General features: G+C 36.1%; 1 pseudogene; it reads right to left on the reverse strand.

The window, feature by feature from the left end:
• Positions 1-3,558: 3,558 nt before the first annotated feature.
• LOC114207103 (inositol 1,4,5-triphosphate receptor associated 2-like) lies at positions 3,559-7,132 on the reverse strand (annotated as a pseudogene).
• Positions 7,133-72,089: the final 64,957 nt, after the last annotated feature.

Here is a 72,089-nt window from a genome sequence, read left to right on the forward strand (position 1 = left end):
ATATGTGTACTCTCAATCCCCTTCACCTATTTCACCCCCCACTTCCCCTCTTATAACCATCAGTTCTCTATACTTAAGAGTCTATTGTTTTATCTTTTTTTGTTCCTTTGTTTTGTTTCTTAAATTCCACATATGAGTGAAATCATACGGTATTTGTCTTTCTGACTGACTTCTTTCATTTAGCATTATACCCTCTAGATCCATCCATGTTGTTGCAAATGGCAAGATTTCATCTTTTTAATGGCTGAGTAATATTCCATTGTATATATTTACCACCTCTTCTTTATCCATTCATCTCAGTGGCCACTTGGGTTGCTTCCATACTTTGGCTATTGTAAATTATGCTACAGTAAACATAGGGATGCATATACCTTTTTGAATTAGTGTTTTTGTATTCTTTGGATAAACACCTAGTAGTGGAACTAGTGAATCATATGATAATTCTATATTTGATTTTTTGAAGAATCTTCATACTGTTTTCCACAGTGGCTGTAGCAGTTTGCATTCCCACCAACAATGCATGAGGGTTCCTTTTTCTCCACATCCTCATCAACACTTGTTTCTTGTGTTGTTGATGTTAGCTATTCTGACAGGTGTGAGGTGATATCTTACTGCAGTTTTGATTTGAATTTCCCTGATGATGAATGATGTTGAGTATCTTTTCATATGTCTGCTGGCCATCTATATGTCTTCTTTGGAGAAATGTCTGTTCACATGTTCTGCCCATTTTTAAATTGGATTATTTTGTTTTTTTTTTTTGATGTTGTGTAAGTTCTTTATATTATGCTGGTAATTATTAATAGCACTATTGTCCTCATTTCACCATCATTACTTCAACAAATATGTATTGAACATTTTCCTGTATTCATCTCATTTCCTGTTCTCCTCAAAGCCATCCTACACATATCTAACTGAATGATCCATAAAAACTAAGCATATATTTGATTCATTTGATCAAATTATTCCATTCCTTAAAATCTTCGTACTATATTAAGTGACTGTCCATTCTCTACAGGGTCAAGTTTAATCCTCTTAATGTGACATCAGAATCATTTATAATTTGGATCCTCCTACTTCTTCAGGTTTATCTCCAACTAATGCTTTGAAAAATTGCTTGCAGGTTCTTACAGTAAAGATGCTCTTTCTTCTCTTTGTTCCTCAACTCTTATGGTTCTCTCTGCTTGGCTATTTTTCCACAACATCCCACATGTCCCCAACAAAGTTCCATTCATCACTAAAGACTCAACTTTTTTTTCTTTTTCAAAGATTTTTATTTGACAGAGAGAGAGAGAAAGGGAGGGGGAGAGAGAGAGAGAGAGAGAGAATGAGCGGGGGGTGGGGAGGAGCAAGGGGAGAGGGAAAAGCAGGCTCCCCACTGAGCGGAGAACTCCATGCAGGACTTGATCCAGGATGCCAAGATCATGAGCTGAAGGCAGATGCCTAACTGACTGAGCTACCCAGGCACCCAAGACTCAACTTTTATTTAATCTCTTCCCATAGCTCTTCTTTCCCTTTTACAACTTGTGTTAAATACCTGCTCCTTACATTACCATAACAGCCATTTACTCATTTATTGATTCAGTAGGTATTTATTAAACACTATATTCTAGGTTGGGTGTTAACTAGAAGCCCTGATAGGAGCAACTCTATAAGAAATAGGGTTGTGGGTGTCCAGCAAGAAACTTTGGCAAGAATTATGACCAACCATATACATTCTGGTTTGTTCTCCAATCATATTGCTGGCAGAGGTAGACCAAAAAAAAAAAAAAAAAAAAGGAAAACAAAACAAACAAAAAAACAACTTGTTTGGATTAAGTTGAAGTTTTTAAAAGCAAGCCCATATTAGAAGTTTCTGAACTCTGGTACTCATTCTTAATATTTATTTGAGGAGAGTCAGAAATGTAAGCAGTAAGCTTTCTTTTGAAAAATTTATCCCCTTAGGATTAAAGGAATGGAGGTTCTAAATTAGGGTACAGAGCATTAACTGCACCCTTTCCTTTTAAAAGGGATATTTTTGGAACTTAAAGATCATATTCAGAAGGAATAAGATTAAAGTTAGATTGTGAAATTGTTTTCTACTAATTCAGTCCTCAATATTTTTTCTTATGTTTTTATAAGTTAAACTACTTATTTGCTAAAGTTTCTTTATTTGTCCTCTGTGAGCACAATATTCTCATATTTCCCAACAACTATCTGATTATTTTCAAGGGACCCAGTTCACTTAGATGGGAGCCCATGTTGTTAAGAATGATGACAAGAACCTGAAGTGTCTATGGATAACTGTGTTGCCCTCAAGGGCAATTATAATTTAATAAATTATTAGAGAAATGATGTTTAACATATGTAGAGTTGAGTAGCAATGAGAAATTGGCAATAATTGCTGCTTTTTATTAAACTCCTATGTGCCAGGGACTATGCTGGGTGCTTTATATACATGATCTAACTTGATTCTTATAATAGTCCTTCAGATTAACTATTAATATATTGCTGTTGAGGAAAGCCTTAAAGATATTGTCACTTGCCTATGGTTGGCTAAATATGGATCTGGGATTTAAATCCATATATTTAGAATTTGAAATTCTGTGCTTTTTCCTTACAGAAATCTGTTGTCATAAAAATGGTGGGATGAGGACAAAAGTGTGGTTGGAATAAGATGATTGAGCAGAGAATCCCTCACTTGGTCAAGCATCATAATGATTAGAAACGGCTTTCCCAAGATCTATTGAGATCCCTAATTGCATTTTTAAGGCTTCAGGGTGATTTAAATACATCCTTTCTATGGAGCAGGGTTAAGTAATTCTTGAAATGAAGTCTTAACAAAATATTTGGATTATATTGTGTAGAAAGACAAGGACACTTGTCCTTGGAGAGGGCAAAAATATAGCCATAGGAGGAGAGTTACATGGGAATTCTATAGAAAGAAGAAATGAAATTTAAGGCTGGGAAAATAGGTTATAATTTATTAATCTGATAATTATAGTTTTATAATCATATATTTATTAATCTAATGATTAACCTGATGATTATGATTTATTAATTTTATTTCTCAGAAGTTACTTTGAATGACTTTTGGCTATTTCAAAACATGTACCTCAGAGGGTTATAATTTACTACCACTGAAGCTATTCAATAGAATGTGCTACAAGCTGTTGGAGGTAATTTCTAAATAGGAGTTTCAGAAATTGAGTGATGGGTACTTTGTGTAGTTTCGCAAAGGAAGAGGCTAGGGCTAACTTGTATAGATCTGACACAGGTTTCAAAAGAGCTTTTTTTAAAAAAAAAGATTTGAATGGTTATTTCATATATATCTTATATATCTCTTCCTCAGAAGGCTTATTAAAAGATCAGAGGCAGAAAAAAAAATCTTAAGTAGGCTTTTTCCCCACTGTATTTTAATTGGGCAAGTAATCTCAAAAAAGGGAAATGTAAAATATCTTGCAGCAATTCTGAGCACCTCTGCTTCCATGCTATAATTTCCCAGCTGAAAGTTACTAATTTACTAAGTTCATATGCTGAAATTTTAAAAAATCAAGATACACGTATTTGGGTGTGCTGTAGTCACACTGGTGGTGACTCATTGTGTCGAAGTCTGAGAAATGTCTACAAAATACATTCTAGAGACATACAGGAGTCCCTGTCCTGTGTTGGAGTGCCATCCAGAGACATTTGGGGAAATTGGCCTATGAGGAAGCTCATCGAAGCTAAAACAGTACAGTGAATATAACAGAAAGCCAGAGTGCCTTAGTAGCCTTTCTGACGGAAATCTTGTTGTCCAGGAAGCTACCATGTCATAAATCAAAGAGACATCCCATTTTGATAGATTATTTCTCTTTTCAGAAAGACTTGACTTGGCAGTTTTGTCCTTTATATAACTATTTCTTCTCCAGATGGTTCCAACTCTCCTTTAGTTTTTAGGTCACATTCTTCTTCTTCAGCATCTGCCTAGGAATAGATGCTCATAAATCCATGTAATGAGGGATGGTGTTTACTTTGCTGTGACCCCAAAATATGCCAACTGCGTGACCATCCCAGCCACCATTCCCGCATTTCCAATATTTCTGGGTAAAGAGGCAATGGACACTCTTTGAAGAGAAAATGCATGGTGTTTAGAAAAGTTGAACTTTTTAAAAAAACTTGGCAGTCATCTTCATGTACAAGAAAGTTAAAGACATTGCATTTTGTAAAAGAACCTGTTTTGGTTCTTCTAGTTCAGCATGCTTTTTGGCATGCATTCTCTTCAGATTTTCTACCTGCTGAGTCATTATTTTAACTGCTTTACTAACCTGGCTTTCCTGATTAATAGCTCCCAATATCTAAGCCCTCCTGGTTGCTCATGATATACACTGGCTAAGGAACGTTACATTCTTCTCAAGCTTCTTAATGGTCTCCTAAGCCTGGCTGTCATCTTCACGGGGTGGTGTTAAAGACTCTAATAGCTTTACACAGTTAGATATGTCTTTCTTCAAATTTTCTTCTGCCAAGTCACAGGACCTTTCTTCAAATTTCACTATTTTTTTTTCAAGGTAAACCAGTTGCATTTAATTCCCAACAATAATCTAAGAAATTCAGCCTTCACCTCCTTCTCATTAGACATGTTGTCACTAAGCTTTTCCTATTTTTAAAACATGTTTAAAATAGTCACATAATTTCATGTTAAAAATGAATTATTAGGGCTTAATTTGTAGTTTAAAATGTATCCCCATCGTATAAAATAAAACATAAGATTGAATAGTCAATTAAAATAACAGAAATTTGACATTATAATTAAAGGATAGTAAGCATGTTTAAGAGTACAAGGTTTTATTCTCTATACATCAAATAGTTTAAAGTATATAAGGTATGATTTGTAGGACCTCAGGTCTGGGAGGGTTTTTACCCTCTAATCCTACTGCACATTTTTTAGTTGAAAATCTTTTGAAATATGCTTGTAAGAGATGAGACAAAGTGCGATGAAACAATCCACTAATAGAAATCTCATTGTTTCATAAGTAACCCACTCAATCTCGATACAATCCTGATATAAAGACATTTCTTCTTTTGAGATTGAATCTGTTCTCTTCTGGCTTCTACTCATTGTTCTCTGTTAAGTTCCCTAAGATCCTACAAACCAGATCAACTCCCTTTGGCACATTCCAACCATCAGAGGTCTGGTGACTGAGATGTTCATCCCTCTTTAGACTAATCATCTCCATTCTTTTTATTGGTCTTCATGTAGCATTATTTCAAGTCACCTCAGCAATCCAGGATGTGCTCTCTTACAACAATTCTAGTTTCTCTATATTCCTCTCAAATGTGTGTATCCACAGGCATTTTGAAATTCAACAATGTATATACTTCTCATCATATGGTGTCATAGCGCTGCAGTATTTTATAGTAGAAGGACTCCTCATTAGTATATATAGAATAATTTTTTTATTATTTCTCCACTGATATCTCTCTTCCCCTATTGGACACCTAGCTCTATGTGTGGGGTAAGGAAATAGATCTGACTTGGTCATCATTCTATTTTCCATGCTTAGCATTATGCCTGTCTGACGTAGTGTTCTCTAAGTATCCATTAATTGAATGAATGTGTGGATTCATCATTTTTCTGTGGCATCATTTTAATTCAATAATAAATTATTTACCTATAGTTTCGGCAGGCTCTAATAAAAACTGGTTTATGATAGTATCTCATAACTATTTCCGTCAAGAGCTATAAAATCTTTCTAGCATGACTTTTTACAAAGGAGAAACATTATACATCAAGAGGATGTATCATAGAGGATAAGGTGATTCTGAGATTTTCACCTGTGGAGTATCCAAGTTATTGATGTCTGTTTTTTTTCCTTGTGAATTCTTTTATTGATATCACATTTTGGAAAGAAGTGAAGTGTTAGGCAATTATTGATCTGAAATAGGCTTGATAATAACATGCCTTCAATATTTTAATCAAGATTATGGATCAAGAGATTTATGAGAGGCTGATCAATATGCAAATAGCATGGATTTAGAATATACTGTAAACACTCTGGAAACTTGATCCAAACTGGTCTAAGCAGATTGGATTTGTGATTCAGTTTCCTTATATTTCACCAAAGGCACAGAAAAGATATAAGAATAAGCCATAAATGACACAGCCAGACTTGAAAACAAGTGTTTATGGCAGACCAGAAGCCATGAGGCAAGTAAAAGAAGGGGAAGGGATAGGACACTTCATTAGGCAGCTTAGTCTTCAGCAGTAAGCCCTGTGAGCTACTGTAGAAAGTATTTCAGGACCTCTCAGGGAGAACCTCATTCCATAAAGCAGCACAGGATCAAACAACTGAAAAGGATGTGTACAAGCCTACAAAGGTTTTGCTAATGCTGAGAGAAGAAATGCTATGTTAGGCTGCATTAATAGAATAGGGAGGTGGTAGTTCAATTTTCTGATGTTTGGAGTTTTATATTCCTTACCAGTTATTTTAAAAGCAAGATTGAAAACCAATATATTCTAAAGAATAGCTGAGATGGAGAGGATATTTTGAATTTTATCAGTAAAAGAAGGACTAAGGAAATTAGAAAAGTGGTTCTTAATTTGACATGTGCTTCATAGTCTTTGAGTTTTTTGTTTTTAATACATATACAGATAACCCTACTCCTAAGGATTCTTATTCCTTAGATCTGGAATAAGGAGACAGTATGCATTTTTTTTAAAAAGTTTTACAGGGGGTTCAAATGCATAACCCTGGTTGAGAATCATCAAATTAGAAATAGCTTGGAGAAGAATGATAAGTGGGATATGATTGTCTACAATTGCAAAGATGACAAAGTTTTACTCCCTGAATCCCTTGGGAAACCAGTTGATGAATTTCCACCTGGGATCTTTTACTATATCCAGAACTGACAGCTAAGCAGTTGTGGTTGAGGGCAATGGTCTTTAGGTAACTGTGCCAGTGGAGTGGGCTGGCTGAGGTGGATATTGCTGGCACAGACTCACTGTGCTCTTTTTCCTCTATATTCTACAACCAGATGCTGGGAATGGATTTTCTTATCTCCTCTTCTCTTCCTCCTTCAACACTCATCTTGTACCAGGAGAACCCAGACCTTGGGGGGTGGGATGGATCTGGACTAGCCGTGGGGTTTGGCTAGGGTCTGACCTTACCTTGTACATGGTTCATAATTCAGCAAAGATATGAAATTCAGTGGCTTTTTAAAAAGATTTTATTTATTTATTTGACAGAGAGAGAGAGACAGTGAGAGAAGGAACACAAGCAGGGGGAGAGGGAGAGGGAGAAGCAGGTTTCCCACTGAGCAGGGAGCCCGACGCGAGGCTCGATCCCAGGACCCTGGGATCACGACCCAAGCTGAAGGCAGATGCTTAATGACTGAGCCACCCAGGTGCCCCTTCAGTGACTCTTTAATTAAAGTCTTTAGTAACTCTCTTTTTCTCTCTTTCTCCCCCCTCCCTCCTCTCCTCTTCTCTTATTATTGTCTCAGCATCAGTTTTCCAAATAGGCTTTACTCATTCCAAAAAAGTTGCCACTCTTTTGTCCTGCCATCTTGGCCATTGTGCTTGAAAAATAAGATAATAATCTGCTTTGAAAAACTCTGCAAGACTTCCTATTTAGGTAGGTAAAGTTAGTCACCCAGGTCCATAACTTCTTCACTCTTCTCTCTCAGTTCACTATGCTTTACTCTCCTAATTTGGTAATTCATGCCTCACTAGAAGATTTTTTCTAGTTGTGTTTGTGGTTTTCTGACTTTGAAAAAGAAGAAAGGTGAGCAGGCTCAGCTGTATTGCTAATATCCTCTCAAATTTTTCCCCCTTGGAAAAAGAAAGGCAGGGGTCATAATCAAGTTTAGTTTAGAACCTGAATATGTTTTAGCTTATAAAACATACCATAGTTCAAACATATTTATACTCTAGTATTTGAGACCTGTCTAGAAAAGGTTTTGTTTGCTTGAATATTGTGTTGTCTTTCTAGGTAAGCTACATCAGTTGAGATAGTAATGTAACAACCCAGGGAGAAGGGGACTTGATCCAATCAAGTCTGCTTCTCACGCAGAGAAACAGGGTCAGGGGAAGTTTGGAGGTAGATTGGACTCTTCACATGTTGTGTCTTTGGAGGAGCCTCTGATATACCCCACTCTAACCTGTCACTTCCCCTAAAAGGACAAGACACACCTGAAAACAAAGGCTCAGTGCAGTCAACTAGTTGCCCAAAGAATTTTTCATGTCCCTTCTGTCATCAGACCATCCATCCTAAGGAAGAAGGAATGCCTGGCCACCCACTCTGGGACCAGAGAGATGAGGATAGGGAAGCAGATATCTGGCTACTTTATCTTTTCCATGTTTTTCTGCAGCAAAGAAGTACATAGCCCTTCCCCACCACTCCCCTTCCTTATTTTAGAATTCAAAGGAGACTTTTTTTTTTTTAAATAATCCAGTACTTAATTCCTCAAGCTGTAAACTAGCCTCCTGCACTTTCCTTTAAGAAAGATGCTAGTAGCAATTTTTCCCATCTCAGGATGAATTTAAGACACAATGGGTACTTCTCTCAGGCATGTTTACATTTTAAACCTCTCATTAAAAAAATAAACCTTAATCTTTTATTAAAGAAATTTCAGACATGGTGGACTCAGGTGGGGCTAGTGGGAGCATGGGATATATTTTGGAAACTATGGTTGTTTAAGGCTTCTACATTCATATCAAGAGACGGAAGCAATACCAAGCCCTAAGGATAGCACACAGCAGACTCCTACATTAAAAATCTCTGTCACTCCTGAGTTTTTCCCAGTTAAGACTCCTGATATACATAACAGTTCCCCTTAAAGCATGTAGGGATCCTCTACCACTTGCTACTGCATCTACCATTTGATCACCTACCACTAGCTCCATTTCTCTATTGGAAATCTCACTCTGCAAATCTATCTCATCACTTCCAAATGTTTGACAGAGACCTTTCAGATCAGTGAGGTCAGAGTACATAGTGATTTGGGTTTGGGGCTTAAAGTCAGAGGAACCTAGGCTTGAATCCTAACCCCTACACTGATTAGAATGACCTAGGACAAGTTACTTAACTTCCCTGATTCCCAGATTCTTTACCTATAAAAGGGAGATAATGATGCTCAACCTACAAGGGAAGAGACATTAACTGCCTGCCTTAGCAGCAAGTAAATGATGGCTAACATTTTGATGGTCACCTTACTTGCTAAACTGATGGTCTGTTTGCTCCCTCTCTTCTCATTAGTAAAGTTAAGGCATTAAAAGCCATAGTAATAATGACTATAACAGTTATTGATAATAGTTATATTTTCACTTCACATTTACTAGAGTGAAAAATTTATGGGCATCCTCTGGCACATAATAAATTTTCTTACCCCTATGTTTCATAGCCTATCTGAAAATTAAGGCTGAATATTCTAAATATAATTCACACTTTACCCCCACTGCCCCACCAGAAAGAAATACCTTACCATTTTTGAATTTCAATCTTTCTTTTCTCTTTACTTGTTTAAACTTTTTTCCCCGCAATGAATGCCATAAAAAAATCTAACTGTGACATAGAAGTGGAAAAAATAGTTTTAGGGGATGATTTAAGCTGGAAACACATTTGTTTATAGCACTCACATTATCCCAGGGCATCCTGGACAGAATGAGTTCTGCCTCAGGCTACTAGCTTCTCAGGTACTCATTAATTCTGAAGAAAGCTTCATGTTGAGGCCATTACCACTTAATTACAGTTTGTGATTATTGGCACATTCTTTAGTGACCTTATTCTATGTGCTGGCCTGTTTGTTCACTAGAGGATCCATGCAGCTGGAAATTTTGGCTGACTAGAAAGTATAAAGGGGGATTTTGGGGAGCTTGAATTGAAACCATTCTTGCTGAAATGTCAACACATTTTTCTCCCATCTGGATATGGTTAATCACGGTGCTTGCTTTGATATACTTTTTCCATAAGCTATGCTTTTGAGGTGTGCCTGAACTTATCAAAATCTATTTTAAAGCAAAGCTTTGAGCAGAAGTTCTTGTCTGTCATTATTTACTCTTTGTGGGCATAACAGGGGAGGTTTCTTACGAACACTTCAGCATTATTAGAGCTTGCAGTCTAGGGACCAAATGGTCCCTAGACTATATTTCTTCCAACATAGAAACTGGAAGGAATTTTAATTCCATGATTCCTCTAAGAATAATGTTGTTCTAAAATCATAGGGAAGGAGGCCTAATCTAGTAGCAAAGAGTACTTGGTTAGGAACTGGAAAATCTGGCTGGCTTCTATGCTTAATTGTAACTGATTTTTGGGCAAAATAGTTTCACTTATTCACACATTATTCATGCCATAAATAATTAGTGTTTTCTTCGTGCTGTACACTGGGGAAGTTATCGTGGGTACTGAAGTCTGTGGGGCATGGGATAATAATTTCTCCTTGTACTTATCATACCTTTCCCAGTGTGTGATAATATATAAACAAATGAGTGTGGCTGGGCTCCAATAAAATTATATTTATCAACCATAAAATTTGATTTTCATGTAATTTTTTGGTATGTCATGAAATATCAGTTTTCTTTTAAGACTATTTAAAAATGGTCTTTTTAAAGACCTCTGGGCTATAGTGTGCCAAACACTGATTTACAACACAAACAAAATAAACAGTAACATGATTATCACTGGCAGTAGATTTTCTGGGTTTTATGGGAGCACGTGGAACTCTTGGTTGTCCAAGTCTTTCCCCAGGATGAGTTATATGATAGGACAAAAAGAATGAGAAAGGATGAGTCAGTTGAGACCAAAGAGAAGAGTATATGCAAAGTCCCAGAGGCAAGAGAATAAATATGGTAAATGAATGACTGGAATACAGAATATAAGAAAGAAATGCAGAATATAAAAAATAGTGATAAATGTACAGTCTGCTTAACTGAGCAGGGGCCATATTTTGAATAGCTTTATATTGCCATATAAAGGATTTTGGAGCAAGAGGAAGCCTTTGGAAAGCTTTTGGTAAGCAAGTACAAGATTAAATTTGAGACTTAAAATATCTCTGTGGATACACATGGAGGATAGAATAGACATGGCTGTGCTTCAATATGACTTTGTTTACAAACATAAGTGGCAGATCAGATTTAGTCTGTGGGCTCTTCTGCTAAACCTTTCTGGAGAGTCAGACAACCTGATTGAAATCTTGTCCCATAACTAACTACTTTTCGGCAAATTACTAAGTTTTTTTTTTTAACTATTATGTTCTGTTCAGCTCTTCTTTTCCTTCAAGAAGTCCATCAGAAATCCATAAATTTAAATGAAGGGTAGAAAAACTTTCATTTGTTATGTTGAAAGAAAGCAGTAACTGGGAAGATGTTGAGACAACAGCTACTTTATTTCATTGCATTGAATGTTACTACCACCTTCCCCCAGGGATTTATCCTTCCATAGAGTAATTTGTCCCACCACTGGTTCCAACATCCCCTTTCCTGCACATCTGTATCCTGATTTCCAGCTAATGCCATTGATGTTCCTCCATGACACTGATTCTGTTTACTTGAGTTATAAGATAAGCAGTTGACCAACTTAACACCCAGTTTTAGTTTTCTAATTTCCTTGACTTCATATTCAAGTAGAGAATGGCAAAGACTGTCTGCCAGATTATTTAATTTTAAAGGCTTCTTACTGCTTTTGATATAAGAAAGAACAATTTCTCTGGTGGTGAGATCCCAAAGACAATCTAGAATACAAGCATGTATAAGAAACAAAATGGCAAAGAATGATAGGTACAGTAGAACACTGGTAAAGGTGAATATAACCAAACTCTATAGAAGTAAAGACTTCCTTTTTACCAAGGGTTCAACACAAATATCCAGGTTGAAAGTTTTGGCTGTAGGACTGGAGATTAGAAATTTGAAAAGTCATGAATTCATTAACATGTTTGAAATTCTGAAAAATCTGTGTGATTATATTTCTTTTTTTTTTTTTTTTTAGAGAAGCTGGTGACTTTTTTTTTTTTTAAGATTTTATTTATTTATTTGAGAGAGAGAATGAGAGATAGAGAGCACGAGAGGGAAGAGGGTCAGAGGGAGAAGCAGACTCCCCGCTGAGCAGGGAGCCCGATGTGGGACTCGATCCGGGGACTCCAGGATCATGACCTGAGCCGAAGGCAGTCGCTTAACCAACTGAGCCACCCAGGCACCCGATTATATTTCTTTTAAAAAGAGAAAGAACCCAAGAGATCCTTTCAAAGTATGTCAGTATCTGTAATGTGTGGTGGAAAGACCCCAACTGGAGGTCAATATGACCAGTGTTCTAGTCCAATACCTGCAATTAAGCAGTAGCTATTTGACTTTGAACAGGTGTTATGATACCCTATGGAATGAGAGAAAAGAGAATATCACTATTATCTACCCTCATATTTGTTCCCTACTTTTGCCACCTTATTACCCCAGAGGAAATCTAGACTTCTCCAACATTACTCAATGTGTATACTTACAACATTATATTAGTACAACTATAAAAATAATTATTCTTAAATTAATCATTCAAAAATTTTAAAATAAATCATATATGGACTTCAAGACTCATACAGATGAAAATTCTTCCAAAATTGATCTGAAGATTTTAATCCCACTCAGAATTCTAGCAGTTAAGTTCTGCTTCTGAAAGATGCAAAGGAGTGTTGCTCCCAACCTAACAATGACAGAAAGCCAGATGATTTACAAAATTATCATTTATCTCAAAGCCATCAGAGTGCTGAGGTCACAAGACTACCAAGAAAACTGAATTCCCTAAAGAGACAGATTCCTTGGTAGGAGGAGGGCAGACACAAACCTTTCAACCTTGGCCAAAGCACAGGAAAAATATGTGACTGCCATAGAAGCATATAAGAAAAAAAATCAGTTAATATTGTAGATACTTCTTAAAGGCCAAGAGTGGGTAAAGATTTCAGTTTAGAAAAACAGAAAGCCCCAGGCACAGGGGAGTTTGGCTTCACTCAAACTCCTCTTCATGAGTGTCATCAAGTGCTCACATACAGTGGGTGCAGGGCAAGAGAGCCCTTCCCCACCCCAGACCTATGATGGATTAAGGTGCAGGAGGTGACTGGATGCCAATGGCTGACAGGCAAAAAAACTGTACTTACTTAACCAGATCCTCCAATCTGAAAAAAAGGTCTTAAACCACAAAGGCGGTCTATTCATCAAGAAGATATAACAATCTTGTGTTTATGTACCCAGTTACATTTTTTAAATTGATAGAACTATCAAAATAATAACAGAAAAATCTACAAAGGTAGTTAAAGAGGTCAACATTCCTCTGTCAATAATTAACAGAAAAATAGACAGAAAATCAGAAAAATCTATGGTAAGTATCCAAAATTTGTAATAAGACTCTGACCTGAGAAGCACCATCAACTGCCTAATTTAATTGACACTTAGAGAACAACCCATTTAATAACATCACAGCACACATTCCTTGCAAGTGCATGTAAAACATTTACTGAGATAGAACATATTCTTGGCTATTAAACAAAGTATGATAAATCTCAATAATGAGCTTATGCTAGAAATAAATAACAAAAATACATAAAATTTCTCGTATATTTGAAAATTAAACCATATATATTTTTTAAATTTTTTATTGTTATGTTAATCACCATACATTACATCATTAGTTTTTGATATAGTGTTCCATGTTTCATTGTTTGTGCATAACACCCAGTGCTCCATGCAGAATGTGTCCTCTTTAATACCCATCACCAGGCTAACCTATCCCCCCACCCCCCTCCCCTCTAGAACCCTCAGTTTGTTTTTCAGAGTCCATCGTCTCTCATGGTTCGTCTCCCCCTCCGACTTACTCCCCTTCATTCTTCCCCTCCTGCTATCTTCTTCTTTTTCTTTTTTCTTAACATATCTTGCATTATTTGTTTCAGAAGTACAGATCTGTGATTCAACAGTCTTGCACAATTCACAGCACTCACCATAGCACATACCCTCCCCAATGTCTATCACCTAGCCACCCCATCCCTCCCACCCCCTGCCACTCCAGCAACACTCAGTTTCCTGAGATTAAGAATTCCTCATATCAGTGAGGTCATATGATACATGTATTTCTCTGATTGACTTATTTCACTCAGCGTAACACCCTCCAGTTCCATCCACGTCGTTGCAAATGGCAAGATCTCATTCCTTTTGATGGCTGCATAATATTCCATTGTATATATATACCAGTTCTTTATCCATTCATCTGTCGATGGACATCTTGGCTCTTTCCACAGTTTGGCTATTGTGGACATTGCTGCTATAAACATTGGGGTGCATGTACCCCTTCGGATCCCTACATTTGTATCTTTGTGGTAAATACCCAGTAGTGCAATTGCTGGATCGTATGGTAGCTCTATTTTCAACTGTTTGAGGAACCTCCATACTGTTTTCCAGAGTGGTTGCACCAGCTTGCATTCTCACCAACAGTGTAGGAGGGTTCCCCTTTCTCCACATCCCCACCAACACCTGTTGTTTCCTGACTTGTTAATTTTAGCCATTCTGACTGGTGTGAGGTGGTATCTCATTGAGGTTTTGATTTGGATTTCCCTGATGCCGAGCGATGTTGAGAAATTTTTCATGTGTCTGTTGGCCATTTGGATGTCTTCTTTGGAAAAATGTCTGTTCATGTTCTTCTGCCCATTTCTTGATTGGATTATTTGTTCTTTGGGTGTTGAGTTTGATAAGTTCTTTATAGATTTTGGATACTAGCCCTTTATCTGATATGTCATTTGCAAATATTTTCTCCCATTCTGTCGGTTGTCTTTTGGTTTTGTGGACTGTTTCTTTTGCTGTGCAAAAGCTTTTTATCTTGATGAAATCCCAAGAGTTCATTTTTGCCCTTGCTTCCCTTGCCCTTGGCGATGTTTCTAGGAAGAAGTTGCTGTGGCTGAGGTCGAAGAGGTTGCTGCCTGTGTTCTCCTTTAGGATTTTGATGGACTCCTGTCTCACGTTTAGGTCTTTCAACCATTTGGAGTCTATTTTTGTGTGTGGTGTAAGGAAATGGTCCAGTTTCATTCTTCTGCATGTGGCTGTGCAATTTTCCCAACACCATTTGTTGAAGAGACTGTCTTTTTTCCATTGGACATTCTTTCCTGCTTTGTCAAAGATTAGTTGACCATAGAGTTGAGGATCCATTTCTGGGCTCTCTATTCTGTTCCATTGATCTATATGTCTGTTTTTGTGCCAGTACCATACTGTCTTGATGATGACAGCTTTGTAATAGAGCTGGAAGTCCGGAATTGTGATGCCGCCAGCTTTGCTTTTCTTTTTCAATATTCCTGTGGCTATTTGGGGTCTCTTCTGGTTCCATACAAATTTTAGGATTATTTGTTCCATTTCTTTGAAAAAAGTGGGTGGTATTTTGATGGGGATTGCATCGAATGTGTAGATTGCTCTAGGTAGCATTGACATCTTCACAATGTTTGTTCTTCCAATCCATGAGCATGGAACGTTTTTCCATTTCTTTGTGTCTTCTTCAATTTCTTTCATGAGTATTTTATAGTTTTCTGAGTACAGATTCCTTTGCCTCTTTGGTTAAATTTATTCCTAGGTATTTTATGGTTTTGGGTGCAATTGTAAATGGGATCAACTCCTTGATTTGTCTCTCTTCTGTCTTGTTGTTGGTGTATAGGAATGCCACTGATTTCTGTGCATTGATTTTACATCCTGCTACTTTACTGAATTCCTGTATGAGTTCTAGCAGTTTTGGGGTGGAGTCTTTTGGGTTTTCCACATACAGTATCACATCATCTGCAAAGAGTGAGACTTTGACTTCCTCTTTGCCGTTTCAGATGCCTTTGATTTCTTTTTGTTGTCTGATTGCTGTGGCTAGGACTTCTAATACTATGTTGAATAGCAGTAGTGATAGTTGACATCCCTGCCATGTTCCTGACCTTAGGGGAAAAGCTCTCAGCTTTTCCCCATTGAGAATGATATTTGCTGTAGGTTTTTCATAGATGGCTTGTATGATATTGAGGTAGGTACCCTCTATCCCTATACTCTGAAGAGTTTTGATCAAGAAAGGATGCTGTACTTTGTCAAATGCTTTTTCTGCATCTATTGAGAGGATCATATGATTCTTGTTCTCTCTTTTGTTAATGTATTGTATCACGTTAATTGATTTGTGGATGTTGAACCAACCTTGCAGCCCAGGGATAAATCCCACTTGGTCATGGTGAATAATCCTTTTACTGTACTGTTGGATCCTATTGGCTAGTATTTTGGTGAGAATTTTTGCATCCATGTTCATCAAGGATATTGGTCTGTAATTCTCCTTTTTGATGGGGTCTTTGTCTGGTTTTGGGATCAAGGTAAGGGTGGCCCCATAAAATGAGTTTGGAAGTTTTCCTTCCATTTCTATTTTTTGGAACAGTTTCAGGAGAATAGGTATTAATTCTTCTTTAAATGTCTGATAGAATTCCCCTGGGAAGCCATCTGGCCCTGGGCTTTTGTTTGTTGGGAGATTTTTGATGACTGCTTCAATTTCCTTATTAGTTATAGGTCTGTTCAGGTTTTCTATTTCTTCCTGGTTCAATTTTGGTAGTTGATACATCTCTAGGAATGCACCCATTTCTTCCAGGTTATCTAATTTGCTGGCATAGAGTTGCTCATAATATGTTCTTATAATTGTTTGTATTTCTTTGGTGTTGGTTGTGATCTCTCCTCTTTCATTCATGATTTTGTTGATTTGGGTCCTTTCTCTTTTCTTTTTGATAAGTCTGGCCAGGGGTTTATCAATCTTGTTAATTCTTTCAAAGAACCAGCTCCTCGTTTCGTTGATCTGTTCTACTGTTCTTTTGGTTTCTATTTCATGGATTGCTGCTCTGATCTTTATTATTTCTCTTCTCCTGCTGGGTTTAGGCTTTAGTTGCTGTTTTTTTCTCCAGCTCCTTTAGGTGTAGGGTTAGGTTGTGTATTTGAGACCTTTCTTGTTTTTTGAGAAAGGCTTGTATTGCTATATACTTTCCTCTCAGGACTGCCTTTGCTGTATCCCAAAGATTTTGAACAGTTGCGTTTTCATTTTCATTGGTTTCCGTGAATTTTTTTTAATTCTTCTTTAATTTCCTGGTTGACCCATTGATTCTTTAGTAGGATGCTCTTTAGCCTCCATGTATTTGAGTTCTTTCCGACTTTCCTCTTGTAATTGAGTTCCAGTTTCAAAGCGTTGTGGTCTGAAAATATGCAGGGAATAATCCCAATCTTTTGGTACCGGTTGAGACCTGATTTGTGACTAGGATGTGACCAATTCTGGAGAATGTTCCATGGGCACTAGAGAAGAATGTGTATTCTGTTGCTTTGGGATGGAATGTTCTGAATATGTCTGTAAAGTCCATTTGGTCCAGTGTTTCATTAAAGTCTTTATTTCCTTGTTGATCTTTTGCTTAGATGATCTGTCCATTTCAGTCAGGGGGGTGTTAAAGTCCCCCACTATTATTATATTGTTGTCAATGTGTTTCTTTGCTTTTGTTATTAATTGCCTTATATAATTGGCTGCTCCCATGTTAGGGGCATAGATATTTACAATTGTTAGATCTTCTTGTTGGATAGACCCTTTAAGTAGGATATAGTGTCCTTCTTCATCTCTTATTACAGTCTTTGTTTTAAAATCTAATTTGTCTGATATACGAATTGCCACCCCAGCTTTCTTTTGGTGTCCATTAGCATGGTAAATGGTTTTCCACCCCCTTACTTTCAATCTGGATGTGTGTTTGGGTCTAAAATGAGTCTCTTGCAGACAGCATATTGATGGGTCTTGTTTTTTAATCCAATCTGATAGCCTGTGTCTTTTGATTGGGGCATTTAGCCCATTTACATTCAGGGTAACTATTGAAAGGTATGAATTTAGTGCCATTGTATTGCCTGTAAGGTGACTGTTACTGTATATTGTCTGTGTTCCTTTCTGATCTATGCTGCTTTTAGGCTCTCTCTTTGCTTAGAGGACCCCTTTCAATATTTCTTGGAGGGCTGGTTTCGTGTTTGCCAATTCCTTTAGTTTTTGTTTGTCCTGGAAGCTTTTTATCTCTCCTTCAATTTTCAATGAGAGCCTAGCTGAATATAGTATTCTTGGCTGCATATTTTTCTCATTTAGTCCTCTGAAGATATCATGCCAGTCCTTTCTAGCCTGCCAGGTCTCTGTGGATAGGTCTGTTGCCAATCTAGTATTTCTACCATTGTAGGTTACATATCTCTTCTGAGCTGCTTTCAGGATTTTCTCTTTGTTTCTGAGACTTGTAAGTTTTACTATTAGATGTCGGGGTGTTGACTTATTTTTATTGATTTTGAGAGGGGTTCTCTGTGCCTCCTGGATTTTGATGCCTGTTTTCTTCCTCACATTAGGGAAGTTCTCTGCTATTATTTGCTCCAATATACCTTTTGCCCCTCTCTCTCCTTCTTCTTCTTCTGGGATCCCCATTATTCTAATGTTGTTTTGTCTTATGGTATCGCTTATCTCTCGAATTCTGCCCTCATGATCCTGTAGTTGTTTCTCTCTCTTTTTCTCAGCCTCTTTATTTTCCATCATTTGGTCTTCTATATCGCTGATTCTCTCTTCTGCCTCATTTATCCTAGCAGTTAGTGCCCCCATTTTTTATTGCACCTCATCAATAGCCTTTTTGATTTCAACTTGGTTAGATTTTAGTTCTTTTATTTCTCCAGAAAGGGTTTGTCTAATAACTTCCACGCTTTTTTCAAGCCCAGCTAGTATCTTTAAAGTCATGATTCTGAACTCTAGGTCCAACATCGTACTAATGTCTGTATTGAGTAGGTCCCTGGCAGATAGTACTACCTCATGTTCTTTTTGCTGAGGTGATTTTTTTCATCTTGTCATTTTGTCCAGAGGAGAATAGATGAATGAGAGAACAAAATGCTAACAGGTTAACAATGTACCCAGCAAATATCTCAATACAAATCAGAAAAGACCTGAAACCAGGGGAAAAGAAAGGGAAAGAAAGAAAAAAGAAAGAGAGAGAGAAAAAAAAGAAAAAGATAGAAACAAAAACAGAACACAAAAAGACCCAGAATACGATCAAATATGGTCAGGCTAATGCATAGATCAGTGCCACACACTAGATTTTGGGTGTATTTTGGTCTGTTAGAAAAAAGAGCTTCCTAAAATTTTAAAGGAAGAAAGACATATATGTACAAAATAAGGGTTGATACAATGAAGGGATGGAAGATGCCTGTAAAGATGAAAATTATAAAAATGAAAAAGATTTTATAAAAGGAATTGATAAGGTAAGAAGTTGTTTGAAAAAAGAAAGAAGATTTAAAAAAAAGAAAAAAAAAGGGAGAGAATGTGATCAGGCAGGAGACTAGAACAAAGCCATACACTAGTGATTTAGGGCATATTTTGATCTGTTAGAAGAAACTGTATCTCAAAATTTTAAAGAGAGAACAACTTATATATATATGCCAAAAATAAGGGTAACTACTATGACGGGATAAAATATGACTTTAAAAATGAAAAAAAAATGTTTTTTTTTAAGGAAGGGATTGATAAGATGTTGGTTGAAAAAGGGAAAAAGAAAAGATTAAAAAAACAGTTAAAAAATTAACTTTGAAAAACTAATGAATCATGGTAAAAAAGCCATGAATTCTATGTGCAGTATTCCCCTAGCGCTGGAGTTCTCCCGTTCTCCTTGATCGGTAAACTTGGTCTTGGCTTGCTGGCTGTTCGTGCTGATCTTCTGGGGGAGGGGCTTGTTGCTGTGGTTCCCAAATGTCTTTGCCGGAGGCGGAATTGCCCCGCCCTTGTCCGTCCGGGCTAAGTAAGCTCTCGGGTTTGCTCTCAGGAGCTTTTTTCCCTGCAAGCTCTGGTACAGCTTTGGAGGACCAGGGTGAAAATGGTGGCCTCCCAATCTCCACCCAGAGGAGCTGAGAACTCGGGGCCCTGCTCCTCAGTGCGCCCCCAGAGAAAAGCAGTCACTCCCGTCTCCCCGGTCTCTGGCCTCACTCCGTGCTCACCTGGCCTATGACCAAGCATTTCTATCTCTGGCTCCCCACCCCGTGTGGAGTCTCCAAACCCAGCAGGTCCCTGCGGTGCGCTCCTGCGCCGCTCCTCCCAGGGGAGGAAGGGGAGTCTCCCCGGATCTGCCGCTTGTTGGGTCCCTGCTGGAGGAGCAGTGGCCCGACTGGGCCACGGATCACAGTTTATGGCAACCCCGAGCTGAGAGCCCAGGCCTCGGCTCCGTCTCTGCAGCCAGCTTCCCCTCTCCGATACCTGGGAGCTCTGCCACACTCAGGCACCCCCGGTTTTTTCTGTGACCCCGAGGGTCGTGAGACCACACTGTCCCGCGAGGGTTCCACCCCCCGCTTAGCCACTGGAGCGACGTCCCTCAACGGAGCCGACTTCTAAAAGTTCTGATTTTGTGCTCCGTGGCTCTATCACTTGCCAGAAGCGGCCGATGGAGGCCCCCTCCCCCGCCGTCTATCCTCCCGAATATCGCCTCGGATTCACTTCTCCGCACGTCCTACCTTCCAGTAAGTGGTCGCGTCTCTCTTCAGAGAGTTGTTGCTACTCTCTTCTTCCATCTCCTATTGAGTTCATAGGTGTTCAGAATGGTTTGATCCCTATCCAGCTGAATTCCTGAGACCAGACGAAATCCAGGTCTCCTACTCCTCTGTCATCTTGCTCCACCCCCCAAACCATATATTTTGAAATAACTTTTGTATCAAAGGGGAAATCCTGAGAGTCATTTGAAAATAGTTTTAATTTAATGAAAAAGCACAGCATATTAAACTTTATGGTATACAGTTAACACAGTGCTTATAGAGAAATCTGTAGCAGCAAATACTTAGAAAAGAAATATTAGAAAAGAAGAAAGATTTGAACTGAAAAATCTAAGGTTTCAACTTAAGATAGTAGCAAAACAAAAGCAAAGTAAATCCAAAGCAAGCAAAAGGAAAGATATAATAAACTTACAAGTTTAATTCAAAACAAGAAAACAGAGAAAATCAATGAGACCAAATGCTGGTTCTTTGAAAAGACCAAATTGATAAACTTCTAGATACAGATGACAAATATCAGGAAAGAAAGAACAACAGTATAGATCAGACAGAGCTTTCAGTACGTGCCCTCTTTAATGGAGCACTGGGTGTTATATGCAAACAATGAGTCATGGAACACTACAACAAAAACTAATGATGTAATGTATGGTGATTAACATAACATAAAAAAAAGAACATAAAAAATCATACAGACCTTGAGGACATTAAAAAGGAAACATTAACACATTTATTTCAATCAATTTAATGACAGATTAAATGGACAAATTTCTAGAAGATCATAATCTACCAAAGTTAATTCAAGAATTAGATAACTTCAATGGTCTTCTACTTAAGATAACCTGTGCACAAAGTAAATTCTAAGTGAGATGGCTTCACTGATAAATTCTACCAAATATTTATATGCTACAAAAAATTCTCCAGAAAATTGAAAAAAGAGGAATACTTCTAGATTTCTGAGGCCCGTGTTATTCAAAGAACATTACAAGGAAACTACAATATTCAATATTCTTCATGAGCATAGATGCAAAAAACCTTGAAAATAAGTATCATATTTTGTGAGCAGAAAATATCTTCATAGGGCATTTTGGTTGTTGGAACAATTTTCCAACCTCTATCAGCTCAAAACTCCTAAGAGTCAAGAGAGGAATTCAGACTTCAACTTCAAATTTTATTTGCTAATTTTATCTCTAATCTTATTTCCCCAAACAGATTGTAAATACTTTGTAAATACTATGAAATTGGAGATCATATCTTCTACTTTTTTTTCCACTAGTATAGGAATTAGGTATTTAATTAATATTTGTTCAGTAGTTTGATGGACACAAATGTAGAACTCAATTGTATCTGTCCAGCAGATAAATTGATTACACACTGAGATTTTGATACTGATCTCAGTCTGACAGTTATCTTGGGCAGCTTCTCTCTCTCAGTACATAAACCTTTCAATGCAAACCTTTAATTTAATACATCCTCAAAATTGTAGAAATAAAATGTAGTGGAATAAATTTCACAAAGTAAACCCATGTGACCAGCAGCCACATTACAAGCAGAACACTACCCAGATCCCAAAAGTCCTCTTTTGTTCCCTTACAATTGCTAGACCGCTAAGAGTAACCACTCTCCTGATTTCTAACACCTTAGGCTAATTTTCTGTTTAGGAACTTTTATCAATAAAATTGTAACATATGCACTCTTTTGGGTCTAGCTTCTTTCCTTCTCCATCAGGTTTATCCACATTGTTACAAATATAGATTGTTCACTCTCACTGCTGAATAGTATTTATTACATAAGGACTACTATTTATATCTAGTCTACTGTTGTTAGTTGAGTTGCTTCCAATTTGGAGGTATTATGAACAGTGTCATCATAATGTCTTTTGTACATGTACAAAAGACATGTCTTTTGGGGTATATGTTTCTATATTTCTATAGAGTATGCACTAGTAAAATAGCTGGATCAAAGATATGCATATGCTTGTCCTTAGTAGATACTGCCAAGCATTTTTCCAGTTTACAGTTCTACCAGGAGTGTATGAGAGTTCCAGTTGTTATACATTTTCCTCAACACTTGAAATTGTTATATTTTTAAATTTTAACCTTATTGGTATGTGTAGTGGTAATTGCTTTGTGATTTAAATTCTCACTATCCTGATGATTAATGAAGTTGAGCACCTTTCTTTATGATTATTGGCCAAATGGAATGTTCTTTTGTGAAGCACTAGTTCATATCGTCTGCTCATTTGTTTTCAATTGAATCGTATCATGCATTCTTATCGATTTGTAGAAGTTCTTTGTATATCCTCATTATAAATCTTTGTTGAAAACATTGCAAATATTTTCTCTCACTTTGTGGGTTGCCTTTTCTTAAAGGTATCTATTTATAAGACTGCTAAAGCTTTACTCAGTCTTTTAAACTTTCTGTTTCGGTTTTAGTTTCCTGCTTGCTACTCTTCCAGAAATTGGTAACTTGTGAGACAAAACCAGCAATATGCCTGAGGCTCCCCATATAGCTATCAAGCTTAGTTTTTTTCTTTCCCTGTCCTCTAGTAGCATCCCTTTCTGGGTTCAAAACTTAGATTCTCATCCTTATGCGCATTCATAAAATTAACAATTGCCCTAGGGCTTTTGTAAAGTGACTGCAGAAGTCTGTTTATTTCTGCTACATTCTTTTTCTCTGGAGTATGGCCCTTCCAATTCTCTTTGCCACTGCCACTGTCTACTGACTTCAAACAGTTGATTAACGTATTTTATCTTGGTTTTCCTTTCTGTTCTCAGTAGCAGGATTGGTCTGCCAAAATCTCCTTCCCATTATTTTTTTTATTTTTATTTTTTAAAGATTTTTTATTTATAGACAGAGAGAGCACAAGCAGAGGGAGAGAGAAGGAGAAGCAGGCTCCCTGCTGAGCAAGGAGCCCAATGTGGGACTTGATCCCAGAACCCTGGGATCATGACCCAAGCTGAAGGCAGCCGCTTAACTGACTGAGCCACCCAGGCATCCCCTTCCCATTTATTTTTAAGCAGAAATCTACCACAGTATATTTTGGGTTGATAGATACTGATATCTATCAGCTACCGATCAATCAAGAAATATCAGCTAAGAAATATTTTATGTAAAATGGACTTGCAAGCATTACTCTCCTTGGTGCTGACACATTTTTGGGTAAGTGGGTGTCAGGAGACTTGAAGAGGAAGATCTCTTGATAATTAAAGGAGACATGACTTTCATTTGCTTTTGGGAATTGAACCCTTCTTAGAAGCAGTGGAAAACTAGAGTGGAGCTGATTGTCCTCATAACATGGGAGAAGTGAAATAGAAACAGATTTAAGGGTGTTTAAACATATTAGTAATGATTTTTCTCATCCATGACTAGCTTTGTTGCCGATTCAAGTAATGTAACTAAATCATGGCTTTGGGACTTTTCTCAGAAAACCGTAAAAAGAAACTGAAAAATTACTTGGCAAATCACACACAGAAAATTGTGATTTGTTCTAAAATGAATTCCTGACCTAGATTACCAGCCTGATTCCTGTTTTTGTGCCAAGGGTGGAACTTGAGCCTATAATGTCATAGCTATCTCTGGCTAAGGCAAACTTTTATTGGCAAATCCCATGGCTGATGCCTGCAGAGAGCAACATGAACACTCTCATCACTCTTTACTATATCATTACTCTTATTGGTTCTTTAACTTTTTAATTAGCTTCTGAAAGATTTTATTTATTTATTTATTTGACAGAGAGAGAAAGAGAGACAGCCAGAGAGGGAACACAAGTAGAGGGAGAGGGAGAAGCAGGCTTCCCACTGAGCAGGGAGCATGACGCGGGGCTTGATCCCAAGACCCCGGGATCATGACCTGAGCCGAAGGCAGCTGCTTGACATCTGAGCCAGGCATCCCCACAATTACTTTTTTTAATCTAACTGCCTTAACTCAAAGCTGAAACATTAATAATATTTTAATAATAGTTAAGCCCTCCCAGGGAACACTTTTGAATTTTATTTTAGAGCTGAGAAATTTCCTGAAGATGATCTGAAATAGTGTTTGTTTGTATGTTTTTAAAGAAAATTCATATCTAAGCATCACTCAGTAAGATCTGAAACAAATAACGTGACACAAATAATAACAAAAGATTTAAGTCAGAGATGTTTTCTCTGATTCTAATTTTAAAAATAACATTGACTTTTTCTGATTATAAAGATCATACTTTTCTTCTGTGCAAAACTTTAAAGAAACCATTCTTTATCATTTCACCCAGAGAAGTGTTAGTTTGTGTAAAACCTTATATTTTTATAGGATATAACCCCACACACATATACATGTTTATGCATGTGTGTGTGTGTGTGTGTGTGTGTGTGTGTGTGTGTGTTTAAACTGGATTTATATTATACATTTTATAAACAGACTTTCATTTAACTATATATTTTGGGAAATTTCCCTTGTCATTATATTTTGTATAAAATGTGATTTTAACAGGTGTATAATATAACAAATGTATATGTTAACACACTATTGATGAACATATAAGTTGTTTGAAACTTTTCACCATGTTCTAAGAACATTCTTATATATGAATCTTTTTATACATATCTGATCATTCTATTAGAATAATTTCTTACAAAAGGAGATATAAGACAAAAATTCACAACTTTAAGGTTTCTTGAATCATGACATCAAACTACTTTTCAGAATGGAAGTTAGTATATGAAAGCATCTATTTCACTGAGCATTTGCCAGTACTGAAAATTGTGCATTTATATTACAGTTATTATAAAATTATATATGTATACTATATCATTATAGATTATTTTTATTGTTTTAGCAAGTACCTAGGCAAAATTCAAGTCTGAATTTTATTTATTTTAAAGATTTATTTATTTATGAGAGAGAGTGAGCACAAGAGGGGAAGGGGCAGAAGCAGAAGGGAGAGAGAGAATCTCAAGCAGACTCCCCTCTGAGTGTGGGGCCTGATGCAGGGCTTGATCCCAGGACCCTGAGATCCTCACCTGAGCCGGAATCAAGAGTCAGATGCTTAACTGACTGAGCCACCCAGGCGCCCTTCAAGTCTGAATTTTAAAGCCCTTGACACAAGTTCTAGTAGAGTGACGGCTACATGGTACCCACAGAATTGGAATAATACAGAAGCAGAACTCAGTCCCTCAATCTCATTGGTAAAAAAAAAGCTTCATTGGTCCTTAGCAAAGAGTTATACAATCTTATAACCAACCTAATATTCTTTGTCAAGTTCTATGTGTTATAAACTATGCCTAATTCTCATCTTGCAAGTTTTAGTTCTTTGCGATGAACTCTACCATTTTTACAGTGTATTACATCAAAGAATCCTTTTAGTATTGTTATGTATAGATATCTAGATTGGGAGAACAAAATTCTGTAGTCTGAGTAGAAAAATGAAAGCAGAATTCTCTCCTAATATGGCTGCATATTTCCCCTGCAGCTAGAAAATTCTGTTTGATGAACTTAAGAAAATGTACCTCTTTCAAAAGAAATGTACCTCTTTCAAAAGAGATGATGACCTTTCTCTGACCTTTATTATTCATTTAACATTTATTGAGCAAGTCTTTCACATTGCTCAGAAAAGAATAAGGAAAAGGTGAAGCAGCATATGGAGTTTATTCTGCTTTTGTGAAAGCTTTTTTAAAATTTGATCCTGTAAGGGTTTTTGAGGTGAAATTGATGAAGTGGTAAAGTATGAAGTACAGACCTTCATCAGTGAATATCACAAATCACTTAAAACTATATTTGGGAATCCACTGAGTTCTCCTCTTAAATGAGAACATGGTGTTTTTGAAGACAGAGTAGAGAATGGAAAATTTTCCTAGATTATTATAGAATTACAATGTCACCATCAAATAGTTCAAATATACCTAAGATAATAGTAGAGATAATGGAAATGCAAGGATGATATTTTGGAAGTTCAGAATACCAGGCCACAAACACAAATAATTGTTTTCTTTTTTAGCAAAAAGCTTTTGACTGTTCATTTCCATTTAAGAGGCTCAGACATATGGCATTACCCATTGCTCGGCAGGCATTTTCTTAATTGGAAAACACGTGTGCCTCTCTTTTAGATTCATCAGGATACTCTGGAGAAAACATTTTACCATCCATAGATGTTCACGTCTGTTCCTCTTTACCTGTGTTAGAAGTTCTATGTTAACAGACCCAGTTACATTTGGGCGACAGCAATCACTATTTCTAGCTTAGTTAAGTGTTTGAGCTGAGAATGAGAAAGGGAAAAATCCCTAGATTATGCTTTTAAAGTCTTCACTGTATCCATTAGAAGGAAAGATGCATGGCAAAGTCAAAGAACTAGAATGCCTGTGTTTATAAAGGAAGCATTGGAAATCAGCAGAGCTTTTCAAAGGTCTCCCACTCTCTTTTTCCAGCTAGAAATGGATTCCAAAGGACATTGTTCTCTCACAGCTGTGGCTTTGGGGTTTGGGGAGGGCTTCTCTGAGAAAGGCTTACTGCTGTCCAACAACCTCTTCCTCTCATCTCCCAGCAACCTCTGGGAGGGATGCAGGGAGGACAGTCTAGTGCTGGACTAAGGGACATCTTTGGGGATTGGTAACCCAGTTCATGCATCATGTTTTCTAACCTTATACCATTGCCCTCCAGGAGAATTGCATGTCAGGGAGTAGATATTATAACTTTTATCTCCTAGTGAGACCACAGGAGAGTCAATCCAAGAAGTTTGTTTTGAAGGAGCTTCGCGAAGTACAAGATACAAAGGTCTTACAGAATAGGGAAGATCTGTCACATCTCCTGTTCCAAAGAACTGACATTATTTGCTCAAGTTTAGTGTTTTTGTACTAGTCTTTTGTACTCCCAATGGCTATCAGCCCAATGCTATAGAACTTGAAGATCCTGGTAACTCAGACTTGCATTAAAGTTCCCATTTAAAGGCTTCAAAGCATATTACCTTATTTTTACACCTGTCTCCTTCTCTCCCAATTAGGTAATGCATGTTTATCTGTTGTGCTACTATTCTGGATAACTGAGGCATGGACAGCAATTAGTCTGAAGAGATTGCTTAGAGAAATTGGTCATGCTGAGAGCAGTGTGTAAGGGGTCTATCTGCCAGTCTACCTATCTCTGTCACATTTCTTCTCTGAGAGGCACCACACAGTTATAACAGAGCATGGTCTTTTTGGTCAACCTACCTGGGGTTTAATCTTAAATCTACCTGCTAGTGTTGTGACTCTGGGCAAATAATTTTCTCTCTGTGTATTTCAGTTTCATTTTCTGTGAAATGGGCTAATAAGAATGTCTACATAGACAAGTTGTGATAATTAAGTGAGTTAATACATGAACAGCATTTGGAACAGTGTCTGACACATAGTAAGTGCTATAAGAGTTTCCTATCATTATCAGTAGGCAGGAGTTCTTCATCAGCCCAAGCTTCACTGGTTCAAATCATTAAGAATTTATTTACAGGGTTATGTGAAAGCTAGTGGTTAGGTATGCTAAGTTTGTTTTCCACAACTTCCTTTGAATTATTATTTCTTATCCACAATTACAAGCAGAAGTTAAAGAGATCAGGGGGCCAAATTAAAGAGAACACACCATATTGAATATCCCCCACATCTGAGCATTTTTCCCAGCCTTTGAGCTGTCCTGCATTAATGCAGTGACCCACTAGATGTCAATGTTTCCATGAGAATGAGTAAAGGCATTCTGTTGTCATCCTTAAAGCAAAGGATTAATTGATTGCTATAAAAAGTTAGATGAAATAAAATGTTCTCCTTGCTCTTCACATGAAGATAAGCTAATAACTTTGGACACAATTTCACTCCTCTGCATTCACCAAATGTCCAATTACAGGTCTCTGCCTGGACCTTCAAAACAATATAAAATTGAATGAAGGCCATGAAAGAAGTCACAGGATTTCCACAGAGCACCATCCAATTTAGAAACAAAGCAATTCAATACGTGTCTCCAAGATTTCTAAAGGCAATGACTTAGTAAGTAATGTTCTTCCTGTATTTCCCCCTATGTTCTTTTTCTTTTAGCTTTGAGACCTTTAAAAAAAGTCTATGAAAACAATGTTTCAGCCATCTTTCTTCAAGTGGGCTTGCTTAATTGGGACAAAGATGACCCTTTTGAATCATAAATCTGTGTGGAATAGTTCTGTGTTTTCCAATGTTCCGTTTTCACCATTTGAGCACATTTTAGATGCTGTGCCTCAACTGTCAGACACAGACAATTAGCAGAGCCACAAAGAGCTATCTAAAGAGGCAAGAAAACATAATGGATGGGATATAGGAAAATTACACAACCAGAATTATCTAGATGAGTAAGGAGGATGCTGAGAGCATTAATTCTAGGAAAATACCAGCACAAGGGCTTCCTAATATCCCTGCCCTTGTGGTTTTATTCAGTACATGTCCTTTTCCCCATGAGTAGGGAGCAAAGCAAATGTGACTTCATAGCATTCTATTGCATGTTCACTGAAACTTCCCCAATGTCAAACATCACCTGGGAATTCAAAATCTATCACGTATACTAAGGAATCAAACCTAGGAAGTTTGTCAAATGCATGCTTGAGTTAAAACAGAAAGATTGATTGGGGTGGAAGTGCTTTTCTAATCAAAGCAGTAGGAAAAATGTGTTCCAGGCATTCAGCATCTCAGGTTTTCAGGGCTGATAACCACAGAAAGCAGATGGCCTCAGAGGCTGTGCTGGACACTGGTTCAGAAACAACACAAGGTTAACAGTGACATATGCTGTCATCCGTGAGGTACCAGAGTTCCAAGAAATATGCTAATTTCAGGGCCTTCTCTGAAATAGTGTTTCCTCTGTGCATTTTCTAAAAGTTAATGTAATCAAGGCTTAACATGGCTCAGAGAAGGGAGCCATTTTCTTTCCCTTGGAAGATCCCCTGGGAACTTTCACAGAATCCAATCCCTTTGCTCTCTCTCTTACAGTTTTCTCTTTCAACATGTTGAAAGTAAAAGTAATTATTTGTGAATAATGGTTTAGTATTTTCAATAAGATGGTATTTCAGTATAATAGTCTAAACATCCTAGAAATGTAATTCTTTATTTTAAAGCAATATAGATGAATTATTTATGTAGACCCAGGGTTGTAGACTTGAAAATATCCAGATTAATATTTATGGTGAGGTTTAGGGCTAGCAGTGGCTAGCAAGGCTATTTCCAAATAATTTCCCTTTTCCCCCTCACAGCTTGTCACTGATGTCTGAAGTGACCCCGTTAGAGATTCACAAGAGAAATGCCTTTGCCATCAGAGGAGAAATCCCTTCATCAAATTACTATCATTAAAGTCTTATTGTGAACTCATTTATTTGCCTCTTTCTAATGTCATGGGGAAAGATGGCAAAAAGCAAGTGTGTAGGGTTCTTCCCAGAGAGGATAGGTCAGCTGGGTTTCCCTGGATAGTGAGAGAATAAGAAAGCCCTGGAAGTGTGTGTGTGTGTGTGGGGGGGGGGTATGAAGTTAACAGAAGTATCCAAAAATTAAGAAGGATACTTAAAGTGTTAATAATAAAATCAAAGGAGAGTATATTTTATCTCCTTTTTACTTTTGTATCAGAAGATGCTAAGAACAGGGCATTGGTTCCTAAAAGTATGTAACTAGTCTTACCTGAGAAGTGCCATTTTCTAGTGAGAAAAGGTAGAATAACAAGGAAGAGGTAATTAATGGAGTTCTTGGTATAATGGTATGTTGAGTTTAGTAAGTCATTTGACCTCCTTCTGAGGGATGCTTGGAAAGACTTCGATCTCTCTCCCTTTTTCCCAGCTGTGTATCCCTTATATAGGTACAGGGTTATCATAGTTTTAGAGGCAGACACATGGTCTTCAAGAATTGCTTTGCCACTTATGTGCTGTTAACCTTGAGAATTTCCCTTAACCTTTCTAAACTTCAATTTTCTCCTCCCTAAAATGGAAAAAAAAAAACCCAAAAAACAAAACAAAACACCATCATAATCTGTCCAAACAAGTCATAGGGTGGTTTTTAAGTTTAAAATGACAACAAAGTGTAAATGAGTTTTGTGAACTGTGAGGTACTTTACCTGATCTCTTGAGCATAATTATTTATATAAATAGTGTAATTATGTCCTTTAATTACTTTAGTAAAACTAAAGTAATTACAGGTAAAAATATGTCTAGAATGAACTACATTAGAAAGTGTGGGAATGTGTGTAAGAAGATTAGAAAAAAGTTATACCTCTGAGAAAGGAAAACAAGTAAGAAATGCTATGGGATTTTATTGGACTCCTGACAATGGCACAAGCCTTACAATGTGATATTAATAGATTTGGGGTGATGGAGTGAGATTGTCAGAGTTGTGACAATATCCTTCTGGTTTTTCTTTGGAGATGAAAGAGATAAGGTAATTTTTAAAAAGCATATCCTAAATGCTGACTTAGCTCATGACCCTTTCCAAACATTTGTGATCACTCATTTTGATGGCCTTTCTGATGTGACTAAACCTTATGAGTTATTTTTATTAAGAACTTGCAAGGTTGCCAGATAACTAATTGCAGTGGAAAACAGCCAAGGAGCAGGGCCCAGAGTTGTGCACAGTGTGGATTCTCTCTCTAGCCTGCTAGTTACCAGCTTCCCCAATCATTCTAACAAATTCCTTTTAAAACTGAACACACCTATATCTGATTATTCTTCTTTTATTTATTTTGTCTGTGTCATGTATGTGTCTGTATATTGCTTGTGTCTTATTATCTCCTCCTCAACACAGACTGTGTTTTTTATTATCTTTGAGACTACCTGCAGGGTCTAATAACATGGGTGTTGCTCTGATATATGGTCTTTCACTGGTAGGGAAAGAAAGAGGGGTTCTAGATTCAACTGAGCTCCTTACTAGATGTACAAATTTTATAATTATCTATACAAAATTGGATCTTTATCTTCTCATGGGGACCCAAGAGAAGAGAGGAAACTTAGCTTATTCCTTCACATTAATTCATTCATCAAATGCTATCAAGTGCATATTGCATGCCAAGGCTCTGTGTAGGGACTGGACTTACCAGACAAATGTGACCAGAATTCTGTCATTGAAGAGTAGAATAAGGATTTCAGAGAAGGAGAAACTCAGAGAAGGAGAATTTCAACGGGATGAGGTCACAGGAAGGAAGACCCCAGCTGCTGAGCTTTAAGATTCAGATGTATTTATAACTCGTATCCTTTATCTTGACCCCTTTTTAAAAAGATGACATCCCAGAGACATTCCGTTTTGTCCTCACACTTGGTTTTCTGATGGTGAAACTCATTATCAGTAGTAGGACACTTGAGATTATTATCTATCTTAGGTATCTCCTTACCCTTAAGCTTGGCTTCCCCAAAAATTCTTCATAGTGTAGGATACAGATTCTTGGGCCAGCTAGGAAGGCAGCATTGAGACAGGACTCCATCATCAAAGAATACACAGGGTGATTAATTAAGGGATTTAGGGATTTGGCAAAAGATAAGATTAATGAGAAGAGGGGAAGGCACTGAATGTATAGAAGTTCTCAATACCAGTGTACAGGTAGACTCAGGTGAAGTAAAGCAGAGGTTAGAGGTGAAGAAAGGGAGTAGTCATTAAGCTAAATCCTAGGCACCAAGATGTTTTATGGATAGTGTGGGAAAGTGAATAAACTTTTTCTCACCGTTTTCCTCTTCTTAAACTTTCCTCCAATCCTTCAAGTCCCTCCATCAGTGACAGCTGAAAATAATTTTTGGCTAAGAGTTATATCTGAAGGTAAAGCATTAAGGGACTGATATTTTAAAATCTTAAGGGATGGTATAAGGAACTGCAAAAGTCATCTGGAAAGCTCTCATTGTTGATTATTTAGATGGGGGAATGGAGCTATGTTCTTAACATGCCCTTTAAAAGGTCCATAGTGATGGCAGACATAATGGTAGAGGTGTTCCTCCTATATTTGCACAGGTGGTTGAAATGGTTTGTTGGTCCAGATGTTAATAACATTCTGTTGGCTCTTCATCTGATGGTTGTGGCTCAGGGTAGGCACTGGCTGGCATAGTAATTGAACCATTAATTCCAGATTAAGTTATTGTTAGATAGATAGATAGGTAGATAGATAGATAGAAATCCTCAGTGACAGATGAAAGTGAAGAACATCTGGAATGTGTGTGAGACAAATGAGACATCTATATATAGAGAAAGTCAGGGCATGAGATGACTAATCTTACCTAAGGAAGAAACTCACTCTTTGTGAATAAATATACCGATACTTATAGAAGCAAAAATATGCCAGTATATATAGAAGTAAATTTATTCCGGTATCTTTTAAAACAGGAAATTGTTGGAAAGCACATAAATATCTTCCATGAAAATCATGTACACCTACATTGTAATCTAATGGATGCTATTTCATTTTATGCTTTTATGTATGTCTAATTTTTTTCCTTAGGATAAACTTGAAAGAGAGTTACTGTGTCAAAGGATATAGATGTATTAATTGATTCAATATATTTTGTAATCTACATGCCAGAAAGGTTTTGAAACATTTAATTGAGTGATATTTTAATAATTTATACTCCCACCAGCAGAGTATGAAAGTCCTTATTTCTTCATCTCTTGGACATTAGGTATCTTTATTTTCCTACAACCTAATAGGTAAATATTGACTTTTCTTGGCTTTATAATTTTTATTTCTTTGATTATTAATGGCTCTGAGCATTTAAAATGCTCACTGGCCATTTTTATTTCTTCTTTGCTAGTTACTTCTTTATGTCCCAAGGCCATTTTAGGGGATGCTTTTGTGTCTTTTTCATAATCTTTTTAGGAACTATTTATGTCTTTGCATCATATGTGTCCCAAATACTTTGAGCAGTTTTTGTTTGCATTTAATTATTTCCTTTGTTATATGAGATGCTCTAATTTTTAGGTTATTGCATTGATCAGTTTTTTACTTTTAGTTTCTGCTTTCAGTGTGATGTCTGGAAAGATTTTCTCCACTATGATGTCATATAAAGTAAACACATATTTTTTCCTACCATTAGTATGGCTTACTCTCTTTATATATAATTATCTTAACCTGATGAAATTTATAATGGTAAAAAGTAGGAATCTAACTTTTTCTTTCCAAATAGCTAGTTTTCTCAATACCACTCATTGGGATATCTTCTGGATTACATTCTAAGTTTTTCTGCATGCTTCTGTTTCAGAACTGTCTGTTTGTACACTCAGTACCACACTGTTCAGATATTATAAACTACACTAATATATGATAATCTCCATACCAAATCACTCATTTTTTTGTGTGTTTCAGTACTTCTTATCCAGTTATAGGAAGAAACTAAAATATCAGAAAATACCAATCAAAAGGTCTTAGTGTTAAAGAACTAGCTCTTGTCAGAAGGAGAAGCTGAAGTATCAGAGATTTTTTGGATGATTTCAAAAAGGATAAAACTTATCTATCAGAGGAATCCAATTCTGATTCAACTTCAGATTCTCTGGACTCTGTTGATCCAGTTAATCCTATAACAACTGCCACTTCAACAGATTTGGAAAGCAATTTGATAGCCTACATAAAGCTGCCTTGTAATACCCAAGACCAAAATAACTACTGGTTGGCAAGACATTCAATTAAAATAGGTAACATTCATACAAATGATGCAGTCGGACATAAGGTACTCAAACCTTATATTTTATGACCAGTGGTAATGAGCTATTTCCATTTAAAAAAAGCAATGTACTGCTAGTGACCATATGTTACCTAATGTGTAGGGAGGCCCAGGCCTGTACTTGGGGATTCATCATCATTGCCCTTGCTATTTGTTCAGAGTGAAATCTTTGGCACAGATAGGAGAAATGGACTTTCAAAAAATATCTGAAACCAAGACTCTACTAGGAGCTTAAGGAACTAAAGAGACCTATTACACCCTAATCCCAAAGGTGTGCATATTTATTGCTCACTAAGGATTCGCCTTCTCATAACCTTACCATTAAAAACAATTCCCAGTATAGATAACATAGCATAATTTTAAAACTGTAAAATGCTAACTTTATGACTTTTCAATATGAAAACAATAAGATTAATTCTTCTGAAACCACTCAGATTAATAGATTTAATCTACCTTTATACAAGAGCCAAAGGCCCCATTTGGAGGACTCTAACCAACTCTAAGTTCAGGCTCTATTTGAATATTTCCAGAGTCAGGAAGCTCATACTTTTCTAAGGAAGCCCATTCTGTTCATTTTTATTAGGTCAAAATATTTCTTCCTATAACTTCTGTGGTTCTATCTTCTGGAGCCTTCATAGCACACATCTACCCTTCCTTTGACAAGACAGCTCTTTAAATGTTTGAAAAGAGCAAGTGCCTGAAGGATTTTCAAGCTGCAACTGCTCCTCCCATGGTGCTATTCTCCAAACTTTTCATTTTTTCCTTTCTGGTTTATCAGAATCTGGAGTTCTGAACCAAATGCAAATTCTGAGTCAGATTCAATCAACATAGAGTATAGTGAGATGAATCATTTTAAAAATCGGATATATTTCTCTTTGTATTCCCAGCGCATAGTGCAGAACTCAGTAAGTATGTAATAGGTGCTTATTAAATATTTGAAGGCATAAGTGAATTAATGAGATACCTTGGATCCTTTTATGATAATTTTAACAAAAAATAGTTGTGTTTTCTTAACAGAATGAAATTGTTTTTGTACATATGCCTGTATTCCTTGAAATGTGTGGGAAAAATCATTCTAGAACAGGTTAAATAAATTTAACCTGCTTAAATTTTGTTTAGGTAGCTTCAAGTGTTATACAGAGTTTATTTTTATTTTGTTTATAGTTCTAGGACCCAGAACAGAGGTTTGGTTTGTGGCAGCTCCATGTATCTCACGAAGGAACATTTCCTGTGGAAAGTTCCTGCAATGTCCCAGTGCACAGACGTTGGTCTTGTTTAGTGTGCTGGTGCTAGAGGATGTGCGCCTCTTTGTTTAATGACCTGGCAGTTTATTTCTCAGCTGCGGGCTGCTTGTGTTAGTGTTCCTGCCATTGCTAGAGGCGGTTCTGTTGAACCTGGCATCTGTTCGTGCACTTTCTCCAAAACTGAAAGCTAATTTAGGCTTTGTAGTGTATGAAGGCCTGCTAGCTCTTTCCATTTCTAATTTTTTTTTTGGCCCCAAATTGTCACTGTAATGAGGCCATTTTTAATTTTTTCCCCAAATGATTTATTTTTCCTAGTGAAGTTTTTCCTTCTGGAATCTGACCTTGTACATCTGTGTTTGAGTTTTATTGGGAGTACTTTCTATTAATACTCCATGACTTCTCCAGTTCTCATCTGCCCTTTTCCCATCTCAGCTTCTTGCTCTCATTTGTGTTTAAGGTTTCCTTTGTCCATAACTGAGAATTGGATCTCTACCTTATACTGACTCCTAACTACTCAAACAACATATTGTGGACTGTTCTAGGGTGAAAAGAGACCCTGCCCCAGGAAGTGAAATGAATTAGCTGCAATATAAAGTAACAGTGACAGTCTCAAAATTTCTGTATGGGTAAGTTTAGGGGTGATAACCTGGTTGAAAGAACTGGAGGAAGAGTATGTCTGGAGGGTTGTGTTGAAGCTGTATTTGCATTAAAGCGAACTTTCTACTTAAAACTGATTGTATCTTTTTTTTTTTTTTTTTTTTGAGAGAGAGAGAGCAAGCATTGGAGGGGAGGGGCAGAGGAAGAGGGAGAGAAAGAATCTTAAGTAGACCCCCAGCTGAGCAGGGAGCCCAACATGAGGCTGGATCTCATGACCCTGAGATCACGAGCTGAGCTGAAATCAAGAATCAGACACTTAACCGACTGAGCCACTCAGGTGCCCCAGAACTGATTGTATCTTTATTGAGGGGAGGACATAAGAATTACTGTGACAACCAAAGCCACCTTAGCTGGCCCTCTGCACCACTCTTATGCCTGCATTCCAGATATTAGATGATCTGAGAGAGAGCCCTCTTGAATGCTTGCTGCCTCCTCTCCATTCATTCCTTCTCCAGAATCTGCTTCCCTCCAATTTTATGACAAGACTGGGAGAGACAAAGACAGCTCAACAAAGGAAATGAGAATTCAGGAATCTAGTTTCTGCCTTGGCTCCAGATTTTCAAGATTCAAGCCTGCCTTCCCCCATTCCTTTAGCCCACCTTCCCAGCCTCATGCCCCTTTAGAGGGGTGCTCCGGGCCCGTGCTTTGGTAAGAAGGAAGTCACATTGGCCCAAGTGGATGCCTGTTTTGGGATTCTGGCTGTGGCATCTATGATTGTGAGGAACCTGAGCAGGTTATTTAGAATCCCTGAGCTTCAGGTACTTTCATTTGAGAAATGGGGATTTAAAAACAACAAAACAAAACAAAAGAAGACAAAAACAACAACAACAACAAAAAAACCTACCTTTTAATTTTATCAGTGAGTAGGGAGATTGAACCAGCTATTGTTTGTTATTTGTATTAGAAAGTGTTGAACAAGCACTATCTCTCCAAGGAAACAATGAAAATGATGTAGCAATCTGAGAAATATAAAGAACATTCTCCTTTTCCTGGTTGCATTTAGTTCAGTTTCATTCAGTAAACTCTTTCACTGGGTTGCTATAGCTATTGGAAAGGTTGTGTATGGAGAGGGATCCACACTTACTGATGGTGCTTCCTTAGCATTAACTTGGCATGAAGGATTGTACTTGTTCAAAATTCAGTAAAAACATTTCATAATAATATAATTAATAATTTACAAGTAAGCTGCTTGGCTAGGAAGTAAATCCAGTGATGGAGTTTTGCATAGTGTGTGTATGCATGTGTGCATTTTATCCATTCAGGGGGTATCGTTTCTTCTACCCAAATAGGGTGTGTGTGTGTGTGTGTGTGTGTGTGTGTGTGTGTGTGTGTGTGTGTGTGTTTCTATGTTTTTCTCTACATAAAGACCTGATGACCTACTACTTCACAGGCATGCATGTAGGTAGTGATATTATGAGCATACTCAGTGATGCTATAGGCTGTATACAGGTATATGCTACTCTAAAGAAGGGCCAGGCCTTTAGCAAGATGAACTTTCTTCTAGTCTGAATGTTTTTGAATTCTATCTCTACCACTAATGTGCTATCTGACCTGATAAGTCATCTTCCTGAGTTCACTTTCTTGACTGTAAAGTAAGAGATTTTTAATTGAAATTTCAAGTACCACCTTGTAGGGTTTGGGAGAGATTTCAAACAATAGAGGTGAAAAAGATTTGTAAATAAGAGTGCTATACATGTGCTAGTTTTATTAATTAAGGCTGGGGATGCTCCTTGGGTGATGATCCAGCATTGCTTTCCCAAAGGCAGAAGCCATGATGGCACTATTAGGGAATCAAAAGTTGATGCCGTGTAGGGACTTGTCCTGGAAGCCAGAGGGAGAACAGCTTCTCCCTACTGAGGATTTCCCTTTCCATTTACTTACACACTTACATAGTGAACGCCGTAGTGATAGCAGAAAGACCATCCGAAATGGGAAGCTTCCTTAAAAAGCCCACAAGGCCACTCATTAGGATCTTATTACACTGAGTGAAATAAAAAAAAAAGTGTTAATTTCAACACATCTTAATTGTAGCGTGCTATACTTCTTTTATGTGTGAATCATGTGAAATCTTGCACTGACCCCTAAAAGGAGACAGTCACATACAAGTATATGAAAAGTCATGCTTCAAATAGAGGGAAAACTGTCATTGTAATGTTTTCTTTTTCCTTATGTAAATATGATTATTCTATAGAAGAAGTACTTCCAACCTTGTCAGAATGGGGCTCTGTGAGTTTTCATGTAAAAGAGTAGATTAGTAAACTTGAACTCAAAATGACATTGATAATATTAACCAGAGATGGCATTTATTAGATATGTGTGGGGCAAGAGTAGCTTTACATATGCATTGAGTGATTTTAAAATAAACTTCCATTTGGATGAATTTACTTCTCTCAAATATAGGTATGTTAGATTTGGAAATATTTGCATTTATTAGATTTGAGGAAGATTTGCATTATTTTTACTATGTATAGTTGAGTGTTTTACTTTTGCTCAAAATGTGCAAAGGGAGAGTTCCCATCATGATCCTGTGCAGGTGGCTGTGAAACTTGGATGTGATCAGGGATGCAAGATAGGCTCACTGGTCTGTGAGGTCCAGGTCAGGGAAGCACTGAATGAACAGATGGTCATGAGGGACCTTCTTGCATGAGGTGACGGACAACACTGTAGTTGCATTCAAGAAGGGATGTCGTATGCCAGAGAGATCCATCTATGGGTTCAGGGGCAAGATTCTAAACATGTTGCTGAGAGCACCTTTAACAATTCTGCCAAATGGCCTTAGTCAGTTGTTTTTACAGAACTGTGTGTACATCGGTGATGTTTACTCTGGGGCATCTTATTTTCAGCTAAATGAGGATGAGGTCTAGAAGGAGGGCTGTAATGATGCCAGATGTAGGCCTCTGGGGAAAATATATACAAAATGAAAAGGAATGGCATGAAAGGAGGGAATGTTAGATATTTTTTTTCCCCGAGCCAGCAGTTACCCCTTCCTTCTTTTTAGAGGACCACATTGTAATAATGAATCTCCTAACTAAAGCTGCTTTGGGGCTATAGAGTGTAAACACTATGGAAAGATAGGTCCTCACTCCCCATAAGGGGAAGATTTAGGATGTGTATAACCTCACATGTTCTCATTCTTATACAGTAAATGGGTCGATCCAAACATTAGGATTTTATAAAACATGAATATTCTCTGGGAGAAAGTCAAAGTCTCTTAAATGAGACAGCTTTGGGGTGAGTGCTATTTGTAGCACACTAACTTTGGAACCAGCCTTCCGAAAGTGACAATATTTAGAATATGTAAGATGGTGGTAGATAAATGAGAGCTTTTTTAATCAACAGAATTTTTTTTTTAGGATCAAATTAGCTAGCATGTATAAAAAAATCTCCATACACAGTAAATACAAGTGTTATATATTATTATTTATGTGATTTTGGATTGCCATGCCACCATGCCCCACTAAATTACAATCTGAAAGTGGTAATGCAGCTCCCTATGCTTCTAATTAATTTCCAAAATGTAGTTTACTTATAACACACTCTCAAACAGCGAGGTAGGATCTCTCTCATCCAATTTCCTCAAAGTCTTAAATAGTCTATGTAAAAATACAAAATAATGTTCTAGGTTCCCCTGAACTTGCCTTTCAATCTTCTTATAGTTTATGTCTTCAGACAGTTGGATTAAATCACATATGGGACTGACCCAAGATGTAGTTAAATCTAATTTCTCTCTGTTCCACACAAAGTGGTAGATGGTGCAGCACCTAGCCAAGTGTGTAGGAATTTCAGGTGGTGTTCCTTTCCTCAAGCACTCGTGGCTCACTAACATGTTTCTTTGTGTATGCGGGGATTAGGAACATATACTGATATCTTTATCTAAATGAGATCAGCATGCCTGGTAGAATGCTCTATAACGTTATGGACTGCAACCATAAATGTCCAGCATGTGACCTTCTAGTAGAGCATGTGGAGCCAGTGGACATGAAGAAAGCATAGGGAATAATAACTTAGTCAACTTCGGTTGAATACTGTGTATAAGGCCCTGTCCTTTCCACAGCAGATATTATCACCACCCACAAGAATCTCAAGAAGTATCTATTACTATTATTTCTATTTTACAAGTGAGAAATAGGAGGCTAGTTAGTTTAAGTGATTTTTCCCATGGCCAAGTTGTGAGGTGGGTACAGAACATCAATCATCTGACTGCAGACTCATGTCCTTAAACATTACCTGTTTCAATTTTTTGCTCCTGGCCTTTAGACATTTGAATGTTTGATCCATTTGTCTAATAACATCTCTTCTTCATATGCCTGTGCCACCATTCCCTTAGAGAAAAAAAAAATCCAGACATTAAGAAACTGGTTATCTACCATTTCCTGGTGTAAATAGCCCACTAGAACATAACCAAAATCAAAGTAAAACAAAGCTAAACAAAATGAAAAATCAGGCTGGAAATTTTAACCTTGAACTACTGATCGAAACAGACACATTCTGTGTTTTAATATATTGTTTTATCCTGAAGGTTCTTCTTCCAAAAGAATCTTCATGAAGAGAGGTAAAGAAAAGCAATTTTAAAACAAATGGAACAGTAAGACATAAGGGTTTCTGCGCAGAAAGCATATATTTAGGAAAACCTTCCTGTTTAATACATAAAATTCAGTTTGGATCCTGATGTATTATATCTAACATAATTTGCAATTAAGATGCTTGAAAGTAATTAACTATAATAAACCTTGCATATGAAGCAGTATAACATAATACTTAAAATCATGAACTCTGGAGTCAGGCAACTTGAATTCGAATCCCAGATTTGCCACTGTTTGTGTGGCCTTGGACAATTCACTTAACCTGTCTAAAGCCCTTGTTTCTTCCTCCGTAAAATGAAAATAATTATGTACTTCAAGAGTTTGGAGGAACAAATTAAACATTTGTAATGTTCTAAGCTCAATTCTTGTATTGTAATAAGCAAGCAGTAAGTAATCATAATTATGTAAGTCTGTGATGCTTGGAATGATGTTTAGGATAATGATCAGACATGAGTATCATAGTCATATATATATTAGTTATTGCCATGAGTTTAGGTTTATTTCTTCAGGGATTATGCATAAGGTAAAAAGAACAGAGGATGAACCATTTAGGGTAGAAGAATAAGGAAGAAATAGCCCATGAGGAAGATCAAGGGATGGCTGGAGAAATAGAAAAATAGAAACATAGGAAAGAGGGAGTGTATTAGGGTATTTAAAGGACTAAATATAATGAGGATATTTATTATAAGAATTGGCTCATGCGAGACTGGAAGCCAGAAATTCCCACAGTCTATCCTCTGCAAGCTGCAGAAGCAGGAAACCTGGTGGTGTCATTCAGTTTGAGCTCAAAGACCTGAGAACCAGGGGAGCCAATATTATAAATCTGATTCCAAAGACCTGATAATCTGGGGACTGATGGCATAAATACTGATTTGAGTCAGAAGGCTTGAGAATTAAGAATGGTGATGTCTAAGATGTCCCAGCTCAAGTAAAAAGAACAGATTAGCCCTTCCTCCACCTTTTTGTTCTATGCAGGTGGATTGGATGATGCCTGTCTGTGTGAATGAAGATGATCTTTACTCAGTCTACTGATTCCAAAGCTAATCTCTTCTGGAAACACCCTCATAAACTCAGAAATAATGTTTTACCAGCTATCCCTTAGCCCAATCAAACTGACAAATAAAATTAACCTTCACAGTCCACCCCTTGCCAAGTCGGCCCCCGTATTTGTCAAATTAAACCATACTTAATCTCCAAATGAAGTTAGTTAACAAGGCCGTAATTCTGTCTAACATGAGACAAATTTTCTGCAGACAACAGAAAATACACTAATCCTTTCCTGAGAAAGGAGGTAAAGTCCTTGTGGCGTTTATTCTTCTCCTAATATCCCATATCTTAAATACTTTGATGTAAAATTAACAATATTTAAATACTGATAAAATGTCAATACATCTTATGTTACATCATAAAGAAAACAAAGACTGCTTTAATATATGTATATATACACACAGATATATTCAGAACAAAGTAAGAAATATTCATGACAAGGGGCGCCTGGGTGGCTCAGTTGGTTAAGCGACTGCCTTTGGCTCAGGTCATGTTCCTGGAGTCCCGGGATCGAGTCCCGCGTCGGACTCCCTGCTCGGCGGGGAGTCTGCTTCTCCCTCTGACGCTCCTCCTTCTCATGCTCTCTTGTCTCTCATTCTCTCTCTTGCAAATAAATAAAATCTTAAAAAAAAAAGAAATATTCATGACAATTACAGTCCTTAATTCTGTAACTGGTCATGTGGTCTTAGCTGGTGTTTATACCTTCTTCTACCACCCATTCTGTATTCCCTCTGCCTTTAGCAAGCACCTTAACTGGTCAGTTATTCACCTGCCAGGGTGATTCAAATCTTCAATCTTGAAGGTTCTGGACCATTAGTAGTCCTGCCTGGATTGGATTGGTGTAGTTTCCATTGACCTTAGTCACAGGGATGGAAATACTAGGAGATGGCCTATATTCCAGACATACTCTTCTCTATTTCCATTGTGGAGTAGCAGTCCAATTTCTCCTTGGTAGTCAGGATTGGTCTCCCCAGCCAACACCACAGTTGCCTTCTTTGCCTATTGATTCAGATGCTTTAGAAGCCCCAAATGGCTGGGTGGCAGTCTTAACTTCCAATTCAGTAGAATCATTGTGTCACCTGGTAGAACTATTATTTTCTATGGAACTGAGACCTTAGACCAGCAGAACATCAAGTGACAAAAACAAGAAATAAAAATTTTGCTAGTGGGTTACCAGAGGTAATAGTAATGGTGCCAATTCCATTTCCACCTTGATTCCTGGACCCCTGAACCCTGGCTATTGGAGAATCCACACCATATATTAGATGCTGATTCAAAGCATAAAGAGCCCTCCTGAGAACCTTTCTCCAGCCCTGCAAGGAATTGTCATCTAGCTGGTGCTGTAACTGAATCTTCAAAAGGTCATTTTACCATCCTATCAAGCCAATTGCTTCAGGATGGTAGAGACCATAGTAAGACCAGTGAATTCAATGAGCATGGTCCCATTTGCCACACTTCTTTTACTGGAAAGTGAGTTTTTTGATCAGAAGGAGTTCTATGTGGAATACTTAAAGGAAAATGAGATTCACCGCCCCAAAGGAAGTCCAGTAGTCTAGTAAGGTGAGGAAGAAATATGCCCATTGACCGACAATTATATGTTATGGGCAATTTACAAATTTTAGTTTATAGTAGATAGAAGTGACATGCCAAGTGTGAATGACAAGTGTGCCACTTAAAGGGGAAAAATGTTGGTAGCCAAAGAATCAAAGGAAGGATTTTCTGTTGTTGCTATTAGTTGTTTTTGTTCTTTAGGTAGGAAAAAAACATGTGCTGAATGCCAAAGGGCCAGTACTAGTAAGAAAATGGTTTAAAAGATAAAGGAGACGGGCGCCTGGGTGGCTTAGTTGGTTAAGCGTCTGCCTTTGGCTCAGGTCATGATCCCAGGGTCCTGGGATCGAGCCCCGCATCAGGCTCCCTGCTCCTTGGGAGCCTGCTTCTCCCTCTCCCTCTGCCTGCCACTCCCCCTGCTTATGCTCTCTCTCTCTCTCTCTGTCAAATAAATATCTTTGAAAAAAAATATAAAGGAGAAAGTGAGTTATAATCCCTTGAAGGGAATGAAGGGCTACAGAATACAGAGCCTAGGTTCATTCATGCATTCCTTTCTTATTATTCTGCCAATACAGCATTGGTCAGGGAGCAAAATGAGTACTGGAGACACGTGGCAAACCAGATGTATGTTCACTTTAGACTTTGGATTTTATCCCAAGCCTAATGAAAAGTCACTGAAGGAATTTGAGAAGATAAATTGTATGATTTGTTGCACAGCATTATTGGATCAGTGGCTCAACAATACATAAGGAATAGAGTAACATGTTAAAATCATCCACAGGGAAGTATCAGAAATAGAAAAATGGTTCTGGCTGGCTCATGGTCTAGTAAGGAGAAAACCTGGGTTCTTTGCATTAGCTCTTGCATCTGCCTGGGAACTCCTTTCCCCCAGTATTTGCAAGGCTGATTCCTTCTTATGATTCATTTAGCACCTTAAACTTCACTCTGTTAGAGAAGCCTTTCTTAATTCCTCAATCTAAAATAGCTACCAAGTTGCTACTTAATACAAAATCTTAGCTCTTTGTATACATTTATCTAGCTTTATTTTTTTTAAAGATTTTATTTATTTATTTGAGAGAAAGAATGAAAGAGAGAGAGCACATGAGAAGGGGGAGACTCAGAGGGAGAAGCAGACTCCCTGCTGAGCAGGGAGCCCGATGCGGGACTCGATCCCGGGACTCCAGGATCATGACCTGGGCCGAAGGCAGTCGCTTAACCAACTGAGCCACCCAGACGCCCTCTAGCTTTATATTTTTATATAGATACTTATTTAATTAATTCTCTTTCTCAATTGGAATCTAAATTCCATGAGGGCCGGGTTATTGTGTGAATTTCACAACTGTGTCCCTGCATCTGGAATAGGGCCTGGCACATCAATCAGTTGCCTAATGAATGGATATTATGAGTAAATACATAAAAGCATAATATAATGTAGCTGCTGAAACAGAGATGTACACCAAACACTATGTAATACAGAAAAAGAAAATCTGCAGACTAAGTATCATTTGTGTATCAATAGACCAAGGAGCCCAGGGTCTATCTTAAACTAGGGTTGTAAACAATTAATAACTCACCACACTTCTAGTAAATAATAGAGGTGGGATTTGAACTCAAGTTGGAGTGGGTCCAGAGTCGACACTCTTTTCACCCCTCCATACTGCCTTTCCTTTCTTTCATGGGTGAAAGCAGGGTGGTTTTTAGTACCTTCTTATAGACAAAAGGAACAAATTTTCTAGTTATTAATCTAGAAGGCAATTTAACGTGATCAGCTCTGAAATGAGACAGACCTGTGTTTGAATCCTGACTCAGCTGCCTACCTTGGTAGATAGAAGTGACATTCCAAGTGTGAATGACAAGTGTGTCACTTAAAGGGGAAAATGTGGCCTAACCAACTCATTTAATCTCTCTGTGCCTTTCATTTCTTCACAGTCATTATAAGGCTTAAATGAGATGATACATATCAAGTATCTAACACAGCCAATAGTAAACAGTTCATAATTGTTGGCTATTTTTAATTATAATAATCTCATTAACATGGGTATTATTGTTACGACTCACTTGAAAGGAAACCTGCAACTCTAAGAAAAGAAACTAGGCTAACTGTATCTAGATTCTTCTGTCATTGGTTACAGCAAGCTTGGAACTTGGAGGAAGCAGCATCTGAAAATTGCTTGGCTGAGTCTTAAAGAGCTAGGTTTGCATTGTATCACAGCACTTGTCCCTTGCTCCAAGGATATCAGTGATTAAGTATGAGTGAGATGCTTAGACTAAGTATGACAGGAATCAGAAGGAGGGAAAGAATTCTGTGAACCAGAGTAGGGTCTTTCTAGGCTGGGCACAGTAGAAGCAGAGACATGGAAGAGGTAAAAATGTAGGTTGTATTCATGGAATGGTGAGTAGGGAGGTCTGGCTAGAGTGGAGGGATTGTTCTAGGGAACTGATGTTAGAGAAATGGAGCTCAGACAAGACCTAGATCAGATCTAGGTATGAGAACATTATCTTCTCAGAAACCAAATGTATCTATAGTCATTTTACCTGCTTTGAAGAGTTTTCTTTCAAGGATAGCAGTCATTCTGCAATTAGGAATTATATGGATTTTTCTTAGCTCTGCTTAAATATATTTTGGAGAAATGCCATTTAAAACGCATTAGCCTCCTCCTTATCAACAAAGTGTTCTGTCAACACCCAAAAGTGATCCTGTCGTTCCTCTCCCACGCTTGTTTTAATGAGCTCTTTTTATCTTTTAAACCCCATAAACCTTCCCTAACACCATCTGAAAGCCTTTAATTTGTTGCATTTTTACCCAAGAATCTTGTCTCCTTGCCCTTGTGTCAGGAATCATATGTAACTGTGTTCAGTCCACTATTGTTTGTAATCACAAAAGATAGTACATAACCTTAATGTCCATAAGTAAGGATGTCAAGCCAAATGTGGTATGGTTACATAATAGAAAACTATTCAGTAGTAAATTAAGGCTAAATGAATCTAAAGGATTTAAAAAAAACAGTGTTAAAGTTTAGAAAGCAAAGTACCAAGTTATGTCTAGAGTATAATAGCATTTGTATAAATTTGAAAATTCACACAAAACAATAAGCCACTTTTGGAGACATAAATAAAAGCATTAAAAAAGGATTAGGAAGATATAGATCAAACTCATGGTAATAGTTGTGTCTGGAGGAGGTGTGGAAACTGGAATTGGAGAAGAGCTCAATGAGGGCTCAATGTTAACAAAAACACTATTTCTTTTATAAAATAAACTATGTAAAAAGTGACAAAATATGAGCATTTATTCATTTAGGGAGGGTTTACATGTAGGTTGTTATATTTTTCTTTGTAGTTTTCTGTATTTTTTCCACCCTATCAAGAACAAAAATTAAAGATAAAAATGATCATTAAGAAATAGATTAGAATGCAAAATCTCACACTGTCTACCTTCCAAAACCCCTTTTGTTATTCTCGATCCCTCATCAATGGACTTCATATTTAGGAAGATTTTGTTCGACAAGTTATATTTATTTAGCATAATTCATATCCTCATTTTCTTTTAAAAAATGTAATTGCCAATAAAAGCTTATCCTTAGCCTGAGAAAAACATTCGTGGAGGTATATAACACGGTGACTGTCATTTTGCCCAGATTTATACTTGTATGAACATTGTGAGGTTGTTGATGAAGGGGCAGGTAGGGGAGCCTGGGTGACTGTCCAGTTGCTCCTGTCCAGGCAGCACTGCTGCTCCTTGCTCTTCATTAGCCAGTTGATGAATCTTGTAAAGGGATTACATACTTCATCTCATCACAAACTCATCTATATTCAAGGTTAATGTTATAATCCTGACTATGCTATGCAATGAAGTTTAGAGTTTATTGGGGGATGTGTGGGCATTTATGCTGATAGCTATAATGAAGCGTTCAGAAATTAATTAAGGATATGTAAGGCTATATCTTTAGTTATAATATGCAGCATATTAGGAGATATTATATAATAATATACCCATGGATTGGAAGAATTACCTTGGGAATGCCATAGGTATAATATCACTCTAGCCAAAGCAAAGAAACTTGACAATTTAGTTAGCCTATATAATCTCATTTTGGGCAAATACCTGATTACTATTTTAATTTTTGAAATATTCAAAGCAATTTGAAGATTTTCATTAATATCTTTGTGAGCCCCTAAGAAGTGAGGGATTTCACACTGGGGATAACTACTCTTATGGGAATCCAATTAATTTTTTTTGAATCAATGAAACAGTTTCCTTTTATCTCTAGAAAAGTTCAATCCCTTCACAAGTATTACTACTTCTTCATTTAGTACAAATTTAGGAGTTCTATGGAAAAGCATTAAAGCACAAAAAGACAAATTTTGGCATGAGAAAATGGAATATAGGGCACATGAAGATGTGACATTTTTGTGAAAGAAAGACTGAATCTGGGGTTGAAAATCCATTAGTATGATAAGGTCTGATTTTAGGGTAAGTATTAAGATCATCATAATAAAACTGAAAAGGTAGACCAAGAGAACTGAGGCCATAGTTTCCCACAGAAATTCTAAACTGACTAAAGGATAGCATTACTATTTGCAAGTCACCCTAACTTAACCATTATTTCTATCTCTGGTAAATACTTGGCAATGCATGCGATGCCTACCAATAATGTTGGCTGAGAGGAGAGAACATTCGTGGCAGGGTTAAGATACTGTGCCAGATTTCAGAGGTAATTTTAGGTCACCAGATCCAAGCCAAATAACCCCACTTGAAGAAGACTGTTTAATGCACTAATGGGGGAAGGGGACCCATAAGCTTCCAAACTCGATCAGGGCTCCTCCAACAGTTATTACTTCAGTTAAGATTTCTTTCTATGGCTCCAGAAAGCTGGAATGAAAAATCTGCTTGCTAATGACAACTCATTTAGTTGAATGACAGTTGTTTGATGTTCACAGGGAATGAAGCAAGCATTGCCTGGTGTATGCTATACCCTCTTTTAACAGCTTTGTTTCAAGAGGATCTTTACTACTCTGAGTGCTAGAATTAAATGTGAGCTATTAATGAAGGGAAATCTCTCACTACCAGATAATAGCCTAAAAAAGTGTGAGAGAGAAGAAAACTCTGAGAAATAATATAATGCTTCACTCTGGTCTCCTATGTGAATTGATTGCTACAACATTCAAATCTGTGGGGTACCTGTGCAATAGGGGTTTTGGGCCACAGATACAGCAACATAAACCCTTATTCACATTCATTTAAAAATCCACAGGACTACTTGTCATAGGAAATATGTCTCTTTTAGGCTCTCAATCCGTGTGCATGCATGCTCTTACATACAGTAGCATTTGTACAATTTAGAATTTAGTTAGCGGTAAGTCTGGAGTCTGAACAGCTTTATGTACACTTTAAGAAAATTGCAAACATGGATTCTATAATACCATTTTGGTTAACATATTCAATTGATTTTCTTTGATGAGATTTTGTAGAGTACTTTGATATACTGTTTCTTGAATCCATCAAAACAGGACTGGAGATGAAAGGATAGTGACTACTGACATTTCTGCTGCTCCGCTCAGCTCATCAAAGTGATTTGATCTGTACACAGAACTCCGTTTTGTTTGGCTGCTTGAGGGATGAGTATTACAGGACTTTCACAAAACGTTAAAAATTGTTATTCAAATTTTGTATTTCAGGGAAGAGTGATTTGTTCAGGAATTTACATTTTGGTGAAAAAAAATGTTGCTTCTCTTTTAGACCTCAGATTCCTTTTTGTAGCAATGCACAGTTGGCTACATGAGCATAAACAAATGTGAAACCACATACTGGGAGATGCTACATTAAGAAAGTGAAATAAATTCAATACAATGTCAGGAAATATCATTCTCTGTCACTCTCTGAAGGAAAGGGTAATGTGTTTCTTTGTGCCAGAGTCCTCTCAGCATAAAAGACCTAGAATACATCTTTGTGCTATTCATTACCTCTCTTCCTCTGAGCCTTCATTCATAAACCTGAGAAAGTTAGGTGTTTTTACTGCCTTATATTGCCCTATTCTTATTTACTCTATGACAAGGTTTTTTTTTTTTTTTTTAAATGCTTAAAACCAGTGATTTGTTATGGTCCCTTACTAACAATCTAGCAGTTTCCTTTTTGGGAAGTACTAAAGAAAACTTCCTGCTTTCTATGTCCTGGTTGGAGACCTTTGCTGGATTAATTCCTTTATTAAGAATGAAGACCTCAAGGGAACCAAGTAGGTAGAGTGTCAGTCACTACGGTATTCCTTAAAGAGAATAACTCACCCTTGATCTCCTGTCAGGAAGTGATCTCTTCTCTCAAGGTGAAATCTATTTATCCTGTTACCTCTGTTTTATAACACTTTTTAGAAGACCATGGGGGGCTCTAGCACATCCTTCTGCACTCTAGTTACATGTGCACATAATGAGGATAAGTATGTAAAGATGACTTTGCTGGCTCCCTTTTGCCACAGGGTGTTCCCACTTATTCTTTTTATTGGTTTTAATAAAAACTGTGTGTGTGTGTGTGTGTGTGTGTGTATGGGCTTGTGTGGGTCCACTTATACCCTGCTTTTTTGTAGTATGGTGCAGTAAATTTATTTTCTCTTCCTCAGATTTTCTTTTCTCTAGCTTATATTATTGTCAAGATTCAGTATATAATGCATATAACATACAGAATATGTGTTAATTGACTATGCTATCAGTAAGGCTTCTGTCCAACAGTAGGTTATTAGTTGTTTCATTTTAGGGAAGTTAGAAGTTGTACATGGATTTTCAACTATACAGGGGTCAGTGCCCTTAAACTCCCATGTTGTTTAAGAGTCAACTGTATATATAAACTGTACAACATGATGATTATATATATACATATATGTATGTATACATATATAGTGAAATGATTACTACCATCATGCTAATTAATATATAATTTTCTCAATAGTTACCATTATTTAAATTGAGGTATAATTGACATAAGGTTATATTAGTTTCAGTGCACAACATGATAGTTTGATATTTGTATACATTGCAAAATGATCACTACAGTAAGTCTCGTTAACATCTGTCACCGTACATAGTTGCAAAAAAAATTGTTTTCTTGTGATGAGAACTTTTAAGATTTACTCTATGATATACAGTATTAAGTATAGTGACCATGCTGTACATTACATCCCCAGGACTTATTTATTTTGTAATTGGAAGTTTCTACCTTTTAATCCACTATTCCCATTTTACCCACACCTGCCCCCTGGCCTCTGCTCTAACAACCTCCAATCTGTTCTCGGTATCTGTCAGCCTGTTTGTTTTGCTTTTTTTTTTTTTTTTCAGATTCCACATATAAGTGAGATCATATAGTATTTGTCTTTCTTTGATTATTTCACCTAGTGTAATGCCCTCAAAGTCCATCTGTTTTGTCACAAATGGTAAGATTTCACTCTTTTTATGGCTGAATAATATTTCATAGTATATATATATATATACTATATCTTCTTTAACCATTTATCCATAAAAGGACACTAAATTTGTTTTTGTATCTTGGCTATTGCAAATAACACTACAATGAACATGGGCATGCATAAATCTTTTCAAATTAGTGTTTTTGCTTTCTTCAGATAAATACCCAGAAGTAGAACCACTGGATCATATGGTAGTTCTCTTTTTAATTTTCTGAGAAATCTTCATACTGTTTTCCATACTGGTTGTGTCAATTTATATTCCCACCAACAGTGTATAAAGATTCCCTTTTCCCTATGTATTCACCAACACTTGCTATTTCTTATCTTTTTGATAATAGCCATTCTAACAGGTGTGAGTTGATATTTCATTGGGGTTTTGATTTGCATTTCCCTGATTAGTGATGTTGAGCATCTTTTCATGTACCATTGGCCATCTATATGTCTTCTTTGGAAAAAAAAAATATTCGGATCTTGTGCCCATTTTTAAATTGGTTATTTTTTGTTTTTGTTTTGTTTTTGCTAAGCTGTATGAATTTTTAAATATTTTTTGGATATTAACCTCTATCATATATATGATTTGTAAATATTTTTTCCCATTTGATAGGTTGCCTTTTCATTTTGTTAATGGTCTCCTTTGCTGTGCAGAAGCTTCTTAATTTGATCCCAATTATTTGTTTTTGCCTTTTTTTTTTTTTTTTTGCTGTTTGTGTGAGATCCAAAATTCATCACCAACACTGATGTCAAGAAGCATACTGCCTATATTTTCTTCCAGGAGTTTTATGGCTTCAGGTTTTACATTCAAGTCTTTAATCCATTTTTAAGTTAATTTTTGTGTATGGTGTAAGATAGTGTTCAGTTTCATTCATTTTCATGTGACTGGTTTTCCCAACACCATTTATTGAACTGGCTGTCCTTTCCCCCATTGTACATTTGTGGTTTCTTTTGTTTGTATATGCATGGGTTTATATCTGGGCTGTCTATTCCAGTCCATTGATCTGTGTGTCTGTTTTTTTACCAATACAATACTATTCTGATCACTACAGCTTTGTAATATAATTTGAAATCAGGGAGTTACATAGTTATCATTTGTGTGTGTGTGATGAGAACACCTGAAATCTACACTCTTCCCAAATGCCCAATATTATTTGTTTAAAAAGTCATCTATCCTTCTAGTTAAATGCCTAATCAATATTTAGATTTTAATTTGTGTTACATTTTCAGAAAAGCCTTCACCAATCTCCAATCCAGGTTAATTTTTTTGAATATTATACTTTTATAGTATCATGATATTTTTCTTTCCTATGTTAACACTTACTTCAGCTTTTAGCTATTTTATTTGCGCTTGTGTTATATGACCCTGAGCTCAATGAGACTAGGAATTGTGTCTGTTTTCACTGTTGTCTCAGGTATATAGCATGTTTACTGGTACTTAAATAAGTACATAATAAAATGTTCTTGAATAAATATGTACATGAACTGGCAAAAGACTTGATAAACTAAAAATTTCCACCAACTATCAGTAATTGCAAATTGTATTCACAGAAAAAAAATAACTTTACCTTTCATATCTTATAACTTATAATCTTAAAAGCAGTGATTTTTGTCAGCAAAAGAAGATTCTTTGATGCTTTATTATATATTTAAAAGGAAGGTATAAGGACCAATAGTTCTCAAAACAATTATAATATGACCATCCCATTTTCTTAAAAAAACATATTTAAAAGAAAGACTTAGAATTGCATTGGTTGAATTTTCCTACTCATCACATAAGTGTTTAACTAGCTCTTCAATTTACATTGGATGGATAAACACTGGCATAATGGGAGAAGTTTGCATAATGGAAAGTGCTCTGATATCCAACCAGCTGTGCCAAGATTCAATTTTACTTAATTACTGTCAACATACATATCAAGTGCATGCAGTGGAGAGCAAGGGGTTGCCTGGTGAGGAATGTGGGGCTATGTCTTGGGGCATTTGAGGTGACTTAGTTCTCAGGAAACTGTTTACTAGGGTGAGTGACAAAAGTGACTCCCCTTATTAACTTAGAATCTTTTTCAAGGAAGGTATCTTTTGCTTCTTCCCTACATACATCATTTTCTGACACACACCTTATGCTCCAGCCACACCGAATTTCTTATCTTACCCTAAACACAGGTCCTATCACATCTCGTCCTTGTGTTCCCCAGCCTACTTTTCCTTTCGTCCTAAGTGAAACAAGATAGGAATTTGGTCTTTGAAGAGTCAATGTAGCCAAACTTCGTTAGTGCTACTTGACAGAGTTTTTGTGTGTCCTTTTGGGTAGATGTTCTATTTTATTCATCTACATATTATATGTATCTGTATATGTATCTTCATCATCAGTCATGTTGGATAACTACGGCTCACTTAAAAAAATAGTCCTTTTCCAATCTCCCTTACATGTGGTTATGTCTGTGTTCTATGCCCCTTCCCCTCGGAAGCTAACTATTTTGTTCATGCTCTTTCTACTGCCCTCATCTGTCTCTCTCAAGGACATTATGGCCATACTTATTTTCCTCTCTTTGTAACCATCAATCTTTCTTTTTTGTTTCCTGTTCTCAGTGCTTATATATTAAAATCCAAATTCCCCATCTAAATAAAAACAAAGACTCATTACTAACTGGGACGTGCTTTGTAACCATTTACTTACCTTATATTATTCTCTTGGCAGCCTCAATCCAGTTTCTCGCCACCTGATTCCTCTGCTTCTGCATCTACTATTGAATTAGATCCAGTTTTTTGTAGTGACATTAAGATACCCCCTTTTTTTTTTTTTAAAGATTTTGTTTATTTATTTAACAGAGACACAGCGAGAGAGAGAGACAACACAAGCAGGGGGAGTGGGAGAGGGAGAAGCAGACTTCCCGCCAAGCAGGAAGCTCAACGCGGGACTCAATCCCAGGACCCTGAGATCATGACCTGAGCCAAAGGCAGGCGCTTAAGAACTGAGCCACCCAGGCGCCCCAAGATACCCTTCTTAATCAGATTTAAAAGCTCCCCAGTCCTTCTTATTCCTTGATATTTCAGAGACAGTTGTTCTGTTGATGACTTCAGTCCCTTCCCAAACTCCCCTTTGCCTTTTCTCTCACTCATCTAGAGTGTTTCCCATTTCTCTATGTGTCTTTTCCCTCCAGTCAACAGCTCTTCTTTCTCCTACAGTCTCTCAACCATGGGAAGTCCCCAAACTTTTTTTCTGGTCCTTTGTTCTTAAACTTTGTTTCTTTTATAGAAGCTGCTATCCTCTTTTTCTGTTTTAAATATTCACCTATAAATCACTTGTTCCTAAATCCTAATCTTTTACCGAATGTCTCCTTCAAGGTGCAACCCTTTAGTTCCAATGTCCTATAAGAAAGTTTCTTTGGAAGTTTCTTCAAAACTGAAAACTTAGTGGTGCCTGGGTGGCTCAGTAGTTAAGCATCTGTCTTCGGCTCAGGTCATGATCTCAGGGTCCTGGGATCCAGCCCCATGTCTGTCTCCCTGCTCAGCGGGAAGTCTGCTTCTCCCTCTCCCTCGGCTCTTACCCTTGTGCTCTCTCTCTCAAATAAATAAATATAATCTTTAAAGAAACCCTGAAAACTAAAAAAAAAAAAAGAAAACTTTAGTGTGACTATAACCAAACTTCTCATTTTTATCCTTAAGAAGGTTCCATTTTACTTCATCCACATTTCAAGTTGTGTCACCAAGACTTCTTTTTTTCATTTTTATTTTTTTAAATTTTTTTCTTTTTTTATTATGTTAATCATCATACATTACATCATTAGTTTTTGATGTAGTGGTCCATGATTCATTGTTTGCGTATAATACCCAGTGCTCCATGCAGTACGTGCCCTCATCAAAACTGCTAATGACAAATCTCTGTGTGCTCTCAAATAGGTTTCCCCCTGTTTTTGATTGTCCTCTGCCATTACCCTTGCGAATACTTTATGCTCATATGTGAATTTAACTTCTTCCTAGATTTTCTATTTTTCGTATCTTCCACACTCCCAAGACTGTATCTTCTTTTTCCCTTTTTTGCATTGAGTGACTGTACTATATAATTGGGTCCTCCTCTTGTAAGTAAGTAGTTGTCTGAAAGACTATATTCAGAACTCCATTTATGAAATCTTAATAGTAGACTTAGTAATCTTCTGCAGCCTATAATTTACAGTATTTTTGGTGCCTTTAAAAAAACTTACAATATATAAGAAAGTTAATAATGTTTGTAACATGTCCTCCAAAATAAGCTCAAGCATGGCAAGCATGTGGGCCATTAGGTAAATAAATAGGGAGATGAAAACCATTAGGTACAATGGCATAAGACTCTGTTAGTGATGGACACAGTTGCCCTGGCATTCAAATCTGCTCCTGCCTATGGAAGTTTATAGGGAAAAAGTCTGTGAAAGACACATGGCTACTGTCCTATTCTCTATTCCTATGTACTGCAAGAGTGAGCATATTGCTTGCTATTATTTTATGAATTTTATTCCCCTACTATCTCCATATGGATAGAAATTATGTTTACCAGTTTGTCTAACATATCTAACTTCACAGTAAGAGAAAAACCAAAACCAAAGCAAAACAGCTATAACTCTATCGACTATATTGTATTACAGACAACATGAACAAAAGTTAGAAATTAAAGATTCCATCATTAAATAATTGGAAACACGTACATGTTACTTTTGTCTATTTTTAAATGTGAAGTCTTTTAGGAGAATTCAAGTTGCACACTGGTGTGTGTGTGTGTATTTAAGTAAATAGTCTCCTTCAATTTAAATGATCTTAGATCTAAAATGTCTCTTTAATGTAATTAAAAAAATTAATAATTACATGGTACCATTAAAAAAGTTTGATAAGTCCTGAAAAGAAAAAATAACACCATCCTGCTAATCATACCTGTTAACAGTTTTTATATTTCCTTCTAGTCTTTTTTTTTACATTTATGTGCTCTGCATTTATGTGATCATAGTGTATATGCTATTTTTTCCTCTGAAATTTTATAAACAGTATTGTACCATGAGTATTCTCCCTGAATATGCTACATAGCTTCTAGGCTTCTGTAATTTTTTTTAAAAACAGCCTCTCAGGAGTGAGCTAGATGAAGTCTGAGGACTTGGAGCCACAGGCTCTCTTTCATTGGTATCATACCAGCAGCACTTTCACTCTTCTCAGCTTCTAGCTCACTGTCCCACACTCTATTACATGATCCTTTAAAAAAAATAGTTAATTTCCAGGAAATAATTAAAACTCATTGCCTTGAGATTTAAAAAAAAATAGAATTGGCTCTACATGAAGGATTCTCTCTAGTGTAATGCTGACTGAGAAAACAGGGTAATGTTTCTATCTGTGAAATAAATTATCAGACAGTCTAAACATGCTCATGCTGAGAAGGAAACATTCAGCCATTTCAAGATACAAGAAATTTTCCCCCGTGGTATTTCTGTGCTATTCAGCTGCCATCTTGGGCTGTCAGCCCCTGTTGCATTACTTATATATCTTGTTTGATCTGTGTTCATCAGTTATTGCATCAGAAGCCCTAACCCTCCATTAGTTCAAATAAATTCAAATCAAGAAGAAACAGATCTGAGTTAACTATAAATTTGGCTTTCTTTATTTTGTGTAATACCTATTACTTTCCCCATTTATTATTTATTTATTTAGTAGGGTTTTTAAAGAAATTTTTAAAATTTAAATTCAATTAATTAACATATATCTTATTATAAGTTTCAGAGGCAGAGTTCAGTGATTCATCAGTCTTATGTAACACCCAGTGCTCATTATATCATGTGCCCTCTTTGATGTCCATCACCCAATTGCTCCCTACCCCCAACAACCCTCAGTTTGTTTCCTATAATTAAGAGTCTCTTATGGTTTTTCTCCCTCTCTGATTTCATCTTGTTTTATTTTTCTCTCCCTTCCCCTATGCTCCTCTGTTTTGTTTCTTAAATTCCACATGAGTGAAATCATATGATAATTTTCTTTCTCTGATTGACTTATTTCTCTTAGCATAACACCCTGTAGTTCCATGCACGTCATCGCAAATGGCAAGATTTCATTTTTTAAGGCTGAGTAATATTCCTGTGTGTGTGTGTGTGTGTACACCACATCTTCTTTATCCATTCATCTGTCAATGGACATCTAGATTCTTTCCACAGTGTGGCTATTGTGGACATTGCTGTTATAAACATTGGGGTGCAGGTGCCCCTTTGGATCCCGACATTTGTATCTTTGAAGTAAATACCCAGTAGTGCAATTTCTGGGTCGTAGGGTAGCTCTATTTTCAACTTTTTGAGGAACCTCCATACTATTTTCCAGAGTGGCTTCACCAGCTTGCATTCCCACCAACAGTGTAGGAGAGTTCCCCTTTCTCTACATCCTCACCAACATCTGTCATTTCCCAACTTGTTAATTTTAGCCATTCTGACCAGTGTGAGGTGGTATCTCATTGTGGTTTTGATTTGTATTTCCCTGATGCTGAGTGATGTTGAGCATTTTTCGTGTGTCTGTTGGCTATTTGTATGTCTTCTTTGGAGAAATGTCTGTTCATGTCTTCTGCCCATTTCTTGATTGGATTATTTGTTCTTTGGGTTTTGGATTATTTGTTCTTTGGGTATTGGATTATTTGTTCGTTGGGTGTTGAGTTTGATAAGTTCTTTATAGATTTTGGATACTAGTCCTTTATCTGATAAGACATTTGCAAATATCTTCTCCCATTCTTTCGGTTGGCTTTTGGTTTTGTCAACTGTTTACTTGGCTGCACAAAAGCTTTTTATCTTGATGAAGTCTCAATAGTTCATTTTTGCCTTTGTTTCCCTTGCCTTTGGAGATGTATCTAGCAAGAAGTTGCTGTGGCTGAGGTCCCAGAGGTTGCTGCCTGTGTTCTCCTTTAGGATTTTGATGGATTCCCATCTTACATTTAGGTCTTTCATCCATTTTGAGTCTATTTTTGTGTATGGTATAAGGAAATGGCCCAGTTTTATTCTTCTGCATGTGGCTCTCCAATTTTCCCAACACCATTTTTTGAAGAGTGTCTTTTTTCCATTGGATATTCTTTCCTGCTTTGTCAAATATTAGTTGACCATAGAGTTGAGGGTCCATTTCTGGGTTCTCTATTCTGTTCCATTGATCTATGTGTCTGTTTTTGTGCCAGTACCATACTGTCTTGATGATCACAGCTTTGTAATAGAGCTCAAAGTCTGGAACTGTGATGCCACCAGCTTTGGTTTTCTTTTTCAACATTCCTTTGGCTATTTGGGGTCTTTTCTGGTTCCATACAAATTTTAGGATTATTTGTTTCAGCTCTGTGAAAAAAGTTGTTTGTATTTTGATAGGGATTGCATTAAATGTATAGATTGCCCTAGGTAGCATAGACATTTTAACAATATTTTTTCTTCCAACCCATGAACATTGAATGTTTTTCCATTTCTTTGTGTCTTCCTCAATTTCTTTCATGAGTGTTCTGTAGTTTTCAGAGTACAGATCCTTTGCCTCTTTGGTTAGGTTTATTCCTAAGTATCTTATGGTTTTTAGCCACTTTATATTTAAATCAGTTCTTTCCTTTGCCTTAATTATTTGCTTCCTTCCTCAGTGCCCTGCATCATTTCTTTGTTTCAAATATATTTTGGTTCTTATTTTAGAGAAATGTTTTCATTTTTAATTATTACTCATTATTTCCCATTTTATTTTTAAGAATTTCATGAATTTTAGTGACTACTTCTGTATTTCCAGTTGAACCTGAAGATATATCAACCCCATCCATACATCCACACATTTTTGCATTCTTCCATTTATTTATTTATTTATTGAGAGTCCTCTTTTTCAGTAGGCTAAACCTAGTTGGACTACTTTTATGAGTTGATTCACTTAGTTCAATTAAAGAAAGGACAAATTTAGTCAAGTAACCATTTGTGAACTATCAATTTTTTCAAAACATCCATGCATGAAATCAAAATCTGTTTCCTAGAAATGGAGTTTTTATGTTAGCATCTCCTGTTGATAATATAGAATACATTTTCTAACAATTATTTAAGATTTTCTTTTTCATATTTTTGTTGTAAAAGCTCACAAATTTTGTTTCCTAAACTGATCTATTGGGGTTACACTGACATTGTTTCTATTTAGAAAATAGTGTTTCTTTTTTCATATGCTAATTATTATTATGTTTTATTGTTTTTACTAACACTGATAATTGGTCTATGAATGTACTTTGAAGAATGACTTTTGCTTATACTATTGTACTAAAACTATTTTCTTTTTCTTCTGGAGGTTTCACTAATGTCTTTACTGCTCTGTTTATAGAAACAAGCAATTATTTCACTCTCTCACACTCTTCAAATCCTTTCTGTAAAATACCTTTGATGTTTTCTTCAAGATTATTCTCTGGCTAGTCCTCAAACACAGATATAAGCAATTATAAATAGTTATTTTGGTGTAATAATGACTGATTAATTACCTAGGTCTTGCTGCTTGTTTGTTACATGTTAAATTAGATAATACTGAATTAAAGTCAAGTAAATATTGTAAGTGATATTACAATTTTCTCTTCTCTGGATCACTCTTTCTGGCAGCTCTCCAGATGATTGTTTTCATGTTGTATATTACAGAGAAAAGTGTGTTTCTTTACAAGAATAGTCTGAAGCTGATACCAACCACCCTATGCCACTTGTACTAGAGACATTTCTCCTTTTCTAGTAAATACTTGTTGAAGATGCTACCATTAATAATTGTCTCCTTATATTAGCCATTCAAACTCAAAATTATTCATGTACATTTAATCAATTGAAAGTAAAACTCTATTTTTTAGAATTTATTTGGGCATCTTCAGAACAATGAGTAATTCCTGCTAAAGGAAGATTTATTGGGAAGAAAAGCAGAATCAGTCCAAGTTTCATCAAATTTGTATATTATGATATCTGAGGCATTTCATTTCTTAGGAGAACCCTTCCCTACCCTACTCCCTCAAAATTCATTTATCATATAACTTATATATGCTTAATAATTGTACGAACTCTCTTTGTTTTACTAACATCAATTTTGGTCTTTTATGAATTGATTTTTACTTTTGTGTGTGTAACAAATGAGTTTGATTTAACACAGCTTGACAAGCAACATTGACCAGAGAACATTTAGATCATAAGCCAGGGATCATCAGTACTAGCACATTTCTTTGTAGTACATTGTTACATTTCCACAGTTGATGAAAACACCTTTCTCCACACTCTTGCCAATACAGAGCTTCCTATCTGTTTCTGCTGTAGCAGCCTGCCACTACCTGGGGATTGGTCTATGTTCTCCTTCTCTCTGTATCTCTATTATATAAGTAATATTTAAATACCTTGTTTTAAAAATTTTTCAAACAGTATATATGTATGTGAATAAACCATAAATCTTTTTCCTTATTTTTTCTCAAGGTAACTACTCTCAACAGTTTAGTTACAACATCCTTTATAAATCTACTTTTAAACACATTTCATTGATACATATGTGTGTGATTTTTTGCATACACATATTAAACTATATGCCTTGTTTTTTCTATTTTTTCTTAAAAATATAGTAACAGTATAAATGTATTTTTTGATAGTTGCATGTATGCTTTTGTTGCTCTTTTAGTGAACATTTAGGTTGTTTCTATTTTTTCTTGATTATATTTAAAAGAATACTTATAATTGAGAGTACTGAGTAGAAAAATATGAATATGTCTAATTTTATTAGATATTACCAAATTTATTAACATTTGCTTATTAATAGAATTGATCACTTTCCCCATGTCCTTAATTATTTTTAGCTTGTTTTATCTATCAGTTTCAAAAACAGGCATTGAAAAAATTTCCCACTTTCTGGATTTGTCAGTTTTTCCATAGTATTAATTTTGCTTCATATACTTCAAGACTAAGTTTTCAGTGATACACAGTTATGATTATTATATCTTATTGATGAGTGGTTGCTCTTTTATCATGACTTAATCTTCCTCTTTATTTCTACTAATTTCCTTAAATTCTGTTTTGTCTAATATTATGCTATACCAGCTTTTTGTTTTCTTTTGGTTATTAATTTTTTGGAGTACCCTTCTTTCTTCTTTATGAACCTCATGTGTGTAGAAGTGGATTAATAATAAGCCATAGTTCCTAATGTGCTATCATTGATAGTTCTTTTATTTTCATTTACATAATTTAATTTTTAATAATAACACTCATTAATGCATGTATATACAGGTGTTGCTATCTGTAAAGTGTCAAATATAATATACATTTTTAGGGTTAGATTCATCATTCATTATCAAGTTGTCTTTTTGATACTTTTGAACATTTGTGACTGATTTCTTGTCATATCTGATTATTTCCTTCACTAATTTTAATCTAATGGCATGACTGATGAGGGGCTCACTTTGGGAGTAGAATTGCCAGCTCTGTCTTTAAAGTTTGCTTGTGTTTTCTGTATTATTTTTAGCTTCTTGTTTCTTGGCAGAAATATTTAAAAGTCATTTGACCCTTTTTGTGGGGATTAGGCTAGTTAAAATGCATGATATAATTGGCAAATCCACTTGACATAAAAAATCAAAATATGAATGAACAAAGGAGTAAGGTCACCATAGTTCATCTCTTTGGGTTGAGGAACTCTCATTCTTCCCTGAGGATATATTGTATAATGTATGATACATAATCATTTGACATGCCAAAATGAGGGTACTGGTATTCATTTGTATATTAAATATTTAGTAAAGCTTAATTTCTTGATTTGTTTTAAATACAAATTACATTTCAGAGAACGTATGCTATTTTCCTCATCACAATGAATCAGCTAATGTAGTGATTCTCAAAGTGTATTCAGTGAAACCCTGGGGGTCCCAAAGACCCTTTCTAGAGGTCCACAAGATCAAAATTATTTTTCTAATAAACTAAGAAATTATTATCCTGTTTTTTTTTAACTGTGTCTACCTTTGTACAGATGATGCATATGCCACAGTAGATAAACCATCAGAGCCTTACCATGAATCAAAGCAGTGGCAATAAACTGCTGGTAGAGATTTTATTGTTTATTGCTATGCATGCACAGGAAAGGGGAAAAACGGTTCACTTACAAATGCTTTAGATGAATCAGTAACAATTAATTTTCTTTAATCTCCATTCTTGAATACATTTTTTTTAATATTGTATGTGACAAAGTATGCATTAGAGTACTTCTGCTACATACCAAAGTACAGTGGCTGTCTCATTGTACAGTTGTTGGGACCCGAATTTGCCTCTTTTTTAAGATGAAATACTGTTTTTGTTTGAAAGAAATTATGGTTGTTCAGACTTGAGTATTTGGCAGAAATTTTCTCAAGAAAGAATGAAGTGAGCCTGTCACTTCAAGGAAAACAGCTGACAGTATTTGTGGCCGATGATAAAATTTGAGCTTTCAAGTTAAAAATCAGAATTTTGAAAACATGTATCTGCCACCACAAACTTGACAGCTTTTCAATATAGGCCTCAGTGCAAAATGAAAATGTGGGGCTCCTTGTTCAAAAAGCCAAAAAAAAAAAAAGTGCCATTAAGGGTACTAAAATAGAAAGCTTTTTTCCCTCTTCCATAGTTTCTCTTTTTTGGCTTGTGATGCTGTTTTTTTATTTGCACTTAATGTTGTTCTAAGGAAAGAAATGAAAATTTTAAGTTATTACCATGAATTTTACTGTTTATATTATGTAATGGCAGTTTTATATGCGACTATGAGAACATTTGATTCATATGCAAAATCACAAAAATTGCACAATTTGTATTTCATAGTTGATATGGGCATATTATTTGTTCTTACCAAAAGAGCAGACATGGTGTACAACTCTAAGCAACTGTTTTTATTTCTGGACATTTGTATGTTCTGTGAACACCACCTTCAGCTTATTTATGACTACGGAAGGACTGAAAAGAAAAGGGACAATGGGCTGTTTGATCTTTCTTTTTCTTACTGTCATCATTTTCAGGGAAAATGGTTGGCAATTACAAGAAAGGAACACCAATGACAAAGGATATGATAGAGTTCCTAGGTACTTCATCTTTCTTAGAAAACCCTGCATTTTTTCTGCATTCAAAGCAAATTCTGATTTGATTGCAGAGTGTGGTTTCTCAGGGCTGTTAGCACCCCAGCTTCGTCATAGGCTTAACAAGCTTACTCTGCACTTTGAATCTCACTGAATTCCCATGCTGTGGGTGCACAGGAACTTTGTGATTGTGGAGCATTGTGTATACGATATGAAAATGAGGCACCAAGGAATGGCTGGCATGCTGCATACTGCACGTATCTCTTTTGCTTTATTATCCCATTGGGCTTCACTTAAAAAAGGCAAGTTCAAAGATAAGATTATTAAAAATTTCAAGACAGCAATAGCAGGGCACTATTAAACCAAACCAGGGAACTTTCTGAGTGTGGGATCTTCTGCAACTGGCCAGCCTATACTCCCACAGGGCCGAATCTGCTTGAAGACTTTTATGAGATTAGTGATGATACTAATGAATATGAATTGTTTATATTGTATAATGAAACATGTCAACATCTGGGAGATTTGCGCAAGCTGTGAACTGATATTTTCCAAATGATCAATGCATAACTATGAATGAGTAAAATATCCAGTCCAAGTCAGAAATAGGCAATGTATTTTAATGTCGACAGAAAACAAAATGTTCATTGATATGGTTTCAGATTCCATAGAGCAACTAATTTTAATAAACTATTACTCACTGATTTCCAGTATCCTGAAAAGGCTGTGGAAATATTTTTCCTTTCTTCAACTTACATACATACCTGTGTGAAGCTGGACTTTCTTCATATACTTTAACAAAAACATCATATTACAGTACATCAATAGCAGAAGCAGATATGAGAATCTAGGTATTTCTTATTATGCCAAAGTTAATTAAAAAGACTTGCAAACATACAAAATAATTTCACTGTGTTGAACTTTTTTGCAAAATATTTATATTTTTAAATTATACTATTTAGGGGCGCCTGGGTGGCTCAGCAGTTAAGTGTCTGCCTTCGGCTCAGGTTATGGTCCCGGGGTCCTGGGATCAAGCCCCACATCGGGCTCCCTGCTCTACAGGAAGCCTGCTTCTCCCTCTCCCACTCCCCCTGCTTGTGTTCCCTCTCTCGCTGTCTCTCTCTCTGCCAAACAAATAAATAAAATCTTTAAAAAAATTATACTGTTTATGCTAACATGAAATGGGCTTGGATTATTATTTTTAAATGAATTCATAAATTAAAAATTTAATAATTTCTGTTTTAATTTGGAATAGAAATAATCCAGTAGATATAACTCATAAGAAAATGCTCTTTGGAGGGCACCTGGATGGCTCAGTCTGTTAAGTGTCTGCCTTAGGCTCAGGTCATGATCCCAGGGTCCTGGGATCAAGCCCCACATCAGGCTCCTTGCTTAGCAAGAGAGCCTGCTTCTCCCTCTCCCTCTGCCCCTCTTCATGTGCTGTCTCTCTCACTTACTGTATCTCTCAAACAAATAAATAAAATCTTAAAAAAAAAAGAAGATGCTCTTTGGAAGTCTTAATTTTTAAGAGTGTCAAGGGGTCCTGAAAACAAAAAGTTTGAGAACCTCTAATCTAGTAAATCAAAGAGGGTGACATAGAATTCTCAAAATTGAAACTCATTTTAATAAAATATCAAAGATAGTTAGCACTTTTAAAAGGTAGTAAATGTACTACTTCTTAAAATAAAAATCTTAATAATAGGGTGTTATAATAGCATTTAAAAATTTGGGATTTAGGTAGAAAGTATCGCCAAACATTAATATGAAACTGATGTTTTTATTGACTATAACAATATTTTTTGTTATAATCCTCAAGATACATGCTAATTTTTGTTCATTTTACATTTCTTCTAAATTTGCATATTTTAATTTCCTAATCATAAAATAATAGTTTATTAAAATAATTTCAAATGTACAGATGTAGAATACCATAAATCCTCTGAATTTTCATACTTTGAAGGCGTTACCAATTTGTTGCATTTTCTCTAATGTCTTTTTATCCTCTAATACACATAATAACATTATAATTGCTGTAATATATGTCAAAATCTGATATAATAGATATACTTTTTTAGCATGATGTCTTAAATTATGTTTTATAAAAACTATTTTCTATGTTATTATCTAAGATCTACCTTTAAATATTATATATTTTAAGTTATATATGAAGTTTGGATGATTTCTGGTTTATAAACAAATATTGACCTGAAATGAGTGATTTGAGATAAACTCTTACCATTCATCCAGTAGGATTTATGGTTATTAAGCACATTCATGAATGGACTTTTCCATTGTACAACTGGTCATGACCAAAAAGTAATAATTTATTAACAAATTTGCCATTATGATTTGTGAAAAATTTAATTATGGTAAAAATGAGCGTTACAGAGTCTCTGGTCTAAAAAATGCTAGAATCATATAGAGGAAATATCACGCACATAAGTAACTATGATAATTGCTGTGTGTCACAAGCCTATTAAAAAATGAGGAAAGTGTCTTGTGCCCTTTGACCTATGTGAGTTAATATTTGATGAATAAAATTAATGCTTAAAGACCTTTGGTAAAGTATTTTACCAGTTTACCAGACTTTTTCCAGAATAAAGTTTTTTCAGCACTTACATCATAGTTTACCCATGCTAATATTAATAATTAAATGAAATATAATGAATACAGTTCAGCTCTTGACTGACTCAAAGTTAGGGCAGGACCATTGCTCTACTTAATTGTAAAAAAGAAGAATGTCCATAATTTGCTCACAAATATCTTGTATACTTTGGGTATCATTCTGTCCCTCTCTGCTATTGCTTTGTCAATTTAAATTAAGACTAGCATAGATGAAGACATCTACACAAGGAGCAACATAACTTATCACAAGTCAAAGAATTCAAATTAAACTATAATACTGTTCTTATATTAGGCTATTTTAAAAAGTATTCTTCCAGTGTTGTAAACAGTAGAGCAAGATCAATCATATAGTGCAAATTTATATAATCCTTTTTGAAAGCAATATGTCAGTACATATAAAGAGAAAACAATCCACATTCTTAACTTAGGAGTCTAATTAGTGGAAATGTATCTCAAAAAATATTTAAACAAAACAAGAGAAGCTATTAAGATTATTTATTATTGTATTAAATTTCCAATATTGATGGAATATGGAATCAATCATTGTCTAACAAAGTGATTAAATATCATGCAGTCATAAGAATAGCAAAAAGCATTTGCAAAACCATGGTAACATGTTCAATAAGTCACAGTGATAATAAAAATGAGCAGACACTGGGATTAGACCTGTATAAAATTATGAATGCTTTTAGATAAATATCACTGGGGAATGCACACACAAAAAAACAAAAAACTGATGCCAAAGTAATAGGATTATATTTGATTTATATCCATTTTGCTGAATAGTCTTTAATATTGTTTTTTCTTGGCAAAAAACAAACACATAAACAAAGAGCCCAAGAGGCTTTCTGGGGCAATTACGGTATAACACATTTCACTTGAAATTGAGACTCAGGCTTGAAACCTAGCTCTCTCATTCATATATGTATGTATGCTTGTAGATAAGTAACCTAATTTTGTGAACATTAATTTCACCATCAGTTAAATCTAAATTCCACAAGCCCTTCAGAGTTATGAAATTAATTAAGATTATATATGTGAAAGTACCCCATACAGTCCCTGAAACATAGCTGATATTCAGTACATTTTAGTCGATCTGAAATCAGGGAGTTTTTTTTTTTTTCCTAGTGTTTTAAGAATGTTAATAAACTTTGCCAAAAGGCTTAACATATTGGCCTAGAGAAGGTTATATACCTCGGGAATTTTACTCAATAAGTGTATTTATTACTTTCAACACATGTTGATTGTCTGTGCTTGGTTGATTTTAAGTAGGAAATCCATTTTTACTTCCAGGGTCATTTATTGTCCCACTCACAATGATAAAAAGGGAGTCAAATGCAGGTGTGTACATAGTTCAGACAAAGTGTTTTGCTGTATCAAAAAAGCAGCAAATCTACAATGATCTTCTGTAGGAAGACTTTCTAATTCAAATTCTTTAAGTGTTTAATGTCATATGAATAGTTGCAAAGGATTGTAAATTCTTTGGTGTAATTTGACTGCAGGATTCTATGGAAATATCTACAGAGTACCTACTGGTATACGGGCAATAGCCGAAGAATGAAATCTGGGAGAACTGTGTTCTTATAAAATCAGCTTCATCTTTCCCCTCTCTTCATCTGTCAAGTTAGGGGTTACATTAAAAATTATTTAAGGTCTTTTTTCATTTTTCAAATTTTGTGATCTTATGATTCTATCATCTATCTTTCTACCTATCTATATATCTACCAATCAACTACCTATGTATCTACCTATGTATCTATCGATCTGCCTATCTATCTAATGGCCATTATACATTTCTTGATATAGAGCACACATTTAACTACATATGGTTATTACATTATTTATCAGCCAACTCTGTGTCCACAAATATCTGAAATAAACTCTGTTAAAAAGGCTGCATAGTTCCCTATGGTTGTCTTGCAGGCTAAATTTCCACATATACTTAATGATGGAAAAATATCTACCTCATTAATATAGGAAAGTCTATAATATTACAATATAGTCAATAAACCAACTTTTTTGGAGGAGGTGGGGCTAATACTTAGCATTTATTATATTCCATGGTCTTTTAAAAGCACTTGGTATGCATTATTATATTTAAAACCCAAAGCATTGGGGCACCTGGGTGGCTCGGTCTTTAAGCATCTGCCTTTGGCTCAGGTCATGATCTCAGGGTCCTGGGATCGAGACCCGCATTGGGCTCCCTGCTCTGCGGGAAGCCCCCTTCTCCCTCTCCCACTCCCCGCTGCTTGTGTTTCCTCTCTCTGTCAAATAAATAAATAAAATCTTAAAAAAAATAAAACTCAAAAGCATTATCATTAAACAGTAAATACTGTTTAATATGTAAGGAACCTGATACCCAGAAAGCATATAAAACTTCCCTTAAAGCCACATACTTAAATCACCAGATTGGGGTGAAAACACAGGTCCACCTGTGTCAAAGCCTGAGCCCTTCTGTAGTATGGTGTACTGCTTTATAAGAGCAACTTAGCTAAAGGACATGTCCCCAGATGCCTCTCTTGTTTATAAGGACGCATCTATAGATATTCATAGGTCGCCTTTTCCAAATGGAATAGAAAGTGTCGTGGGTTTCAGGATCCTTGGTTTGCCAAGTGAAGAGAATGAAAGCATATAGGGAAGGAAGCTTTATGTCAATTTTTCAAAAGGCAGCAGAATTGGGAGCAGCTATACTAAAATGAAAAATTGGAGCAAAGCAGAATAAGTGGAGAAAAGACAACAAAGATGTGATTGAGAAAGTATGCTTATTGAATTATTAGACAGGATGAGGCAGGAAGAAAAAAAGATGTTTCCACTAATGATGACTGATATATTTTTGAAACAAGATAGCCCATTCTCCACAAGTCAAGTGACAGGACCAAATCCAAATTTTAACAGAAAAATGTGGCTATGATAGAGTGCACTTGTATGAACATCACAGGCATAGCTCCGTCAATTGATGTTTCCTGTGACTAAAGCAAGATATTACTGAAGTTGCACGTTTATCACTTTCTAAACTAGATGTCAGAGATCTTAAAACGCTCCAGAAGGAAAAGTCCCATTTTTTATATGGTGAAAGAGATAAAGCACACAGCAGGAAATGTAATTCTCTTGAGAATTCTTCCCAAGGATTTGATAAAACATAGCATTTCTTATGTGATTTTAAATAAATATTCTACACAGAAATTTTAGCTTTTGGATCCAATTAAAACCATAATTCCTTGTGCTAAATACACATAAGGACAGAACAGATTGGAATACGCAGCATTACCATGAACCTGAAGCTCAATTGTAGAGCAGATATCAATCAGCAGTCTATAAGAAAGCCAAAGATACTTCTGTGATATAGCTCCCTGAGGTGTTAGACTGTGAAGGTGAGGCCATGACCATGAATTTGGTTTATGTGTAGAGCAGCATTTGGGGGGTCATAGACTATATACTAAATGCCATTCATCTCCTCTGGTTCCCATCATTGGATCTTCTATTCCTGATCACAGGGGGAGATAGACAGGTTTCTCATCATCTCCTCTGGGGAAATGAGTATCTTTCATTTCTCTACTTATAGACAATTGAATCTTGACCATATTTTGTTTTAACTTGGTTTAGTCAGATTCTCTTTTTCAGTTACACTACTTTATCCATTGAGATTTTGCTTTATTATTTGATGTTGGTTAAAAAGAAATGGGAGGGATACCAGTTATCTGTTTCTGTGTAACAAATTACTTTAAAATTTAGTGGCTTAAAACAACAAACATTTATTATCTCATAGATTGTGTGGGTCAGTAATCGTGGAGTGGCTTAGCTGGGTGGTTCTGGTTCAGGGTCTTGGACAAGGTTGTAGTCAAAGTTCTGGCCAGGTCTGCAATCAACTCAAGGTTCAGCTGTAGGAGGATCTACTTTTGAGCTCACTCATGTGGCTATTGGCAGATCTCAGATCAACTTCTAGGCTCATTCACTGAGATGGCAACTGGCTTCCCTAAGAGCAAGCAGTATAAAAGAGCAAATTAAAAACAGCTCTTGAAAGTGAAAGGTTGAATGAAATATTTTACCCTTTAACCAAAATGAAGCATTGTACTTCTAGAAAATAATCCCAAATCTCATTCTTATTGGGTGGAGTCAAAGGTCAGGAGTGTCAGAATATGAAGAACATTATTTTTAATAGCTCATCAAAAATTGCAACTGATTTGTATATTTTAGTTGAGTCTGAAAAATGAGGAAAATACACTCTGAATGTAACCTAAACTCAGGTTAAAGAATAACCTAAACAAAATTGTAATTATAGAGTATTTACAAATTGTCATAAAAATAAGATATGTAGTTTGATTAATTATCTTAGTAATTAACAACATGGGTATAATATAATCATGACAAATCTGTGGCCTTAAACTATTTTATAAAATTAAAAACAGCAAAAATATATGAGCCAAGTGTTTAAGACAGAAAGCTAGAAAAAATAAGTAAAACTTATGGAAAAACAAAGGATGATAATAATGATTAAAGTAGAAATTAATGAAATAGAATAAAGCAATGGAGATTTGCTGACTTTTAAAGTAATTACAAAAACCATTTTTTCTAATAGAAAAATCTACAAAGCAAACTGTTAGCATATCTAATAACAATTTATTTATGAGATGAGGATATTTGTTGTAAAAGTAGAATATGTGAGTAATTGGGGAAGAAGAACGTAGAAATTCTATAACTGAAAAACATACATAACCAAAATTAGGAACTCAATAGATGGAATTAACAGCAGAGTAGCCAAAAAGAATTGGTGAACTGGATTAGATAAAAACAATAAGATATACCATTAAGAGAAAAAAGAAAAGATAATACATAGGTCTATTTATGTATAATTTAGTCCCAGAATAAAAAGAGAGAGAATGAAGCAGAGACAATATTTAAGAAGATAATGATTGAGGATTTTCAAAATTGAAGAAAGGCATCAAGCTATAGAGTCTAGAAATCCTAGAAATCCCAAGTAGGAAACTTTAAAAGAAAAACATATGGAGGCTCATGACAATAATACTTTTGAAAATCAAATTCAAAGAGATAATTTTAATATAAACCAAAATAAATATATATTATTTTTAAGAAGCAATAATCAGAATGATAGCTGAATTTTCAATAGAAATAATGAAGACTGGAAGTGAGGGAATGCTAGCGACAAAGTGTTGAAATAATTGCTAACCTAGAGTTATAATGTACTGATGATATTCTTTAAGAGTGAGAGTAAAATGACACTTTCTGAAAAACAAAATGTGAGAAAATTTGTCAGTATACCAACACTGAAGAAATTACTGAAGAATTTTCTTTAGAAAACTAAGGAATTTTCTTTAGGTAGAAGGAGAATAATCCTAGATAGAAGTTCAGAAATGTAGTAAGGAATGTAATGCCTCAAAAAGAATATAAGAAAGTAAATGTGAATTAATATTAAGTGTATAAAACAATAAGAATAATGCATTACGAAGTTTAAAACAGATAATTGAAATGCATGATTCAGTGACATATAATTCTGGAAGTAGAAAACTGGAGTCAAATGATCTAAGGCCCTTCCTCCAAGAAGAGAGAAAAATATAACAATTAATGAGACTCTGGGTTTCTGGTTTGGAGGAGTAAGTGCCTAACAAGTTGATTCTCTTACAAGTAACAGCTTTAACATTTGAACACAGTAAAACTAATTAACTGAGGGCTCTGGAGATTGAATAATGGCAGATTTCGGATTGGAGTAGAAACTAGTAGCAAGTGACTGGCATGGAGTGAGCTCCCTGGATTTTGTTGCTTTGCCCTGAAGGTGGTCACAGCTGATGTCTTGGAAGTGCAGAAACAGCAAAGCTGTGATTGAGAGGCTACCATTCTTCTGGCCAGAGGTACTTGCAAATGAAGACAAGACAACCAGGGAGATGGGAAAATGAAGGGAGGTACCAGAAAGGAAAGTTCTAGAGAAAGGAAGCCCCAAGTCTTGTGTTTGAACTCAGCCTGTCTCCCATTGATTCCTGAGCCAGTTATGCATAGAACAAACTGAAAGCAGCTTGCATCTTAAAGCTAGAGAATTGATCTGAGACCTAAGCTCCCACCTACCAGACACATCAGAATTTACAATATGATTCTAACCAAGTTAATGACTTCTGAAACAAAAACAATATTCTTTAAAACAATATAATAGAATCGAGAGTATACAACATAACATTCACAATTTCCAGAATACAATCTAAAGTTACTTCACACATACACATGGAGGAAAATGTGACCACATATAAAAAAAAAAAGCAAACAACAGATGACACATTAGAGATGACCCAAATGTTGAAATTACATAAAAGATAGTAGAGGGTGTGTGCGTGGATAAATGGATATATATTTTTCAAAGTTTCTACAATATTAACTCTTAAGTAAAGTGAGAAAAATTGAGTGTACATTATAATTCCTAGAGTAACCATTCAAAATAAAGCAAGGGGGTAAAACTGAGAAGCTGAATTCTAAAACACATACAAATAAACCAAAAGGAGGCAAGAATGAGGAATCAGAGAAAGAAAAAGGACACATAGCAAACAAATAAAATGGTAGACCTAAATCTAACTAACCAGTTCCAATATAGGTAGAATAAATGCTCCAGTTAAAAGGCAGATTATCAAAGAAAAAAAAGTAACACCCAGTTATTTCTACCAGAGAAGCACTTTAATATAAAGAAAGAGGTTAACACTACATGGATGGAAAAAGTTGCACAAAAATAAAAAAAAAAAAAGAAAGAAAGAGAAAAGAACATAGAGGACTGGTGTAGCTTTATTAACATGAGAGGAAATAGCTTTGAATACAGAATA

The sequence above is a fragment of the Eumetopias jubatus genome, unplaced genomic scaffold (assembly GCF_037043125.1).
Source record: "Eumetopias jubatus isolate StellerSeaLion01/CBP00866 unplaced genomic scaffold, mEumJub1_p1.0 scaffold_1, whole genome shotgun sequence".
In the NCBI taxonomy this organism is placed as follows: Eukaryota; Metazoa; Chordata; class Mammalia; order Carnivora; family Otariidae; genus Eumetopias; species Eumetopias jubatus.